Below are 72089 nucleotides of genomic sequence, written 5' to 3' on the forward strand. Positions count from 1 at the left end.
CGTATCACTCTCTTTATTTACACACACATGCAGTACACACATCTGGACTCTACAATCCCTTTCAGAAACACACAAACCCAAACACACACATATACACCCACACTCCCAAGCGCGTATATATCTTGCAAAGTCTGTGGCTCCTGCATAAGTTGACGCCTTTGATGCGGGTGTACACATAGAGACAGATGCTTGCGTACCAGTGTTTTACAATGGGAACTGGCTGCCAGCTGTTGGAACTTGGGACCGGTCTGCAAACATTGTGCTTCTTGGAAAGCTTTTTAGAGTACCCGTCTATTTTTCAGTTCCTCCAGAATACAGCTCAGACTTTGAGAAGATGGGATGTTGGTCAGGAGGAAAACCTCAAGAAGGTGTGATGGTGAGTGTGCCCAGTGGCAGATAGACAGACGTCCTCCTGTATAGCCGTCATTATAATTGTTTCCTTATCCCTTGTCTTAGGGTTCTCCAGAGAAACAGCACCAGTAGGATATGAGTATATCTCTCTCTAGAAAGAGATTATAAGGTATGGGCTCACTTGATTATGGAGCTGAGAAGTCCTATCATCTGCCATCTGCAAGCTGGAGACCCAGGAAGGACAGTGGTGTCATTTGAAAGCCTGCGAGCCAGGAGCACCAAGGACGGGAGATCCATGTTCCAGCTTAATGTTCAGGCAGAGAGCGAATTTGACCTTCCTCCTCCTTTTTGTTCTGTGCAGCCCACAGTGGATCGGATGGTGCCCACCCACCTCGGGGAGGGCCCTCTGCTTTACTCAGGTCACCAATTCAAATGCTCATCTCTTGAGAAACACCTCACAGAAACACCCAGAAATAATGTTTGACCAGCTATCTGGGCACCCTGTGGCCCGGTCAAGTTGACACACAAAATTAACCCTCAAACCCATGAAACCACATTACCAACTCGTCGTTGTTGACCATGTACCACACACCAAGCACTGGGCTTGGCCCTGTATATGCATCTTCTGGAACCCTCACAGTGACTCCATGAAGTAAGCGTTGTCCCGTTTTGTAGGTGGGAAACTGAGGCTCAGAAAGGCGGCTCTGATTTGGCCAAGCTCACAGAGGGAGAAAGCAGCAGTGCTGGGCCCCAACCCCAGCCGCTTCCACCCTAAAATCTATCTATAGTGCCTTTTTATTTCTGTGTACAACTCCTTTAGCTTTGTTAAGCACTTCTACTTCTATCACTGCATTTCATCCTCACACGAGTGATGGGGAGGTGGGTCTTATTAATTCTCTCATTCCAGTATTTACTGAGCCAGGCGCTGTGCTAAGTTTTGGGGAAACAGCAATGAACAGAGTAGACTAAATATTGGGCTCATTGAAACAGGAGAGGGCAGAGCGTAAACAGGTTAATAAGGAGTACCGCAGGGAACAAAACGTGGAATGAAGAATAAAGACCAGTAAGGGGAAGAAAGTGTCCGGGGGTGGGGGTTCTTCTAGATGGGGTGGGCAGAGAAAGCCTCGCTGATGAAATGATAGTAAAAGCAGAAACCCAGAAGAAGGGAAGAGCAAATTAGAAAAGGAATGTTAGGGGAGGTGGAGTGACCCAGCTCTGGTCCCATGGCCTCTTAGCGGTGGGGTTGGGCTCAGACCGAAGCCCTGACTCTCCCCGCAGCCGCCTCCTCCGAGCATTGATGGAACTCTGTTTGCTCTGTGCTTCTGGGGCAGATGGAAGGGCAGCTGTCTTCCCTGAGCTCCACCATGTGCCCTCTGTTCCTGAGGACGAGCCCAGAGTTTTTCCTGGGGTGTGACACATCCTCATTTTTTCTTCCCAACTGATCTTGATCAGCCATCAGTCACCTCTGGCTGCAAAAATTAGGGACGTGAAGGCTGCCCGATAGTCCTTCCACTGTCGCTTCCCGTCCCGGAGCGTAGCTTCTGCTCCACTCTTTAAAACGTGTCTTCTGCCAGTAGCTGCGTAGGTTGAAGTCTTTGAAACCCTGAGTGTTCTATAAAATCCAGATAATTCCCTGTAAATCAAAGTACTTGGCATGCTGGCTGCAAAGCCTGAAGCTTTTTTTTTTTCCTAAGGTAATCTCTAGAAAGTAGTTTGTACTCATGTTTCTACAGTGATTAAATATGCAAAGTAATTTCCATGATTTCTCTGCGTTCTGAACCAAATCAGATTCCGTTCTGCTCCTCTTTGTACAAAGCCACTTATTGGATCAGATTCCAAAACAAATCCCCCGAATTTGGCGGATCATCATTTTAAAAGGGGGCTTGTTAAGGTAATCATTAAATTAAACCACCCCTTTAAGAATATTTAGATCTGGTCCGCCAAGCGGAACGGTCTAATGGTTTTTAAATGAGAAGCTGCTCGAATGCTGGTGAATTTTCTTTTGTGGGTCAAGTGGGTATTAACAAATGCTAAGACCGTTCTTTCTTTTGTCATCACCTTGAAATCTGCAAAGAAAAACGAAGAGTGGGAAGGACCCAATGAGAGAGGCAGGTGGGGACCGAACATCTGCTCGGCGCCCACTATGGATGGGTCCAGAAGGAGGCAGGGCCGGAGCAAGCATCCATGCTGCTACTGGCCATCTCTTTACATGTGTTCTTGAGAGAGACCAGAGTCTGAATCTGTTGGGTAGATTGAAAGCCCAGGGAGTGAACTGACTCCTGCAGGCTTAAGCTGCTGGTGGGGTCAGGTCTTCCAACCACAGCGTCCGGGCTGATACCTGGGGCCAGGGTAATTTATTTTGAAACTTCTTCACTGTCTGTCCTTCCAGGGAGGTTAGTAGCAAGTCTTGAAAAAGACCAGAAGCAGGAGCACTTTGTCAGCACATCTGTGGAATACTTGGGAACCAGCAACTGTCATACAATGCATTTTACCTCCTCCCAGATCTTTTAGCTTCTCGGCAGCCGCTCGGATCCCGAGTGAAGGTGGCCCAGGCGGCGGCCAGCAGAACTGAGCTGCGTTTGTCTGCGACTAACTGAAGTGCACTTTGAGCTGAGCTTTGGGGTCACCTGGAGAGATTTTCACGCGCCACGCCTGTGCACACCTCCAAGAGCACCTGACTGAATTCATCTGGGGTGGGGCCCAGCTCTAGCTTTTAAATCTTTTTTTTTTAACTTTCCAGTTAACTATAATGTGCAACCAGGGTTAAAAACTATTAGATTTAGACAAAAGCCTCTCTCGCAGAGAAGTTTAAAAGGATAAAGGTCCTATATAGATGGGACCTTCAGTTAAACCGGAGGGTTGGCAAACCAAGACCCGTGGGACAAATATGCCCTGTGCTCGCCACCTGTTTTGTATGACCACGAGCCAAGTATAGTTCCTACAATTTTCAATGGTTGTAAGGAAACTCAAAAGAAGAATAACATTTCAGGATATGTGAAAGTTACATGAAATCCAAATTTCCGTGTCCATAAATAAAGTTTTATTGGGGCACTGTCGTGCTCACTCATCTCCACACTGTGTACGCTGTTTTGCACTACGACAGGGTCGAGTAGCTGCAACAGAGGTCGTATTGTATGGTCTACAGAGCCTAAAATATTTACCGTCTGGTCCTTGTAGAAAAAATTCATTGACCCTTGAGTTAAATCTCTTCTCCTAGGAGAAGAGAGCCACTGCAAAGAAGCTTCTATTCAATCGATAAAATGTGAAATGGCACCCACTTACAACCAATAAGCCCAAAGAAGAAAAGATTAAGGAAAAAGACGAAATTCGCCATAACCATGAGTGTAGGGGAAAGAACACTTCATTCACAGCCCAGGGGAGGGCTGGCACTTTCTTTCTGGAAGGACCTTTGCTAGTATCAAGGACCTTAACAAGGCTCATATGCTTTTCCAGTCTATTCTATTTCTAGAAATGAATCCTGTGGACACTCTCAACTATGTGGGCAATTTTCTCTACCAGGATTTTATCGCAAAGTTACAATATGGAAAAACAACACCCCCCCGCCCCCAAATCTAATCGTCCAACAATAGGAGGTGTTTTAATAAATTGTGTTACATCCATATACAGCTATAAAAAGGGTGTGTTTGAAAAACAGATAATGACAGAGGAAAATGTCTGTGGTCTACAAGGTGAAAAATAAGCCATAAAAGCAAACTTATTATGAGCAGAAAAATTTCAATTTTTCAATAAGCAGTGTGTTTATATAAAGAATATTGGAAAGATATACCTAAAATGACAGTAATGTCTAATTTTGAGTGATTGCATTATGGATAATTTAAATTTTTTTCTTTCTGCTTTTTTGTGTTTTTCAAATTTTCCCCACCGAACATGAGTTAGTATGGTGGCGTTATTTAAAAGTGGCCCCCTAGGGACAGGGCAATATAGGACATCCTCAGCTTGGGAGGCGAGAAATCCGAGTGTATATTCCAGAACCCCCTCCTCACTCCCACCTGCGGAATGAGCTTGAAGATGCCCGATCAGACTCCGACCTTCTCTCACCTGGGCAATGAAGCCTGTTTGAAAAGCGAACACTTCCAAATCATAGGACCTGGATTTGATTCCAGTTCCGGCCACTTACGTTCTTGGTAATTATAACCATTTCGGGGGTCATTTTGATCCTCTGAAAGGCAGGAATGATAAAGCTTCCTAACAAGGGTTCTTTGATGGTGATGAGAGAGCTTATGCAAAGCGGTGCCTGGGGCAAGTGAGCAGCCCAGAACCTTCTCTTTGCCTTCCCTCCCGGGATCTTTAAAGTTCTGTCTGCTTGAAATCTCACCAACAGCTTGGATTTTTCTGATCACGCCTGTTTGTATGAGGGTCAGAGGTCGCGACTGCAGTGCCCCGTGCTCAGAGAACCTGCACAGGTGTTGCTGGGCCGGGCTCCCAGACACCGTATGATCAGTGGCTGTCAATGCCCGATGATGCTCTCCAGGCTGTGGGTCTGCTCCGTCCTCCCACGGGTCTCGTATGGAGATCCTAGAGTGACAAGAGCTAAATATGCCTCAGCTCCATCTTAGACAAGGTAAATGCCCTAGGAATGACAGATAGAGCTGGGCCCACTGTTATTGCATGCCCCACCCTGGGCTCACGAGGTGGAGGGGACTTGGCCGCTACTCAAGACCCAGAGGCCTGTTTGGTTTACAAGCTATGAATCACACAACACAAGCTCCTTGTCTGGAGAGATGCTGTGGGAGGCAGAATAATGACCTCCACAGTGTCCATGGCCCAATCCCAGAACCTGGGAATATGTTACCTGACGTGGCAGAGGGGTAATTACGGTACAAATGGAATTAAGGTTGCTAGTCGTGACTGTAAAATAGGGAGATAATCCTGGATTATCTGGCGGGTTCGATGTAATCACAAAGGTCCTTAAATGTGGAAGAGGAAGGCCGAAGAAGAGAGTCAGAGGGAGTCATGACGATGAAATAATGGATAGATGCCCATGACACTGCTGACTTTGGAGTTGGAGGAAGGGGCCAGGAGTGGAGGAGCGTGGACACCTTCTAGAAGCTGGAAGAAGCGAGGAAAGAGATTCTTCCCGAGAACCTCCAGGAGGAACGCAGCTCTGGCAACACCTTGGTAAGTCCAGCAACATCCAGGTGAGAACTTCTAACCTACAGCACATTTAATAACCTCAAGATGAGGAATTTGTGTTGTTTCAAGCCACTAAGTTTGTGGCAATTTGTTACAGCAGCAACAAGAAACTGATATACTTTCTGTGCAACTATCTGACACAAATAATCTCCCTGGATGCTCACAAGTCTGTCAAGTAGGTGGTATTATCCCCATCTTACAAATACAGAAACAGGTTCAGAGAGGGTAAGTATCATGCCCAAAGGCACACAGCTAATAAATGGTAGAGCTAGGATCCATACCTATAGCTCTCTTCTTCTAAAACCCATGCTCTGTCCTCTACACAAGAACTAGACAAGTATAAAAATTCATGGATCAGCACCTGTGAGGTGTGCAATCCAGAATTTCAGGGCTGGACGGGGACTCAGATGGCTCCTCAAGCTCCGCCTGGTGCTTGGATTCTTGAATGATGTCTCATGGCAGGTGGATATCCAGCCTCTGCTTGAATGCCTCCTATGATGGAGAACTCACTACCACTCATGGAACTCATCTAGATTTGGGGCAACTCTGCCTATTGAAGAGATTTTTCTGATTCAGCATATTGAGCATAATCTACTGACTCATAACATCTACTTTTTTGTCCTACTTTCCTTTTGGAGACCCTCAGAATGTTTGCCCCTTGTTCAGTGGGTGAATCTAACCTAAAGACCCAGAGTCTCTCAAGACGGTGGCGAGCCCGCTGATGGCTGATCTGAGCTGGAAGTGGGCCCCTCCCAGAGGTTGCCCTTTTGCAGCATTGGCTTGACTTGCTGGCCAGCCTCATCTAGTGCCCTTGTCTTAAACTGGGGAGCTGTTCCTGGAGAAGTGGCCCATCCAGGGCCCTCTGTGGGAAGTTGGGGCCCTCCCATCTCTGATGCTGTATGTTGCTACTGATTGCCCAAAAAAATGTGGACCTGAGTCTTCATTAATTAAAAATTCAGTCATTCTGAATCTGGGACCACTCAGAAAGGGATTGGGGTGGGTTTCATCTCTCTTTTTTTCTGAGTATAAATGAGATTGCAGGGGGCATGAGTAGCTCCCTTGAGACAGTGGTTGAGGTCGGCACATTGCACTCAGTGGGGTTTGTCACTGGTACATGGAGCAGTTATTCTGGGCTGCAGAATCTTCCTGGGCATCTACGCGTCAACACTTTAGTAGTCATATAGAAGTTACTGTGATGACAACTATAGTTGTTACTATTTCTGGGTGTTTCCTAAGTGACAGGAACTGTGCTAAGTAAGAGTTTTACATGCATTTCTCTCTTTCTTCTTAAAAATAGAGCAAATGAAGAATCAGGGAGGTTAGGAAACTTGCTCAAGGTCACACAGCCACTTAGCGGCAGTACCTGCAACTCCTGCTTCCCATCAGGGTGTGAAAAGACGTTGAGCTTTGGAGTCAGATGGATCTGGGCTTATGATAGATCTGGGCTTATATCCTCCATCACCACACTGTCAGTGTCCTTTTGGACAACTTACCTCACCTCTCTGAGCCTCAGTTTTGTCATCTATAAAACAGGAATAATAATTTGTATTATCTCACAGGATTATAGTGGTCGGTAAATTCTTGTTCCTTCATAACATTGATTATAATTTGTATTTCTTGTCTTTTGCTTGGTTTTGTCTGTTTTCCCCACTAGAATGTGAAGTCCATAACACAAAGTCTATGTCATTCTGTCAAGTGCTGAAGCCTCAGAATCCAGCACAATTCCCAGCATATAGTTGACACGCCATAAATATCTGCTAAGTGACTGACTGAATGATGCCACAATGGAAGACAGAGCCTGGCATGCACTGAGCACGCACTTCCCTTCTCCTTCCGGACCTGGGTCCCGGTGGCTGGACGAGACTACAGGAGTTTTGCAAAATGGGGTGAGGGGAAGACATGGGCAGCAACGCATTATGCGCCCTGTTTCCACAGGGGTCATTAGTTTCCCAAATCAATACCTAGGAAGAAGAAGAGAGACTTAGATCATGCTCGCCAGGTGCTGGGTTTACATTCCTTGAAGTTCTCATCAGATCCCCAAATGAATGGCCTGGTTTCTCCACGTGACACTTCCAAAGTAACTTTTGTAGCTCATCTGCTGAGCGCCGTTTACTAGTGGGGCTGGAAGATTCACAAAGCACCGGTACAATAATAACACTAACAGCTTCCGTTTGTGAGTGCTTGCTGTGTACCAGGGGTTATCATAAACACTTTGTAGGGTTTATTTAATCATTAGAAACGCTAAGAGGAAGGTACGATTGTTCCTATTTTATATAAGGAATCTGAGGCTGAATTTGCCCCAGATCATTCAATCCATAAGTGGAGAAGCTCCAGTTGCCTCCAGGTTTCCCTTCTTTCCCTCTGCAGCAAAGCTACACGCTTCCCATCTGCAGGACAGACCTCCGACAATCTCAGTTCTCCACATCACTCTCGTGACCCCAAGCACAGGCAAAGGCTTTTTCTGACACAGACGTGGGGAAGATGGCCATGTGACGATGGAGGCAGAGATTGGAGTGGTGCAGCTACAAGCCAAAGGATGCCCAGGATTGCCCGGAGCCACCAGAAGCTAGGAAGGGGCAAAGAAGGTTTACTCCCCAGACTCTTCAGAGGGAGTGTGGTCTTGCTGGCACCTGGTTTCCAGAACAGTGAGAATAAATTTCTATTGTTTGAAGCCACCAAGTTTGTGTTTATTGTTATGGTAGCCCTGGAAAAAGAGTACACGCTGATCGAGAAATCTTGGGCTTCTGGTTTCTGAGCCCAGATTAGTAAAAGCAGCCACATGCATAGGGGCTTAAATGCTGCCGGTGGCAGGCACCCCGGCCCCGAGGAGGAGTGCGAGCAAGTTTAACTGCAAGGCTGGTTCAAAACACCCCCATAAAACACAGGCGTGGGAGCCAGAAGCAGAGCTATCTGGAGACGTCCTGCAAACTAGAGTGTTCCTGGAGGACTCGTGACGCAGGATAACGACAATCAGTCACCGTAGTGTGCTTTCAAGTGTACCCACAGCTCTTCAGACCATAAGTCTCGTCTAATCCCATGGATATTAGTATTATTTTTATTCCCCAAGAAACTGAGGATTAAAAAGCTTAAGAGATTTACCCAAGGCAGGTAAATTACAGAAGCGAGCACATCAACCCAGAACGATGATGCCACAACACATAGGTCATGAGGAGCCGTCTGCGTAGCAGGCACCAAGACAAGGAAGACACAGCCGGGCCCTTCCCTCCAGGATGCCACGAGTGAGTGGTCCAGCAGATAGAAAAGCAGCCCAGCCCCGGCACGGGGAGAAACCCGAGGTGGAGAGAAGGGACGTGTTGTGCGTTAGTGGGGGCCTGTCCCAGCCTGGGGTTCAGCCGGGACGAGGTGGTGCTTGACCTGGCTTTGAAAGAGGATTAAGCTTTAGGCAAGAGGAGAAGGAGGCAGGGGTGGTTTAGGCCAGTGGTTCTCAAACTTTTTGGTGCTAGGACCCCTTTACATAATTACAAATTATTATAGACCCCAAAGAGCTTTCGTTATGTGGGTTATATCCAGCAATTTTCGCTGTATCAGAAACCAAAACTGAGAAATTGTAAAAATATTTACCAATTCACTGAAAGCAAAAATAATAAACCCTTTACATATGAACATAAATAATATATATATATTAATAAAAAATAAGTTATTCTGAAACAAAAAAACACAGGCCATAGAAGAGTGGCCTTGTTTTACATTTCTGCAAATCTCTTTAATGCCTGGTTCACTCAAAGACAGCTGGATCTTCCTGTCTGGCTCTATGTTCAATCTGTTGTGATATGTTGCTTTGGCTGATGTATATGGAGAAAACCTGGCCTTATACACATAGGGAGTAGGAAGAGGGGGGAGCTTGGGGACCCTCTGAGAGGCTCTCGTGGTTGCCCAGGGTCTTCAGCCCGCACTGTGAGAACTGAGCTCCTAGGCAGAGGGAACGGCATGAGCTAAGGCCAGGAGGCAGGCCACAGTGCAGAATTTTTGGGGAATTAACTACACACAGGATGATGAGAGCAGGGAAAGACCTTGAATGGCTGGAAGGGCCCCTGAAGTGGTGGGTGGAAGGGTCTAGAAGCCTGGCAGTCTGTGCTTCAGCCGTGGACCCGCTAGAAGGAAGGCCACGAAGGGTTTGAGGAGGGGGGCCCCTGGGCAGCTGGTATCTACACGGAGCACTGGGCTTAGGGAGGAGGGACAGGCTGGAGAGAGCAACGCCAGAAGCTGCTGCAATGGTCCAGATAATGGGTGAGCAGCTTCTGGAAGATTCTGGGACGATTTATCACTCGATTACGTCACAGTACAAAGCCACAGTTCGTACTGATGGCCCTGAGCCAAGGAGACAGGGTTAATCATACTCAAGAGGCTGTTTTAAGAACCGAGGAAATGTTTCCATTAAAATAATTAAAATCTTAAAACGTTTTGGGGCTCAAAGGTATATGTTTCAGTTACCTGGAAAATCTACTTGGTGAAACAGTTCATTTTCTCATGATCCCAGAGAAAGAAGACGTTACCGTATTTTCTCTACATGGTGGGACTTAGGGAAAAAGGATCGTGTAGACAAAGAGACGGGGTCCCAGTCCTCCGGAGCGTCCCACACTCAGTAGCTCTGTGACCTTGGGTGCAGGACTTGGGTTCTCTGTGCCTCAGTTTCTCCATTTCTAATAAGGGAACAATAATTCCTACTGCAGAGATTAAATGAGATCCTGGTCTATTGGGTTCTGTCAACATCATCGCCTGCACTTTGGCTGGCTGTGTCGTTTTCCCATACAGCGCCCCAGAAGGTGCTCATTCTATCAGGAGTCTGACTGACAGCATTCAGAGCTAAGTTCCCAACCCAGCTGCAAAATGTCTTGCTCCGTATGGCTGGTCTTTTGACTCAGAACATCGTTTTCTACGATTGCCTGTAAATCTCACATGGTGTACAACTGGGGATTTCGAGTTTTGAAAACATTTGTACCAAAAAGTAGTGAACATCAACTGGGCTTATCTAGATTTGGGAACTCCTCCATCCACTACCCACGGATGGCTTTGTGTTCAAGGGCAAAGACCGCCAGTGGTGAGCCAGCGTGGGCCGCTTGCCTGCCAGCCCCAGTTGGTGGTTTCCAGCTGTGGCTGCCAGCGCTCCTAGACCAGGATTTCATGCAAGTGTCTCAGGGGCCACCAGTGGCACAGAGGCGGGTGGAGGGCTCTGTGGATTGCTGGTGGGCAGAGACCCAGGCCCCCCACTTCAGCCATGGGCCGTGCTTGATGTGCTTCTCATGGGAATTCCACATACGATTGATTGACAGATGGATCCTGCAAAACACATACACACACGTTTGCAAAGCTCAGTTTCCGACTAGCTGGATTAGCAGGAGGAAACTGATGAATCCACTGGGGTCTCTCTCGAGGCCACCTGCCGTGAGAGGAGTGGGGTGGTTTCTTGCCTTGGGGCTCAAAATCCTCTGGCCCCCTCTTTGTCAAGCGTTCTGCTCCCAGATCTCCTTTGGCTCGGGAGACACTCGCGGCTCCAAGGTCTCCTCTTAACCAGTGGTCCCGGAGTCCCTCCTGGCCCACCCTCAGTCTTCGTGGGAGGAGCAGCTGTAGGGGAGAGAACGGTACCCAGGCTCAAATTCCAGCTCTGCCACTATAGGTTGTAAGACTTGAGGCAGACCCTTCAGTTCTCCAAGCTTCCATTTCCTCATCAGCGAACAGCACTAAGACTGTTGGGAGGGGAAGACTGTAAATGAGGTCAGGTAAGCAGGACCATCCAGCATATACTAGATGCTGAATAAAAGTCAGTGGTCTGCTTTTGTGATACCTAAGAGACATAGAGTGAAATGAAGTGTGTGCGCATGTGTGTCTGTTGGAGTGGGTGCAAAGTGAGGGGTCTGGGGGTGCAGAATACATACCTTTCTTTCCCTTCAGGGGAGCGGATTCTACCCAGGGACCGGTTCAGGGCATCAAAAAATTGCAGGCACACAGTCCTGCTCAGCCCTGCCATCCTTCCATTTTTGCCTTCTGCGCTGAGGTATGACTGGTTATTAAGATGAAAAATCCTCTCCTCCTCACTCACAGCAGCCTTTTCATTATGTTTTGCATTTCTCTCAGTCTAAATGTTAGCTCTTGTCCCGGGCAGTAACTTTCATAATTTCTTTAATGTCTATATCTCTATTGACATGATGATGGATGATAACAGACTTCCGCGGAGGAATGGAGCCGTCTTACGGGGCCACAGCGACCTATCGGGAAAAGAGCAAGGATTAAATAACCAATTATAAATGGATATTTACCTGATAGATTAGGATGGCGACTTTAGAGCAGCCTTGCTCTATTAGGTAAATGATCTATGCTCCACAAAGGTTTATAAATATGTATTTCACTGGAAGACTCAAGTCCTGGCAATAATTAATATGCATTTCATCGCATTCCATTAAAAACGGAGCCCTCCTCTCGATTTTTCAGAAGAAAATGAGCTTAAAATAATGCTGCAGCAAATCAGTAGCCCGTCTTCTGAGCGATGTGGAGCAGAGCCACTGTCAGATGAGCTTGTCCAAAACTGCTCTGTCTTGCCTGCTATCTCCTGGGTCCCTTCTTATCACAGTTTACCATCTTCCCAGTGACAAAGTTAGGACCGCGCACCATCCTTGGATCCTCATTTCTTGTGTGAAATTGGTCACAAAGTCTTACCCTTTCCCCACCTCCATTTCAATACTTTCTTGCTGCCAGTGTGAGGCTTCCATCCTAAAAATCTGCATATGTTATGGCTCTACTCAAAATCACTCCACAGTTCTGTGCTGACTTAGTGACATTTCCCAATGTATGGTCTTTGGAATATCAATCCTATGAGATATATCTTTTAAAATCAAAAAGAGATGTTATGATTAAAACATTTGGGAAATAGTGTATCTTTCATATTCCCCCTTGGAAGTTCCAATGTGTATCAAAGAATTAAAGGCTCTGGGAAGTCCTGCATTGTTTTACCGCAGTGTTTTCCAAGCTTAGTTTTGTAATGCCTATTAACGTCTTATGAAACTGTTGTCTTATGAAGCTTACCCTGGGAAATCCTGATTCACAAGATAAAGTCCCAGTCCCTCAGCATGGCCAATGGGGCCCTTACCCTCCTAACTCCAGGCTGCCTTTCCAAATCCAATTCTAGCTACACCCTCTTTGTCATATTCCCGTTACAGACCATTCCTCATTCTCACAATGTGCAATGTCCACTCTTTTCTTTCCATGGAAAGTTCTCCTTCCTTCCCCTCTTTCCTTGTCTTGCAAACTCTTATTTAAGCTTCAAAGCCCAGCTCAAGTAACACTATCTCCCCATCACCAAGTCTACATACGCTCCCTCATCTTCATCACATTTTTATGCACCTCTGTCATCCTACTATTTTTATTTTAGCTGTACTAGAGTTGCTTGTTCATTTCTCCATCCTACCGGAAAGACGGTGGGAGAGAAGATTTATCTTGATTCCTCCTCTGCCTCTGCAGCCTGGACAGTTCCCGGCACATAGTTCTGATGCAATGAGTATTTGCTGAAGGGATCTAGAGATCAAATTACCAAAATTAAGTTCTTACTGTTCTTTTTTTGTGTTTTGAGCTTTCTTTGCATGACCATATGAATTATTTAAGCAACAGAACCTGGGGGGAAACTGGATGCTTGGTTTTGTCCAGCCTCATCACGGCAAAGAGCCCTTGGAAGAAAGGCAGGACACAGCTTCCTCCTGCTGCCTGCCCCGCCCTGACCACGGATGGACGAGGCCTGTTGACTCACGGCTGGAGAAGCACCAATTTGATATACTTGTTTGAAAGAGCCGTTGGATATTATTTTAACAGCGATATTAACATGACGCTCCCATTGTAGATTTTCTGATTCCTTCTGTCTGAGAAAGTGCTTTCAGCCTTGGCTCAATGGCAGTGATGTTGGACGAAGGCATTTCCAGCCGTACCTGGACCCCCATGAATATAAGACGCCTTATCTCTCGAGACCGTCCGGGCAAGCCATGCTTTAAAGGTATAAAATGAATGCTCTCGTCATACAGGATGCCTATGAGCCAAGGCTTTTCAGTGTTATAATGTGGATGCGAAGCATGATTATGGATAGAGGCGACGGAGAGGGTAATAGAATAGAGACGGGAGGCCACAGCTCTGCATCAGAGTAACAGAGCTTCTTAATGGCAGGCTGGACAGGGTGATGACTTGAGTCTGTAATCTCATCAGTTTATCGTCCAAATGCCATTTGTACATTTACGAGGAAGATTCTTTAACTGGAGGCAAATACTAATTGCAACATTTTAAATATCCACTAGACAGGCATCATCTCCAATTCTCCGTCTTTCTTTCGTGTGAGTGAGTGTGTGTGTGGATGTGTGTGAATGTGTGTGTGGGTGATGAACTGGAGTCGGGGCATGTTCAGTCTCTCCTCTTTAGTTAAAATACTTCCATTTTCATCAGCTGTTTCTATTGCCTGGAAGTTCCAAGAGGGTTCAACAGGACCCCGAACACAGATCGGCTGGCAATGGGGCGAATTTCCACCGAGAGGTGACCACGGCGTTTGCCCTGGGCCTTTTAGAACTCCCTCTTACTTTAGTTTCGTCTCCGTTTCACTTCAGATCAGGGGTGAGCAAACTAGGGCCTGTGGGCTGCCCACCTTCTTTTGTAATTGCCATTTTACTGGAACAAAGCCACCCCCTATCAGTTACATCTTGTCACGGCTGCTTTCACACCCCGATGGCAGAGTTGAGGAGTTGCGACAACGACGGTGTAACCTGCAGCCCTAAGGTATTTACTCCCAGGCCCAGAACAGAGAAAGTTTGCAGCATGCACCTGAGCTGGGGAGGACCTAAGAGGACCTCGCTGGCTCTCTGGGCTCATGCCAGAGACCCCGCCTGGGGCTTCTTCTGCAGCTGCTTGAGCAGCTCCTGTGATGGATGCCCAGACCTGCTGGGAACGCCCATCCATGGCGGAATAATTTTCAGTGTTTTCTTTCAGAGCTCTGTCCTGTCACCTCTCAAGCGTCGTGGAGTCTCAGATTTCTTACCATTGACCTTCACAGCTTCTTTGCCTTTTATTTTCCCCATACCTAACTCAACACCAAGTAAGGCAACCTGCCCCTCGAGGGAGGTCTGCTGTTCAATGAACCTGAATGCCTCCACCCAGCACCCATGAGAGACAGTGAGTCGGCTGGCGTGGCTCTGGCTTCTCTTCTACATGAGACGCCTGCTGGTGAGGTGGAAAGGGCGTAGCAGTAGTGGCAGAGGACCTAAGCTTAAGAGGTCAGTTGGCCGCTTGACAATTATTTACCCCACACCTACTAGATTCCAATGACCATTAGCTGCTGAGGACACAAAGTTTTCAAAACTGTTGTCTCCCCTCTGTTCCCAACCCTGTGGAGGAGACAGATAAGCAGGGGCGACTTTAGCATAGTAGGGTGGAAGGCACATGGGGATGAGGACCCTGACCCAATCACGTGGGGTTCAGGAAGGCTTCCTGGAGGAGGAAAGAATCATTAATTTTTGGGGCAAAGAATCGTTAATGGACTGAGGTCCATTCCAAGTCTGACCTTCCCACCGCTTCCTTTCACCTCCTGCCTGAGTTTAAGATGGAGCTTTGTGCCTCAGGGCAGTGCTTCTCAAATTGCAATGGGCGTGGCTCGCCTGGGAGCTTGTTAAGATCCAAATTCGGGTCTGGGTGGGACCTGAGATGCTGCATTGCTCCCACCTCGAGGTGATGTCAGTGCGGCTGGTCAGGTGACCTCATTTTGAGTAGAAAGACCTTTGAGGATTTATTAATTCAACAAGTATCTATTAAGCACATACTCCCTGCCAGGACCCGTGCCGGGCTCTGATGGAACAGAGAGGGGGGAGTCAGAAACATCCGAGCCCTGCAGTGGTCTCAGTGGGCCTGGGAGGACAGACATAGAGTGATGGCCACCACAGATGACCAATTGCGTTTGTCACGAGCAACACGAGGAGAATGTCATCTGATCAGTTGGGGGTGGAGCTGGAGTTAAGAAGGCTTCCCTGTAAGAAGAGCTATTTAAGGTCAACACTTGGTTATCAAAATCCTCCTCTCCCATCCTGACACTCACAGAGAATTTGCTTTTTCTATGCACGTGACCTCTATTCCATAAATCCTTGGACGGATCAAGGTGAGTTCAGTCCTCAAGCCAAGAGTGAACTCTCAGGCCGTGAGACTTACCCCAGGCACCTCCTCCAGGAAGCCTGAGGTGATCGACTGTCTGACCCCGTTCAAACTAATCCTTTCATGAGATCGTTCTTAAAGACCCACGTTTCTCTAAGTCTTTTTCAACTATATCAGCTTTTAGATTGTAAGTGTCCCTGAGGGCAGGGACCTGGCGTCCATCATCTCTCTGCAAAGGCCCTATTTCCAGTAAAGTCACATTCATAGGTACCAGGGGTTAGGACTTCAACTCATCTTTACGGGCAACACAATCCAACCCATAACACCACATGTTACAATTTTCTTTTCTTTTCTTTTCTTTTTTCTGCTTTATCTCCCCAAACCCCACCGTACACAGTTGTATATCTTAGTTGCAGGTCCTTCTAGTTGTGGGATGTGGGACGCCGTCTCAGCACGGCCTGAGGAGCAGTGCCATGTCCGCGTCCAGGATCCGAACCCTGGACCGCCGCAGCGGAGCGCACAAACTTAACCACTCGGCCACGGAGCCGGCCCCACAATTTTCGATTTATTTTCTTTAGGTGAAATTTTATACTACTATCTACATGCTGTATTTAAGATAGCTGAAGAACTTCCTGTATACCTTAAAATTTTTTTTGTATACTTTTAAAATATAAATATTTTCCTAGGTAGGCTATTTTGAAAAGCTTTTGGGGAAATACTGTGTTTTTCTGACACCAAAAGCATAGGTCATATGAAACTCCCTGAATGATAAGGGCAAAAATCCTTCTTGTATTGCAACATAGATTCATTGATGAGAATATCTCATTTTATTAACAATCAGTAGTGCTGTGTCTAATAATATTACATATGAATTTAATAATACATTTGTATTATTATATATAAGAATATATTTCTTATGTACTTACTTTGGAGAAAATATAGGAAAATGCTCTTTCAAGTAAAGCTTGCATTTTTGTAAGTCACCAGCTTTCTTCTTCCATTATAATTCCAAAATTCTGCAATTATTTTCATCTTATAATTTTCCATTATAATCCTAAAATTCTGTAATTATGTTCTTCTTGCAAGCACAGAAGTAACATGTATGCCTATAATTAAACTATTACAAATAATTCAACTAGGTTCTCATCGTGGGGAAAATTATAGTAAGTTTAAGAAACAAAAATACAAGCCGAGACAAGAAAATAGATTTTTCTACAAACGATCCATTTGTAGAAATATTGCTCTTCACTCTGATTTTACATCATGTCGCTAAAATAGAAATTAGCCATAATCAAAGTGTGAAATGCCAGATTAATGAATGATATGATCTTCGGAGAAAATGCTTTTAATATTGTATTTTAAAAATAATACCTTTCTCCGACTGTGTTTGGGGAAAGCCTAAGACCCAGGTCAGTGTTTTCAGAGCAGCTACCTGTGTCTGGAACAACTGGTGTGTGTGCTTATTAAAAATGCAGATTACTGGTGCGCTGGACACTATTGAATCAACAATTTTGCGGGCTGGAGTCCAGGTCTGGGTTATTAGCAACTCTCCTTGGTGATGTTCATGCACATCTAAGTTTGGAAATCTCTCGCCTGGACCCTTTGCAAACAGTGTTATTCACCTGGTGGCAGGTGCCTAAGGAGAGAGGAGGACAAAGGCTCAGTCTCTCCAAGGCTGCCTTGAAACCCAGAACCTAGAATACAGCACCTGTCTTGTGACTCCAAACAGGGGACCCCAAGGACCCTCTGCTCCTCTTCTGCATCAAGACATTGTGGGGCTCTCTGGATGGTCTGCCGTAGGACTGCAGACCGTGCTCTTGGAAATAAGTCCTGTCCTCACCCCTCCTGCTCATATTAACAGGCCCATCCTGCCTCAGACATGGGTCAGCCTGAGTCTTCTGTGGGTCATCTGGGGCCCAGCTAGGGGGAACCCAGGAGCAAATGCAGGGAAGACAAGGTGAGGGCTGGCACACAGCTTGCCTCTGGCCTAGGGCTGCCAGATAAATACAGGACACCCAGTAAAGTTTGAATTTCAGATAACAACGAATAGTGTTTTAGTATAAGTATGTCCCAAATGTTGCATGCAACATACTTATACTAAAAGAAACTCAAATTTCACTGGGCATCTTGTGTTTTTACTTGTGGAATCTGGCAAGCCTACATCCTGACACTTTTCCTGGTGAAGTGGACCTTGCAAAGCCCCCTATTTGAGTGCCCACTGTCACAATCCTGGGGAGAAACAAAGTCATTCCAAACTTTTGCTGCAGAATAATTAGCCAAGGCCAAGTACATGGATGCTTGGAGGCTGCATCCAGCTTTCAGGTTTCCTAAACATCTGGTTTCTAATTTGGATAGTAACGTACAAGATGACGGTTGCCACCGGGTTTCTATGACGGTTGCCACCGGGTTTCTATGACCTGTGGGTCTTTGAATGATTTTGAGAGAAGCCGTTTTTATAGCTTTGTCTCCCTTCCTTTCATGACAGCCTCGACCTTCACTAATGTAAGGCTAATTTGTGATTGATCATTTTTCCCTCTGGTGGGGATGTGGCATCCTGAGGGCTGACGCGGGTCAGCACCACATTTTGAGTCCCGGCCAACTCTTCAATTAGAAGGTGGAGATAAGTGAGCTCTTACTCAGGCGCGCGCTCGTCTCTCCCTCTCTCTCTTTTTTTACTTTTTGGTCATTTATCTCATCTCTCAAGAACACGACATTGGGCATTGTTGAAATGAGCCTCCTTGTGCTTCACCGTGGTCTCCCTTTGTCCAGATCCATTTTGATCTCATAATGTCCCAGCCGTGCTGAAAAGTTCCTTGAAATTCCCCATCATTCGCGAAGCTTGGAGGGGAAGGGGTGCAACACAGAAAATGATCAGAACCGTGATAATAACCCTTGTCTGAGGAAAAAGATAGATCGGGGTAGCAGCTAGGATATTATAATCCAAACAAAGTTATGGGTAATTTTCCCCTTGTAACCCGAAGACAAAAAACTTTATTACGTTTTAAACTTCAATGTTGCACCAATTAAGTTTCAGCTTAGGAATCAGAGCTTCTGCTCTATGTTCCATTAAAAAATGTAGCCTTTTTTAAGTTCCCTAAAGAATAATAGGAATAACTTTTTATTCTTCCTAATCATTCTTATTTTTAGCAATTAAGGAGGGAGAGGAGAATATTAACAGCAGATGCTAACTCATGTGTTCTTGATGTGGTGACGAACGCATCTTAAACAAGGCTATTTTCTTGCAAAAAGTAGGAATGACAGCAAACTCGAAGGCGTTTTTTTTTTCTCTCTTGTCGCATTTAACTTTTCTACCTCATAGCCCAGATAGCTTTTTTTAATCAAAGCAGGTAATGGAAGAGCAGTCTGTACCCGCAACTGAAATCATATTTAATCATATTTAATATCCTTATTTCTCAGCTGATCAAACTTTAAAATTTTGAATGCTTTGGTGTGATTTAGAACTCTGCAGAAGTCTAACCAATAAAGAAGTGCATCCCTTTGTTGTTACTTGGAGAGAGGAGAACCCTGGGAAGATGCCTGGGCTGTGGGTCTGGATTCCAGGTCCTGGACAGGACTCTGCTCGTGTCTGGCCTCTGTGCTTTTGTTTTCTCATCTGTCAAAGGGGTGGGTTTGCGTATGCTCCCACTTACATTTCATGACCCTCTGCATCTCTGAGTGCGGGTGTGTTGCTCTCCCTGCCGGAGGGCAGGATGCAAAGCGTAGGTTCCTTTGGATTCCCCGTGCTTTGCAGGGTGACTGCATGCAGGAGGTGCTCCATAAATGTGTGTGGAGTGGGAAATGGACTGAATATTATACAGCCATTAAAAATGTTAACTATGATTTACGTTGTTGAAAAATGGACAAAGATTGATAGACTATTGAGTGAAAAATTGACCCCAAAACTACGTTTTGTGCCACGATTCCAGTGAGTTTAAGTGCTTCCCATCTCGACAAGAGAGCGTGCCTGGAACTGTGCTTAGCAGAGGAGGTGGTCCACGGATGCACACGGCCCCTGCATTCCAGCAGCCCACAGAAAGGCGAGGAAGGCAGGAAGGTGTAACAGTAGTGAATGCAAGAAACTGGGGGAGCTCAGGAGGACCCCAAAACCGACGATGAGGGCCAGTAAGGCTGCTGCTGGGGAAGACCCTCCCCGTGCAGGCTGAAGAAAGACCTGAGTGTCCTCAAGTGAAAAGGGAAGAAACTGTCTCCTCATTCGGAGGGACAGAAATGGGGAAAAGATGAAAATGGCTCTTGTGGTGGGGGAGAACTTAGGGGTGAAATTTGAATTCGTAATTTTTTAATATAGTTTTGAGATACATTTGCAGTTAGAAATGTCATTAAAAAAAGAAGTTTCCTAGGAAAAGATAGCGGGCTGGGGAGGGCCAGGAAAGCTCTGTCCTGGTAGTCTGGGAGCAGGGGTCTTGCCGGCAGGTTTCCGTGGGAAATTGACCATGTTGGTGCTTTTCGCTTCCCTTCCCTGGGGGCGCCAGCCGAGGATGCCCGTCTGTCCATCTCTTGCCCCTTTCAGCTCTGAGATTCTCCAAGCTGGTTTCTCATCCTTCTCCCACATGCCCGCCACCCTTGGGGGGGGGTCCCTTCACCTCAGCAGCTCAGCTCCAGAAAGGGCCATAAGAGAGGTTTTCTCCTGGCTGCCTTTGTCGACTTTAAAGCCTATTCTCATCCACGCACCATCCTCACTTGTTAATGTGCAAAGTGCCCAGGAGCTCTGTTGTGTTGTCACAGGGTGGAGTGCATATTAAATGTGTCATGGGGACATTTGATGTGTGGTAGGGGTGCCTTTCTCCCAAAGCTGATTACAGACGTCACATCAGAGCAGGAGATGTTCAGGGCGCTGCGAGCTCCTAGGACTCACTGCCACCTGGGAGGAGCGTGCCATGAGCCTTCAGCCTGGACAAAAGATTGGTTTCCAGGGCCCTGGGTTCTGGGCTTGGTCCACGATGGGGCTGCCAGAACCCCAACAGCAGGTCAGAAACCAGGACCCCATGCTGTCTGGGCTCTGAAACAGAGTCCCAGATCTTTTGAAAAATATAAAATTATTTGATTTCAAAATTAAAAAAACTTTAAATTTGATTTCCTTTAATTATAGCAATGATATATATACATTATAGAAAACTTTGAAATTACGTATTTATATATGTGTATATGTATCATACATACACACAGACACACACACAAATATGAGAAAGTGCATAAGGAGGTTTCACATCTTGCTTTTTCCCTATTTTTCTTTTTAAAGACTGACACTTGAGCTAACATCTGTTGTCAATCTTTGTTTTTTTTTTTTCCTTCTTCTTCTCCCCAAAGCCCCCCAGTACGTAGTTGTATATTCTAGTTGTGGGTCCTTCTAGTTGTGTTATTTGGGGTGCCACCTCAGCATGGCTTGATGAGCGGTGCCATGTCCGCGCCCAGGATCCGAACTGGTGAAACCCCTGGCTGCCGAAGCAGAATGCGCGAACTTAATCACTCGGCCATAGGGCTGGCCCTGCATCTTGATTCTTTCGCTCTTTTTTTGTGGCATGACCATTTTCGAAAGCTATTAAGATGTCTCTGACAATGTGATTTTTGTATAATGGCTGTAGTAGATTCCATTTGGAGGGCGACTGGTAATTCACTGAGCCACTTCCCCACAGCTGGAGAGTTGGGTGGGTATCTGGTCTCATTGACGTGGATAACAGTGAATAGCGGGTGCTCCTGCTTGGGTAACTGGGCTCCCACCACATACCGGCTCCAGTCTGTCTTGAACCCTAGAACTGAGCTTCCCTCTTGGCTTCTCTGGTAGAACCGGCCATGCTCTGACTCACCATCATCCTGGGATGGAAACCTGAGTTGGGGCCAGGGCTGCCTCCAGCCCAGTCAGCACCATCGTATGAGTTAGGAAAAGATGCCCCTTCCCACAAAACACTTGACATCCCTCTGTCCGAAGATTGTTGTAGTGGACATTGTCATTGTCTGGAATGGGAAGAGCACCCCTCAGCCACGGTCCCCTTGTGCAGTGCACACCCTGAAGAATCCTAAGTGATGGCCAGGGAGGGCTGGTCCCCACCGTCCAGGAGCTGGCTGTGTTTCTGCATTCCCTGTCACTGTGCCTCTCCCTCTTGTTGGTCTTCTATTTCCTGACCCAGCCAGTGGCAACCTGTCCCTTTCCTGATCAATTGCAACAACTTGTTTTCCTGTCTTGTAGCTTCATACGCATCTACTTTGTATTATTTCTTTTTACAATTGTTTTAACTCTTCCTCTCGTAAGGAAGCCCAGTGAAAGGGGCTTTGGAGTCAGACAGTCCTTGATGCAAACAGAAGCCCCATCACTTATTAGTTTTGTGACCTTGGACAACTGACTTTTCCTGGCTAATCCTTTTTTCTCATTGGCGAAACAGAATGAGATTACCCAACATATGGAGTGCTTGTGTGGATTAAATGAAAAAACCTAGGATCACTATCCATTAGTTTCTTTCCTCCCCCTACCTCCTCCTTGAGGGCAGAGACTGCATAACCGCCTTTATCTTTGGGGCTGGTACGGTGCTGGGGTCTGCTATAGAACCATAAGCTTTGGTTGAATAAGCAAACGGGGACTGAGGAGGAGAAAGAGAAGACTCTGGCCTTCATTAGGTCATTCTATAATCAAGTATTCACTGAACGTCTACTATGTGCTAGGGAACAGAGATGTCAGGGAGAGACACAGCCCCTCTCTGCAAAGGACTTGCTACCCCGTGTCCAGCACACACTTGAGAGGAGGGAGAAAGTCAACGGCTTGAGAATGAGGGCCAGGCAGATTCCACACCACAGTCTACTCCATGCTGAAAGCTGGGAACCCAGAAATTAGTCTGTTCTGGTCCTTCCTTTCAAGGTTTCCTGGAGTATGTGGTTCCTAAGTGTTGAGGGATGCATAGGAGTTCACCACTCAATTAATCTGCAAGTACCTTCAGGTGCACCTGCTGTTTGCCAAGCCCTATTTGCTGGGTGGTGACATCCAAAGGCATAAGATCTGGCTCCTGTCCTCAGGGGTCTTCCTGGGGAGACAACGTAAGTACCAAGGGGTGTCAGTAAGAGGCCCTAAGGGAAGGCACAGGCTGTAGGAAGGATCATGCTGGGTTGGAATAGACAGGGAGGGCTTCCCAGTGGAGGTGACGTATGAGGGAGATGGCGGAGAAGGGGCCCAGAACTGGAATGTGGTCTGGCTCGTTTGACAAGAGTAGGGACCACAGGGGATCCGAAGTGTGTCATCATCCACACTTCCCTGATTTTTCTCGTCTTAGTCAATGCAGGGTGTGAATGCACAGTCATGCTGTTCTATCCTCTCTGGAGCCAGCTCGTTTCCTTGTGGCTTGGTGGGCATCCGCATTAACCTCCATCTTTGATAAATATGTGCAGGTGGAGGATTTGCCTCTGAAACTCCAGGACTGCACGGGAGAGGGAGGCACTGAGCTCATTGGAACCATATTAAGGCTTTGCCAGCTAATCAATCATTTACATAGAGCCAAGGAAACACGCAGGCTTGGGTGACAAATGGTTGTGTATCCGGAGCTGAGGCAGGTGGTGACCTGGCCCTCATTTCTCTCTCCTGTCTCCCTAAGAAGCCCACTCTCATGAGTTCAGCCGTGAGCCCACTGTGAGGGAAGCCTTGAGAGATGCAGAAAAGCGGAGGCTGGCTTGCAGACGCTATCCTAGGTCATGTTCTAGGAGTTTGTCAGTGGTGTTAGGAGTGAGGAAGGAGTAAATGGTAGCCTAGGAGTTGGCATTCAAAGCCCAACAGCGCAGCAGTGTGACCTCAGGAAAGTTATCGATCTCTCTGGGCCTCAGTTTCCCCATCCATAAAGTGGGAATGGTATAACAGCCTTGTAGGTTTGTTGTGATATGTCATAGTTGCATAGATGTATGAATGAATGAATATGTAGGTAATAATGATGAAAGCTGAAATTAATTGGCTGCTTATTCTAAGCCAGGCTCCTATGGCAGTGCCCATTTTCTTACTTAATTCTCAAAACCTCCCTCGCAGGTGTGGACTATTGTTCCCTTTGTCCTGCTCATATCGGGCGCCCCAGGAAAGACGGTTGTGGCTATTATCTTACCTGCTTCCTTGTGTGTTCCCCCTCCCCAGGGTGGGAGCACCTCTAGGCCCAGAGGTCCTCCTCCTGCTTGCTAGCCCCTGGGGCTGGTGCATAGCGGGTGCTCTGGGCGGGTGTCCAGTGACCAAATTAAGTGCCTGATGCAGGGTAGGTGCTGGTTCTCAGGGGACAGAGAGAGGAATCTACTTGGCCAGGTGGAATAGAAGTGTGTTGTTTTTCCGCCGTGGAGAGGAAATCTCCAGAAGGTGCTGGTCCGGGGATCTCCCCAGCTGCTAGCACTGGTTTGTCCAAGGCGATTACTTGTGAATGTGTCCATGGAACTTTTCGTGCTGAGTTCTGACCAGGCCGTGTACCAGCCCTGTCCCTTTGGTAAATCACGCATCTTAGCTTGGGTTTCCCTAGAGACAGATCCTAGCCAAGCACTTGGGGGTTCAGGAACACGAGCAGGGCAGTGAGGAAGTGACACAAGGAAGGGAAGGTGTGTGGCATCAATCAGACGCGCCCATGTGCTGGAGCACAAGATGCACATCTTAGAGTGATCCACCTATAGGAGAGGGAGCTGGTGAGGGGGGCTGTTGGTCATTGGTCGAGGTAGCTTGCAGAGGAGGGTTAATTCTGGCCCATGCATCCTGGACAGTCAGCCGTCTGGGCTGTGGAGGCTGCCCCCAAGCAGAGGTCCACTGACTCTGGCTGTTGCAAGTCTGCCCAGAATACCATCCCGAAGTAGAAGGGCCGAGGCGTGTGCAGCTGCTGAGGGACTGCGTCTGCTGGTCATGTAACCTGTCAAGCCTCAGTTTCCTCTTCTCCCAAATGGGCTGGTGATCCTTGTCCAGCCATCTTTTCAGCGTGAGTTTGTTCTGCAGACTTCCTCTGCGCACCCGCTGTGGGGCGGACAGAAACGGTGCTGCAGAATCACAGCTGGTCTCAAGGAGAGTTGGAAGAAGTTGCACCCACCGAACAGGTGGAGATCCTCTGAGCAGAAGGCAGAGAGAGGGACACAGGAGAATTAGATGTTAGGGCATCTTTGAGAAGGGGCCCACACCCGCTCTTTTCCTCAGGCCACAGCAGGGGTGGGTGGGGACTGATGGACCCTTGATCAACGTGGGGGTCTAAGACAAGAGGGTGCCAGTGCCCCACTTTCCAGCTGGCATCCTGGGAGGCAGCATCTGGCAGGTTTTCTGCTCACAGCCTTGTGGTGAGAAACCACAGAGGGGGTTTCACGCTGCATCTCTTGGGCTGGGCAGACTTCTTTCCTGGAGAGAGGTTTGTTTGTGTCTATGGACTTGGTGGCTACAGAAGGGGCCTGAGCCCGTTCTCTGAGTTTCCTGTGACCCCAGAGAGGCATAGGAGGGAGACTCTCATATTCAAAGGAGGGACATGGCCACCAAGCCCTAGACTGCATTTTACAGCTTCCCTTGCAGCTAAGTCGGGTCCTGCAACTGGGTGTATTACCTTCTGTAGCTGCTGTAACAAATTACTATAGACTCAGGGGCTTAGAACAACATGGTTTTATTCTCTTATGGTTCTGGAGGTCAGACTTCTGGTGTGGGTTTCAGTGGGCTGACATCAAGGTCTCAGCAGGGTAATGCTCCCTCCAGAGGCTCCAGGGAAGAACCCATTTTCTTGCCCCTTCCAGCATCCAGAGGCACCTCCCAGTGCCTGGCTTGTGGCCACCTTCTTCCATCCTCAAAGCCAGCATCTGTCTGATCCTTTCTCTGTTGTGACATTTCTCTGACTGACTATAGCCGGGAAAGCTTCCCCACTTTTAAAGATTCACACGATTACTTTGAGCCCTCCTGGACAATCCGGGATACTTGCCCCATCTCAATGTCCTTCACCTCAATCGCACTGCAGAGTCCCTTTTGCTATGTGAGTCGCATATTCACAGGATTCGGGGATGAAGCCATGGACGTCTATGGGTGTCATTATTCTGCCCTGTGCCCACAAACAGTGGGATACAAGATCAAGTGCTGAGCAGCTTCTCTTTCTTAGACTTAAAAACGAAGCCTCAAGCCCTCAAGCTTCTCCCACCCTCCACAGTCTGTAGTTGCAGCCCTAAGGCTGAGAACTGTTGGGGTACCCAACCTAGACCCAGAGATGGAAGCCGCATGTTGAGGTTGGCGGGGACACCCCACCAGCTGGGGCCCCAGGTGGAGACCCAGAGCCGCCCTCGCTGCTCTGAACTGTCATGTGAAAGAGAAATAAACTCCTCTTTTATTTCAGGCAATATTTTGGGGACTCTACGTCATAGCTCTGAGTCTATACTTCCTTTAAAGAGTATAGACCCAAACTAGAGATTCAGTTGAGTTATGGAAATACACAGAAATACCCTTGAATACGTGCTGGCTTTGGGGAAGGATGGCTGCTCTGCAGACAGTGGCAGCTCTGAGGCACGAGTCCTCCAGGAGAGATCGGCTGACAGGGAGACCCAGCCCGGCTTGGCTGTGACAGCAGAGGAGAAGGGCTTCCCAGGGGAGGATATTCTTGAAAGAGTTAGCCAGCTCCATGGGGACGGAAGAGGAGTGAGCGCGAGTCCTTCCTGCAGAGGCTGTGGCTCTCTCCATCTCCTGGGTGCCTCTTCCTCTGCCTTCAGGCCTGTTTTCCTCACGCCCACAGGCAGCTCTGACTTGGCGCTGAAGTTGGCCTCGCCTTGGGCTGGCAGGCGCAGGTTAATTTCCAAGGCTGGAGTAAGATGTGCATCCAGGGGAGGAAGCCGGAAGGGGTCCCAAGCTGGGCTGTGAACCTCTTCAGGTGCTTGGGCTTCTGGCTCCAGTCTCCACATGGGGCAGACTCTCTAACTCATGGACCTGCAGGGCCGCCTTCCTGGGGGTCCCCTGCATCAAATATTTGGTTAGTGACCCTCTGGCATTTGTTTGCACACCATTAGTGATGGGGAACTCTCTTCCTCCCACAAGTTTATTTTATGCAGCTCTAATGTTTTAACAAGGGGAAGCAGGTAGATGCTGAGCGGACACAGAGGCCAAGGCCCGAGATCAAGATCAGCTCAAGCTGGGACCAGAGAGAATTACTGACGTCCTATATCCGTGAGGCTTGGATCAGACAAACTAAAGTGACCCTCACTATCTCAAGCAGGAAGGGACTTGTCACAGGGCATCAGAGCCTTTGGAAGGATTGGAAGAGCTGGCGTTGCAAAGATCAGGGAAGCCGCTGCTGGAGCCTAGGAGCTCGGGAGCTGCAGAAATCGCAGGCGCTGTTGCCAATAACCTCCACTGAAATCGGTGGTTCACCGGGGGCTGCCCAGGGGCTGGTCAGTGGTAAGACCTCATGCCAGCTGCCTGCGGAAGCCTGGCCACCGGATGCTCCTGCAGAGGCAATGGTGGCTCCTGCTTCTCCCCCGCCTTCCAGGCCTCACAAGCCCTCTCATTGCAAGCGCCTCCTGTGGACCCGGGCTGCTGAGAAAGCCAGCCTCCAGCCTCTGCAGTGGAGCAAGACGCATAGAAAAGAGCAGAGGGGGGAGATGGGAGGGTGGGAGGGAGGTAAGGCGTGGCGGGGGAGGTGGCTGGAGACTGTCTAGCTCACACTGTCTGCTCCAGACACCGTGCCTGCATCTTTCCTAACATTTTCACACAAGGAGTTGCTGGCTTAGAACTGACCACATCGGTGAGTTTTTGTGTACATGCTGTACACGCCTAAAAAGGAGATGACCCCAAATAGAGGGTCATCCCTTGTTTTCTCAATGAAAAGATTCCCCTAAAAGTGCTTTGAGTACTTGGAAAATAAACTCGGAATAATTGATTTATTAATCTACTTACTAACGTACACTTCAGATCACACACAATATAAAACAGTAGTTAAAAAAATTTCTTTCTGTTGTCCCATTTCATGGAAGTTCGCGTATTGACATATGCTGATTATTGGTCACTCGAAGCTTCCATAGGCTACTTTGACACCAGTAGGCGTGATCAGCTCAATTGTTAGACATACGGCACCCTTTGGATCTGTGTTTCTCTGGAAGTTATAATCTGAGCCACAGGTGTGCATTCACACAACATCACAACCATTTACACAAAGGATCCCGTAAGTGTGCGTTGGGATCTGTGCTGCTCTTTCGACAGGGTCTTTAAAGGGCTTCTTTTCAGTGATGCTCAGCACTTATTGCTGTGGGCTCATGCCCCTGGAAGGACGACTAAACTGCTGTGCCATTTCTTTGCCTCCTTCGCTGGTCACCTCTCTAAGTCTCCGAAGCTGGCCTTGACTGAGGTCATTCCAGTCTGCTGGAACTGCCCAGACAGGCTCCCCTGGTGTTTGGGCTTGCACAGAATAAGAGGGCGGTAATCACACGGCTCCTTTGTGTGTGTGAGAGTGTGTGTTTATATTTGCACAATGCTTTTAGAAAAGTTCTTTCATGGGCTTCATTCACTCATTCCTTTATTCATTCATATGTATTTATTCATTAACTCATTCATATCATTTCCGTCCTGAAACCACTGAGTGGACTCCCACTGCCTGTGGAATGGAGCCCCAGCCCCTCTCCAAGGCCCTCTGCCCTCTGCATCGCCTGAACCCTGTCTCCGCTCTTCCTCCCCCTTCCCACTCCGTCCCAGGGCCCCACCGGCACTAGCGCTCTCTCCTCGCTCAGCCTGTTCAGCCTGCCTGGAGCCCTGGCCCCTGCTCTTCCCTTCACCGGGAGAGCTGCTCCCAGCTCTGGGCCTGGCTCTTTTCCTTCAGGTCTGTGCTCAGCAAGGCTGACTCTGCTCACCCTCTCGGAAGAAGCAACTCCCCATTGCCATTCCTTACCTGGGTCTCCCAATTTGGTCTTCTTCATGGTATTTCACACTCTGACAGCGTCTGGTTCAGTTGTCTGCTTGCTGCCTGTGGTCTGAGTCCTCCCAGTAACAGGAGCTCTGAGGGGGCGGGACCTCAGGAGGAAAGGGAAATGCACTCCCTGGGGCTCCTCGAGGACCTGAGCTGGCTGTCTTTGTGACACCAGCCCTAGCCCAGGCTAGCGATCATCATCTGGTGTGTGCTGTCACCGTGCAAGGCTCTAGTATTATTGGCCTAAGTTTATACCAGAGGAAAGGGAAGCACAGAGAGGTCAAGCAACATCTCCAAGACCACACAGGGGATAAGTGGTGGAACAATAGTGAGCTGCAATGTATTCACAGCTTATACCTGAGTAGGTGTGATGCTGTCATCTCCCCTTCCCATTGACCCTGCATGCACTGATATCTGAAAAAAATCACTTGCATTTGGAAACTGGAAGTTTTAAGAGTTTAATCTTTTCCAATCTGCTCGAAGACATTAGCCTGGAAAAATCTCTCCGGGGCCTTGTGTAACTTGATGGAAATAGGTAATGTGACAGCACCGCTTCCCCTGTCAAGAGAAGAGGCAAAGAGACTTCATTTGCCTTGAGCCATGGGCGTGATGGTTGGGCTGGAGGCTCCATGTCAGCCGGGAAGGGTGGGCGCTGAGGAAGGGACCAGCCTGCTGCTCCTTTTAAAATGGAGTACATAAGCAAGCGCAGCCTCCTGCAGGTGAGGTGTTAAGCTCTCCCGAGATGTAAATCACACAATTCCTAAGCGCCCTTTAACAAAGTCAATTACGTTACATAAGCTTCACAGAGACGAGGGTCCCTTATTCTCGGAATTGCTCATTTCTCCCCAGTCATTTTACCAAGCTAACGACCTCTCGATAGGAGCAGAATATCGTTTAAAACCCCTCAACATTGTTCCATCAATTGGATGAAATAAAGAAAAAATGGGAACAGAAACGCATGCCTTATTGATGTTATTGGCGAGGAGTGGCGTTTTGGCAAGTACATCCCAGGAAACATGTCCCGTATCGCTGAAATGGCCTCTATTAGATTATGTAGATATGATCTATGAAAATACTTCCAAACTTAATCTGTCGAGGCTTCAGAGAGTGTATAAGCAAATGCTTAGATTTGCATTAGATTCTTGACTTTGAAATCCATTACTGTAAGTTACTTGCTGACTTTGAGGGGCAACCTTTACCACGGGAGGGAGGCAGGGGGGGCCACGTTTGTGTTCAGAGGCGCACGGCCCACTGGATGTTTTTTTAAGGCCATTTAAATATCTCCTGAAGGTTAATGCCACCTTTTTCATTAGAGAGTTCGTACCAGACACACAAGGGAGGTGAGCCTGTGTTATAACCAACTTCAGCCCCATGGATCTCCGGGGTCATTTTGGCAATTTTTAGAATGTTTGTTTTGTGATGTTTTTGCTTTGTTTTGCTTGTTAAAAAATTTGAAATTTTTTGCATTGGCTTTTTTTTTTCTACCATTCCCTTTTTATGAACCACTCTACTTGCAATCTCTGGCAAACATATATTCTTAAAAAGTCAAGTGCAGAGTAAAAATCAAGAAAAAAGAAGTCTGCTAGCTTCTTAATAACACAGGTTATTTATTTCTTCGTTTATTTATTTATTTATTTATTCATTGGGGGGTGGTACACAGACTATTCCTGTTTGTTTTGCTGTGTTTATTCAATTAGATACTTTAAATAAGACAAATTCTCCAAACCAGGGGTCAGCGAGCTCTTTCTGTAAAAGACAAGATAGTAAATATTTCAGGCTTTGAGGGCGTTTGGTCTTTAACATCTCAGCTCTGTCATCGTGGCATGAAAGCCACCGTAGACAAGATAGAAATGAATGGTTGTGCCTGGGTTCCAATGAGTTTTTATTTATGGACACTGAAATTTGAATTTCATATAATTTTCAGGTGTCCTGAAATATTCTTATTCTTTTGATTTTTTTTTCAAGCATTTAAAAATGTAAAGGTCATTCTTAGCTCTCACCCCACACAGAAACTACGGATTTGTGGGCTGGATTTGACCCTTTGACCTTTGGGTCAACCCAAGTTGACCGTAGTGTGCCAATCCCTGCTCTATAGCGTAGCTGGAGACATTGCCCTCCTTTAAACATTTGAGGTTAATATGGAGCTCTCCAGTAATTCCGTTTCGAGATAAAAATAGAGGAGAACTTTTGCAGGAGAAAGCTAGACATTAGGAAGCTGTTCTGACTCAGGCAGGAACGGACTCACCCGCCGCCTGTGTCCCGAGCGCCGGCTCCGTGTCCCACGCTGCCCTCGGCTGGACTGTGGTGCCGCAGGGTTACCTGGGCTGGGAATAGCAGGGAGGGGCTTGAAGAATAATTTTCGTCATTCTGAAGACATTTTGTAACCCACGTCAAAGGGAAGGAAGAGTGTTTATTTTTTCGTTAATTTAACCGTCTGTCGCTTTTCCACATCCCGGGCACTAGGAGAGGAAGGAGAAGCTTAAGCCTCTGTAAGTTTTGGACCGAGGCATGGGTCTGGCCATTCCCAATTCACCCCTGCTGAAGGGTCACCTCGAAGACCCGTGAACTCGCTCCTGACAAATTGCTCGGTTGCCCCGGCAATGTCAATTCATTTAGGTGGCCACGTGTCGGTGACCCTTTAAAAAAGAAAGTGCTGGTCATTATACCAATAATTATCGTCACTCACACGAGGCTATGCTTAGAACTAAACCCCAGAATAAAACCCCAAGAAGGTCTCTTTACATCAAATTCTGAAGACCTTAAGTCATGATAACACTCCATGGGGACTTATGTAAGCTGAAATGGGCATGCTCATCTGCGACTCTGTGACAACAATTCAGCATGCAAATCTTTAAGACCCCTTGAGATGTTCCTATTCATTGACTGCAAGTAAATTTCTATGTATCCTCCCTACCTAGAGTACTTAGTCAAAAGTCATACATAAATATATTTAACACAATCGTATTTATACTATCAAATTTGTGAAAGCCACATACATTTCCAGTAATAGTCGAATATGGCAAATTATAATATACAGTAGTCCCACCTTATCTGTGATTTTGCTTTCTGTGGTTTCAATTCCCCATAGTCAACCAAGGTCTGAAAATGTTAAATGGAAAATTCCAGAAATAAACAATTCATAAGTTTTAAATTGGGTGCCATTCTGAGCAGCGTGATGAAATCTCGTGCCGCCCCATTCTGTCCTACTCAAATGCTAGGTCACAATCTCGACATCATTCACCCCATTTCATGCCACCATGCGGGCATTGTATCATCTCCCGTCACCCCAAGAAGGTGAAGGGCGGGTACAGTACAGTAAGATATTTTGAGAAAGGAAAAGAGATCACATTGACATGACTTTTATTACAGTATATTGTTATAATTTTTCTATTATTATTAGTTGTTAATCTCTTACTGTGCTTAATTTGTAAATTAAACTTGATCGTGGGTATGTGAGTATAGGAAAAAACATAGTATATATAAGGTTCGGTACTATCCGTGGTTTCAGGCATCCTCTAAGGGTCTTAGAATGCATCCCCCATGGATAAGAGGGACTACTGTACCAATATTTTAGGGCTTACTAACATTTTTTTTGGTAATACGGAGATTATTTTCAGAAAAATATTTGTTGAAAAAATCAGGACCCCAACAACCTTTTCGAATTGTTCCAACTACAGAGACATCAAACTCAGAAGGAAATCCTGAATGACATTGGCAGTGTCTTCCTCTCACAGCTGAGATTGGGGACTACATAGAGAATTGCCAGGCCTTTGGGAAAATGAAATGTCAGAACAAAGCCTTCCTCAGTGCCTCTCCTTTCCCCTAGGGAAGTGCTTCCTCCACACATGGCCTGGCTGGAGCAGAGAAGGCACTCAATGAGTTTAAGTCAGGGAATAAATGAGTGAATCAACTCTAGTCAAATGGACTTTGGAGGGTTCTGTCATGGCGGCATGGTGGTTAGGCCATATGAGCCCGGATTTGACATCTTTTTACCTGGATGTCTCAGGAAATTTAAGGAGCTTCCTTAAGACTCCATTTTTAAGCGCATTCATTAACGAGGATGGTTTTTAATTCATAAATGGAGATAGCACCCTCTTCCAAGGTATGTGAGGATTAAATGAAATGGTGCAGGTGAGGTACCTGGCCCAAGTCTGCCCTTAATGAGCTCCCAATAAATGTTGCCTTTAGTCAATATATTACTATGAGGGGCTGGCCCAGTGGTGTAGTGGTTAAGTTCGTGCACTCTGCTTTTGTGGCCTGGGGTTCCCTGGTTCGGATACTGGGCGCAAACCTATACACCGCTCATCAAGCCATGCTGTGGCAGCATCCCACGTAGAAGAACTAGAAGGACTTACAACTAGGATTTACAACTGTGTACTGGGGCTGTGGGGAGGAAACGAAAAAAAAAAGGAAGCTTGGCAACAGATGTTAGCTCAGGGCCAATCTTCTTCACCAAAAGAAAAAAAATTACATACCTTTAAAAAATGTGTGTATATGTATATTACTATGAATATATATATATATGTATATATATAGTATGTATGTGTATATGGATATACTATGTATGTATATGTAAATATATATATACTATGAATATATATATTACTATGAAAGCCATCTGCCCACTTAAAAATTAGTTAGAAAATTCAACTGAGCAAAATAATTTCTTCAAAATCATGTTTTTTAATTGTTTATGTTTCACACTTTAGTATTTCAACAGTTACAGGTTCTTTGATGTCACCATTCAGTATTTCTTTTTAAAATATTAAATTAAATGCGATTTTTAAAAGTAATAATGCCTCCATGGTTTCTGTTTACGCTGAAAACTTCCATAACACTTACTCTATTTCTGAGCTTTAAATGGAGTGTGTGTGTGTGTGTGTGTGTGTTTTCCCTAAGGTCCAGGACTTTCTTTTATGTCTAACCTGGGTTAGTCACTGAGGCAGGGAAACAGTATGTAAAATCCTATTGATGAAACAGTTGGCTGCTTTCAGATATTCCAGCAGCACACAGAGCGATTGCTGCGTATGTTACATGTTTTATCATTAATTTCTGGTGACTCATCGCAGCGAAGCCTTGGTGGACACCTTCCAGCTGAGGGCCTGAAGTGGACGCTGTGAGGGACGCCTCTGGATCCCGTCTACCCCAGCTGACTGGCCCCAGCCCGTCATGGAAAGCCCAGGTCCCTGGGGATGGTTCAGTAAGGGGCAGGCTTAAGATAATTGGGCCAATGAAAGCAGAGGGACGTGTCTGGGTTCTTAGGAGAGAGCTGTGGAAAGCTAGATTCTCTTTTTTTCCCCTAAATATGAAGGAGAAAGCAGGCTGCCCCTGTGGCTGCTGGCAGCATCCTTACCTTGATGGATATTGAAACACGTGGAAGAAGACAGAGCTGCAGGAATGTAGGAGGAAAGGCACTGGAGGCCAGTGATCAAGAAGGTTCCTTCTTGGCTAAGCCAAGTATGGGTCCATTTCTGTTCTTGCAGTCCAAAGCACCCCCCTCACGGATTCACTCAGCCTTGGCAAATTACCTCGAGAAATGGGCTCCTTGGACCTGTGTCACAGGTGAGGGGTGAGCACTAACTGCTGGGACAGTGCAGGGTCCAGTGTGGGCCTGAGAGCTGGGGGCTGCCTCCTCCCACTCAACCTTCTCCTCGGCCCCTTGAAACTTGAGGGAACCACCACAATTGGTTTTCATTTTGTAAGGAGCGATTCCTTATAAAATGGTCCACAAAAGGGTGTCTGGGCTCCTTGTCACATTAAACCATAAATACTTCCTGGGTCCTGGGTAACCTATTCTGTCTTTTTTGTGAAGATTAAGCTGATTCACTGTCTCATTATGCAATTATGGTTATAGTTTTATTCTGATTTCTTTGATTGCCACTGACCTAAACTTGAATTTAGTGGAGACGAAAATCATACAAAGTTTCCTAATCCTATTTAGTTGTTTTAAAATACGAAGCCACTGGCATTTATTGACCCCAGTCTTGAGTGTGTGTATATTTGAAAAATAGCTTTTGCATGGAGAGAGAGAGAGAAAGAGAGAGAGAGACAGAGAGGACTAGGGAAGGACGGGAGAGAGAGGACCAGCATCCATGGATATTCCAGAAAAGCAAGTCTCCCTTCAGACTCCAGCTACAAGTCTTTCTGATTCAGCCATTTTAACATTTCAGTGTCTGTTCCACTTAATGAATTAGGAAGTTCTTTATAGGGAGGAGCTCTTTCTGAAAGCATCAGAAGGTCACCATCATACGAAGTTCTCAAGTCTGACTTTTAGAGATTTCTGATGTTGTGTGGGTCCTAAGCAGACCTTTATCAGACGGCTTCTGCTTTGAGAGAGTCAGGATAAGCAACAGGACCGCAGCGAACTGGGGCCTGGCAGACATTCTCCTCTGAATTTTGCCTGAAGTATGAGGAATGAAGCGTTTCCTTCCCAGCTGGAGCCCTCATGGAAATTTGCCTCTCAAAGCCCTTATCTTGGCATTCAAGGCCCTACCAACCCGAACCTGATCCCTCTTCCCAATTTTATCGCCCACCTCTACTCTCCATGAACTCTGCATCCTGTCCCCTGCATCAGGATGGTCCTGCCCTGTCCCCATCCTGTCTACCCAGCCCGGGTCCAGCTCGCTTCTCCCGATTGCCCAGACCGTTGAAAAGGTGCCACTGAGACACGCAGCCTTCCCTTTTAAGGTGTCTCTCGTGAGTCTATCTTTAGTCCCCGGGGCTGTTGCCTTTTTATTCCCTTTGGTGTCTGTACAAGGAGTGGTGGTCAGACAGGGCAGGCAGCTTGGCCAAGGCAAAGAGTGGCGGTCTTAGACGGGGCAGAACGGCCACATCTGCCTGGTGTGACCCTGGGCGCATCACTGTCATAGACATCTGCTGGTACCTCCTTGGGGAAACCATCCCCCTTTTTCTGGGGCACAGTCCCCTACCCTGCTGACCATGTGGCTGCCCATCTCTGTCCTGAGGACTGTGCTCGATCCAAGGCCCCAACCAGAAGATTCCCCCCAGACAGGACTGTTCGACTTCTGAATCCACATGAAAAGATTCACCGTCACAGACGTTAGCAATCTAAACAACCAAAGCAAGAAAATGACTCTCATCCTGAGCTTGTCTCTCTTGAAAAACATTGAAAATAACCTAATTCGTGTCCTCCCCAACTCCTCCGGCCCGGTAGCTTTCATGGTCCATTTTTTCTTCTCCCTAATTCCATCTTACCTACACTTCTTCAGAACCTCTTTGCCAAACCAACTCTGCAGAGCAGGACACAGACTTCTCTCCCAGCCCACAGGCTTGCTCTTGCCTCCCACTGTCTCTCTCCGCCTCCCCCTCTCAGCTCATCCTTTTCTCTCAGAGTTCTTCATTACAAAGCGCTCTCCTGTGTCATCTCGTCTGTTCTTTAGCATCTCTGGGCCTTTCCCAGTCCACTACTTGATTCTTTATCACTGGGGTCCGCAATCAATCTTCCAGAAACAGACACTGTAGAGAGTGGAAAGGAGGGTCAAGCGACTGGGAAGAGCCGTCGCCTCCTTAGGCAGCGGGGGGAGCACGGGAGCACCCACACACGAGTCACCTCTCCTTGGCACAGCCATGTGTAGTAAGCACTACTACCTATTAAACAGTAGACACCCACCAACTGTTAGCATCTCTCCCACAATTCCTTCCTAAATTTGGATGGTGTCCAAAATGGGAAGAGCAGCGCTCTTCAAGAGATGGCAAGGGAGGAGCCAGTTTATAAGAAAACGCTGATTTTCTAAACTGGGAACTGAGTGCAGCTGCCAATCCACATACTGGCCCAGAAAGATCATGTGAGATTGCAGGTCAGACTTCCGGAAGGAGAGTGTTTTTATTTGCTTCAAGAGTATTGCACTTCATTTTCATTGGTTCATGCGAATTACTCTTCTGCCATAAGTCTCCTACTCATTCTACGTGACAAACGTCTCAGAGAGAAGTCCCAAGTTACTGTGGAGTGTGAATACTGCTAGATTCAGGAGCTGCTCGTGTCTGTACCGTGAAAAGGCCTCATCAGGTGTGAGGCTCAGAGCCGGTTGAGCTGGCTTCCATACCTGGGGCATGGTGAAGTCGAGAAGACTGCAGGCTTAGCAGGAACAGCCCCGAGTCCAAGAGCAGCCTCCTTTCCTGGTGTGAAATCCCACGCCTTCGTAAGCCTTATTTTTCTCATGCATTACAAGTGGCAAGGGAGAAAGATCAATGGTCTCTGGGACATCACTCACCTGAACAACAGCCTCACAATTGTTCTCCCTTAGCTCAGCGCCTGGCTCAGAGGAGGCACTTCCCAAACGCCCCTGGAACGCCTGGATGGATGCGGAATTCCTTTCCTGAAAAATACACTGTGGCTTACTAGGAATTTTAAAAGCAGCCCCTCCATGCCAAAATCATAAGACATAATTTCCACATCCATTAAACTGGAGCAGAAAGCCAGGTGATCTGCAGCCTTCCCCTCCATCCGGTGGGCACGGAGGGGGTCCACTTTCCCCTCCTCCGGATATGACAGCAGTAATCCATTCCCTGTCGGACCAGATCACTGGGAAACGCCATTCATAATCGTCCACCTCTATTGATTCCGGTCAGTGGGTATTGGCAGCTTAAAAAGATTATGTTTTAATTGGGGACCAGATAGATGGCGTTTTAAGGTTTTGAGTTTCACTTCGTGCCGTGCGATGGATTATTCGAGAGGTCGCTCAACATGAGGAGGACAAAGATTAATGTGTTGTCCTTTTCTTTGGGTGACCCTGGGTGCAGATGTAGCTTGGGCTAAAGTGACTGAAAATCTTTTGCTATCACAGGGCTGAAAAGGTTGACTGCGAATTCATTAGTGTTCTCTTTGTTTAGGGTATGAAATCTACACATTAAACGGTTTAAGTGGAACACACGTTTTCTCCGGGCTATGCAAGCCTCAAGGGCTAGAGAAAAAGTGGGGGTCTGCAGGCTGGGTTGGAGTGCAACAGTTTATGAGGCATCAACCCAGGCCTCTCAGAAGCTGCTGTTTCCCTGTTTGCGATAGGGAGGATAATAATAATAGCAGTTAGCTGGAGACAAGATGGTGGGGAGCATTAAGCAGTGTCTCCGCAAAGGGTTTCGTCAGCTGGGAACTCTAGAATAAAACATAACAGCTATGAGTTGTGGAGTGTTTACGAGAGGCCTGGCCCTGGCCTGGGCACTCACGTCCATTATCTCACATAATTGTAGTGGCAAGTGGCAACCCTCTGAGTAGCTATGTCATCCCAGTTCCAGAGATCAGCAAACAGAAGCCCAGAGAGGCCAAGTTACTTGTTCAAAGTGACATGGATAGTGGTGGCAGAGTTCATCACCAAGATGGTCTCTCCCAGAAGCCTTGGGTCCTGTCCTCACCTGCTTTGATGCTCTAAAAGTGCAACCATCATGGTCCACGTTGGTATTGGCATGGCGCAGCCATCCTCATCATCACTGTTGAATCAGTTTCCAGTGCTGCCCGACAAAGCACCACAAACTGAGTGACTTAAACAACAGACACTTGTCTCATCGTTCCGGAGACTAGAAGTCCGCGATCACTGTGTCAGCAGGGCTTCTTCCTTCTAGGGTTCCTCCTTTGAGTTGTGGAATCTTTTCCATGACTCTCTCCTAACTTCTGGTGGTTTGCTGGCTATCTTGGGTGTTCCTTGGCTTGTAGATGCACCATCCTGGTCTCTCCTTCTCCCCCAGACCTGATGTTCTCCCTATGTCCCCGTGTCCCAATTTCCTCCTTTTAGAGGACACCAGTCCTACCGGATTGGTTGCTACCTTAATGAGCTCATCTTAACTCGATAATCTGTAAAGACCCTATCTCCAAATAAGGTTGCATTCTGAGGTACTGGGGGTTAGGACTCCAATATATCTTTTTTTGGGGGGGAAGCAATTCAACTCATAACAATCGTCACTATTTAGTTGATAAGAAGTCAGTCCGGAAGTCATTGCATCTGTCATAGTCCGATCGGGCTGCTGTAACAGAATCGCACAGACTGGGTGGCTTAAATGACAGACGTTTCTTTCTTGCTGTCCTGGAGGCTGGAAGTCCGAGATCATGGTGCTGGCAGGTCCTGTTCCCTGTGAGGGCCCTCCTCCTGGCTCGCCGGTGTCTGCCTTCTCCCTGTGTCCTTCCGTGGTGGAGCTCTCTCTTCCTCTACTTATAAGGACACTAATCCTGTCCTGGGGTCTCGCCCTCGTGACCTCATCTAAACCTGAGGCCTCACTTCACAGGGGGGGGAATACAAACATTCAGTCCATAAGATCTCCTCCGAGGAGAACTTCATTTTACCTTCCTAGAGAACCAGTTATACCGGTGTGGCGAGATCAGTTATTTGGCATGGAGTGGCCAGAATACCCTCAGTTGATCAGTTTTCAACCAATAAACCCGACGCAGAGCCACAGTCAGGGACTGCCCCGCCTCAGAGGGCGTTTGGCCTTTCCCAATTCTTGTGGGCTTCTCTAAAGAAGGAAACATTACTTTCTCACAAGATCCTTTCAAGATGCTGAATAAACAGTAAATGTTCTATGACCCTATGACCGTCAATGTCAAATGTGCAGACTCTGAGAATCTGTGGGTGACTTCAGCTGCAAAGCCATTCCGTTGACTCGCAACCGTTGCCATTCTATTTCTTTCCCCGAAGAGTCTAGCAAGACCTAGAGATGCACCTGCGGGGCTCAGCTTCCCTGGCTCCCCAAGTTTTCCCACCATCCATTGACTCTTCCCAGAGCCGAGATAATTCTTTCTGAATTCTCTTCTCATTGGCACCGGCCCCCACGTCCTCACACAGCCTCTGATGGTGCCAACTTCCTACTTCTCAGGGGACCTCACTGAGCTCAAGGCTGTCCTTGAGGCACAAAGCTCTCCTCTCCAGTGGCACCTCTCCAATGGCAGCAGAGGCACCCATCCTCAATCGTCTGTTGTGAATGGTCACCATCTTGTTTCACTCTCCCACCTCTCTCCGCTGTGCCCTCAGGGTCCTCCAGGGTCCCTCTGCCCTCGCCATTCATCCCTCGGTACAATCCAGTTACAACTGCATGCGACTTGGACACATTCGTGTGAATTCAAAAGACCTGGCGCTTTTGCATCTTCTGAAATAGCCGATGGCAATGACTGCTACTCTGCCACTGTTAGGTTTCTTAGGTGGATGAGACCTCCGTAAAAACCAACAAAGGAGAAGGAGGCGATAGAAGTCATTTTCCATAATGCAAACCTTGTGCTTTAAGAAATAGCTAAGCATAACAAGTTATTTACTCATGATTATCTGTAGTCATGGTTTGTTTCTACCCTCTCAGAGTTTATATGACATTTATATAATGTGCATAATATAATTATATATTTACATGAATTTCTCTTGTTTGTATTCATATATTTATTGTGAGCACTGCAATATGCATCCGATCAATTTAAAAATAACATTCATGGAAATCCTTTTGCAACAGGAGGCTCTGTTAGACAGTCCGCGCTGGATTATTCCTACCCTTTTTCATAACTTCTAAGGGACTGATAAGCTCCGTCCATTTGGAAACTGTCTGTTAGAGCTGAAAGGTTGCTTAGAGATTCTTCAGTGCAGACTTTTCATTTCACAGACAGGGAAAATGAGGCCTCAGGAAGAGAGGCGATTTGCTCTTGGTGTTTTGGGCGTCAGGTTTCGTGGCCTCCAGCTCCGCCTAGATACACGTGTGCACCGCCACCCCCGACACTCATGGCCGAGTGCTTGTGGCAACAGCAATTTCAGTCTTTGAGTCGCTGTTTAGACTTTCCATCCTCCTTCATATGTCAACCTCAACTTTGTGTTATAGAATTCCTTTCAATCTAGTTAATCCATTGATGCACAGTCCAACTATATCATCATCACCATCATCATCATCATCACCATCATCACCATCATCATCAAAAGAAATTTATTAAGGGACTATTGGCGCTGGATGAGCTCTGCATCCTTCTCCATCAGAAACCTTGGGAACTCCTGACTACAGCTGTTTTGTCAATCTCCTTCAGATCGATTTGTATTTTATTCCTTTCCCCTGCTAGATATTTCTTTGGCATCTTTATTATTTGGTTAAGAATTTTTAAGAGCAAATGTAAAATACTAAATAAATTATTTATTTATTTATTTATTATTTATTTATTTTTTTTTGAGGAAGATTAGCCCTGAGCTAACTACTGCCAGTCCTCCTCTTTTTGCTGAGGAAGCCTGGCCCTGAGCTAACATCGTGCCCATCTTCCTCTACTTTATACGTGGGACGCCTGCCACAGCATGGCGTGCCAAGCGGTGCCATGTCCACACCCGGAATCTGAACCGGCGAACCCCGGGCCGCCGAGAAGCGGAACGTGCGAACTTAACTGCTGCGCCACTGGGCCGGCCCCTAAATAAATTTAAAGATAATAGAATGGTTATAATTCCACTGCCCACCTTGCAATGGCTTTCATTCTTTCTTATTCCTTTCCATGTGCATATGTGTACTTTTTGTCTATGCCATTTTGCATTCTGTATTTACTCTTAATTTTGCATTTAACTCTTAATATTGCATTTTCCCATTTCTACAAAATTTCCAATGCTTGTTTCTAATTATGGTAAAATACACATAAAATTTACCATCTTAACTATTTTTAAATGTACAGCTCAGTGGCATTAAGTACATTCACATTGTTGTGCAACCATCACCACTATCCACCCACAGAGCTCTTTTCACCTTGTGAAACTGAAACTCTGTATCCATTAAACACCATCTCCCATTGCCCTCTCCTCCCACTTTCTGTCTCTAAAAATTTGACTTCTCTAGATTCTGCACATAAGTGGGATCATACAATATTTGTCTTTTTGTGTCTGGCTGATTTCACTTAGCGTAATGTCCTCAAGGCTCATCCACATTGTACCATGTGTCAGACTTTCCTTCCTTTCTAAGGCTGAACAATATTCCATTGTATGGATAGACCACATTTTATTTATCCATTCATTTGTGGATGGATCCACCATTATTTTTAATGACTACGTGATATTGCATTGTGCTGTTGTATTTATTATAATATACTAAGGCTGTTTTGTTTATTTTTTTCCTACTTAAAACTACATATCTCCCAGTTTTTTTCCCTCTAAAATTGGAATCAAGCAAAGTTGGCCATTCATTCACTCCTTCAACCTCTGAGTATCTACTATGTGCCAGGTGCTGTACTAAGACTGGGAAAATTGAGTTGAAAAATATGCGGTTCTTACTCTTCAAAAGGCCACAGCCTAGAGAGAAACAGATCAAGCAGCTGACCAGCATAACTCAGTGCCTGGAATGCAACGGGGAGTGTCCTGCGTCCTCCCTCAGTGTTATTTTCTTACTTTCTTTTAGAATTACAGGGGTGTTTGTATCTCCATCAAGGGCATAAACATAAGCTTGCATTCAGCCAAGTGCATTAGCCCAATCTACATTGCAACTCCAGAGCTGGCAGTCTGTCAGGAAACTGGTGTGGACCATGCAAAGCTATGACCCCGACACACCTTTGCAAAACAGCGCTATCAAATGTAGACAAGAATTGAATTCATCATTTGCAAAAGATCATTTCCTGCTGTTGTTACTGTCTGTGGCACTCCAGTGACATGCGCTAGCATGAAGAGCCCCATTTAATCGCACTAATGCATCCTTTTCACGGGCAAACCAAACCCATCCCATTGCATATGGGTTGAACTCAGCCATCACTTACCATAAGGAATAGCGCGAAATGCTAATGGAGACCCGCAGACCCTTGGAGTGGCTTGCTGAGTGATGGGCCTTCCTCTGAGGGAGTCGAGGACGGGATTCTGCTCAGATTCAGAAATGATGCTCTTGAACTCTTGATTTGAAGTTCAGAGGTTTCAGAGGATGCTAGGTGGGTTCCAAATACGAAGACTATCTACTCTGATGTCAAGAGCAAAACAGAGACCTTGAGAACAGCCCACAAGGCCGCTGGAGCAAGGAAAGAACTTTGGATGAAAAGAGAGGAAGGAACAGAGGGCACTTTCCTCCTCTGGGTCAACGTTCACTCCTCTGTCATGGTCTCTCCTTCCAGGTGGCGGCAGAATGACAGTCCTATTGGGAGAGGCATTCTTCCTCACAATGTCAGACAGGTCAAGGCTGCGGGGAAGGGGTAGGCAGCTGGCTTTGGAGGAGAAGGGTTCTTGCTCTTTCTTCTCTCCCAGTGGAGCCTGCAGGGTCCAGAAGGCCCGCCAGGGAATTCTGACACAGGAGGTCTCTGTCTCTTTCTAGCCTTATCCCCAGTGGCCTGGAAGGGTGCTTTTGGTCTGTGTGTGGTCCAGGGCAGTGCTCTGGGTAAGAGGCCAGCTGAGCATTTGCAGCCTGAAGCCCTCGCTAGCAACAGAGCGTCCTCTCTTTGGTGCATCTCTGTAAAAGGGATTCAGACGACCAGTGTGTAGTGGGGACGCACCTGGTTAAGACAGGAGTGTCTGCAGCCTTCCACCTGCCGGCCTCAGTCTCCCTGCTCGGTCCTAGGCCTTCTAGAGGTCGGGCCATGAAACGAGTGGAAAGAACTGCAGAACTGGGTGGCCCCCTAACAGACTGGGAAAGACGCTTGATTCGGGAATGGGAGTGGGTTACCAGAAGGAGGAAACGTAGAGCCGGGAAGTCAGGGGAAAAGCAGAGAACAGATCATATGCTGTGTGGAGCCGTAAGTGGAAGTGAGAGAGGAGAGAATCTTGGGGAGCAGCTGTGGGAGAGGTTGAAGGGCGAGAGCGGAGTGGAGAGGGAACAAGGCTTTTAAGATGTTTTGCTCTAGAGTGTGAACTGGATTTCCCTCAAAGTTCTTTAGGACACTTTGCAAAAGACTTAAGTTTGTTTTTGTTTATTTTTGGCTGTCAATCTGTTGTTTATTGAAAAGCCACACTAGGGGCTGGCCCTGTGGCTGAGTGGTTAACGTTCTGCCTGCTCTGCTTCAGCGGGCCTAGTTGAGTGGGTTCAGATTCTAGGCACAGACCTACACCACTCATTAGCCATGCTGTGGAGGTGTCCCACATACAAAGTAGAGGGAGATTGTCACAGATGTTAGCTTAGGGACAATCTTCCTTAAACAAAAAAAGAGGAAGATTGGCAACAGATGTTAGCTCAGGGCAAATCTCCCTCACCAAAAAAAAGAGAAAAGAAAAAGAAGAAAAAGCCACTCTGCAGAGACTGGACCTCTGGCCCACTTATATCTGGGTTACAGGTTCTTTAAGAACCAGCGTAGGCATAAGCACAAAGACATCAATATCTTTCCTTTTCTAGTAACTATGTGCCAGGAGCTCTTTTCTACTTTAATTCTCACAACAGCCCCTTTGAGGTAGGTAATATTATCTCCATCTTATAAATGAAAAAACTGAGCCTCAGAGAGGTAAAGTGACTAACCCAAGGTCACACAGCTTGGAAGTGCCCATATGTTCCTTAGTGTGGGAGTCATACTCTTACTGAGGATAACTATGTTTGACAGTTGGGTGGGGTCTGGTAGGAAGCCATTGGGGTCCTTCTCTAGGAAGAAGATCTTGAAAGAATGCAGATGAGAATCAAGGATTAAGGATCTCTGTTTCTCTTGGTTGGATTAATCAGGACATATGGTTTAGTTGTCCCCTTGGTGGCCTAACTAGTTCACTGCTTTCTTTTCAACCTGATGCTCTGTCATTCCAAGCTGGAAGCCTTGGAGGCTGCGGGAGTATGGGGGAGGCGTGGGAGAGACGGAGTCAGAGAGCCTCTCTGAAGATAATCGATTTCAATTTATGAATTAACTTCTTTAGCACTGCGAAATCTTTGAAACAAAGACGTCCCTGTGAAACATTTACACAGTCATACTCACAACCATCAGCACCACCAGCACTTATCAGGTGCCTTCCATCAGAATTCTGAGAATCTTCAGCCTTATTCATGAAAAACAGCAACCACAGCAACAACTAAACGCCTTCCACATGATGAGCTCCGTGCTGCTTTAACCCTCTCAAGTGACAAGCTGGGGACATCTTGAGGGCAGGAACCTAGTCGACCTGGTCCTCCATGTTGTTGGGCCTCCATTTGTGTCCTCAAATAGTACACCCTTGATGAAAGCTAATAGATTGAATTCCAGCTAAGAAACCTGAGGCTGAGGGAGGCAATGGGGCTTGACCAATGCCACGCTGCATGTTACTGCAGAGGTGGTAACAGAGCTCTGACTGCTAGGTGCCAACGTAGAAATGGTCAAGGCAGCATCATGTCCAGAGCAGATAAAGAAACCACACCTCCTACATTTTCTTTTTTCCTTCTTCTTCTTCTTTTTTTTTTTTGGTGAGGAAGATTTGCCCTGAGCTAACATCTGTGCCAATCATCCTCTATTTTGTATGTGGGTCACCACCACAGCATGGCCACTGATGAGTGGTGTAGGTCTGCTCCCAGGAACCAGACTAGGGCTGTGGAAGTAGAGTGTGCTGAACTTAACTACTAGGCCACAGGGCCGGCCCTTTTTTCTGCACTTCAAACTTAATTCTTATTTGGCTACTGACAAATTGAATGCGTGTTTTCTGATGTCAGAACCAGGTTATAAGCTCTCAGGATGCATCGTCAGGGCTCTCCACTTCCTGCAGACGGGTTAGCACGTAGCAGGAACCCCACACCCACCTACAGAATTATCTCAGTTCAGGCCTGGATGCAGACCGTCTTGGCTCAGGATCCTGGCTTTACCGCTCATGGGTCCTGTGGACAAGCCACTTAGACTGTCTAAACCTCAACTTGATCATCTGCAAAGTGGGGGGAATACCTCCTTTGTAGGGATTTAATGAAGCACCCAACACATTGTCATGTTGCAAACATTCAATAAAAGTTGGCTACTATTACTTGTATTGGTGTCATTCTTTTCTTTTGTAAAGATTGGCACTTGAGCTAACATCTGTTGCCAATCTCCTCCCTCTTTTCTCCCCCTTCTTCTACCTAAAGCCCCCCAGCACATGGTTGCATATTTTACTTGTGGGTCCTTCTAGTTGTGGCATGTGGGATGCCACCTCAACATGGCCTGATGAGGGGTGCCATGTCTGCGCCCGGGATCTGAACCAGCAAAACCCTGGGCCACCAAAGCAGAGCATGTGAACCTAACCACTCAGCCACGGGGCCAGCCCCGGGTGTCATTGATATTATGATTTTCTATTTTAAAATGGGAAAATGTCTGAAAATTTCATTCTATATGCCTTTTCTTTCCTATTTAAAGATGACTCAAGGTCCATATCTTTTCACCTAACTAAATTCTTTTTTTTTTGCTGAGGACAATTCACCCTGATCTAACATATGTTGCTTGTCTTCCTCTTTTTGCTGAGGAAGATTTGCCCTGAGCTAACATCTGTACCAATCTCCCCTTATTTTGTGTGTGGGGTGCCACCACAGCATGACTGCCAATAAGAGGTGTAGGTCCAAGCCCGGGAACTGAACCTGGGCTGCCAAAGCAGAACTTAGCCACTGGGCCACAGGGCCAGCCCCACGTCTAACTAAATTTTAAATTCGAGTGCAGTCAAAGGTCACAGATCTCTTATCAATCTATTCTTAGTCTTGCCTTTAGGTTCAGTGCATCCCAAGATGAGCTTGTTGAAGTGCACCCTTTGGTTCCTTTAATTCATTCAACAACTCACTTCCCACTGTGTGCTGGGTGCTGGGCTGGGGCTGTGCATTCAGAGACAGAGGAGACCCGCCTGCAGCCAGCCGAGGGCTGCAGCCACGGAGGGTCACGGCCACCTGCTGGGCGCCCCAAGCTTAGCTCTCGGGGTGGGGCCTGCTTTCTCTTAGTACAAAGTTCTTTTATTTATGGTTATACAATCACTTTTTATTCACACCTCAGACAACAGGTCTAATGCTATGCATGCTGTTTCAGAACACAGAAAAAGGTGAAGAAGTTGCCGAACTTTTTTCCAGTTCTATTTAGAAATATTGTCATACATCACTGTGTAAGTTTAAGGAGCAGAGCGTGATGGTTTAACTTACGTATATTGTGAAATGGTTGCACAGTATTCTTTTTTATTGGACCGAGGACCTGTGTGTTTAGAAACACACGACTCGCCCGTTCCAAAGTGCCAGAGGGAAGGGGGAGAGGAAAGAGACGTGAGCAGCAGCGGTGAGGCGGTGGCCGTGGTGTGTGGGGTTCGTTCTCCTTCTCTAACCACGGCCGATTGCTGACTGTCTTCTCCTGCAGGACCCTGTGACACAAAGGGAACAGCCGAGAGCCTGGGGGACACACGGAAAAGCCGGCTTTCTCGGGGTCCTGCAAGACCTTCTCACTTTAAGAGCTGGAGGAAGAGAGGCGCTGTGATCTATACTGACACTTTTCATAATATGTAGAAGAAAAATGAAAATAACCAGCATTATTACGTTCCCACCATGACTGTGCTCTAATCACTTTATGCTTCACCCTGTTGTTTCCGACATTAACCCTCTAAATCTGGTGCTGTTGTGCCCATTTCTCAGATGAAGAAGCTGAGGCTTCGAGAGCTTACGTGGTTTAAGCTTGGAAGTGGTGGAGCCAGGATGTGAACCCCGGCCTTCTGGCCCTGCAGCCTGTGGCCCCCACTTCTCCCAGGACCCTGAGTCAGTTTTCCCCAGTGGGGTCAGGGCTCAGCTGACTGGGTGACAGCTGGGTTATATGCCACAAAGGGTCCGCAGAAGGCCCAAGTGGCTCGTAACCCCATTTGCTAAGAGGGAAGGACACAGTGTGGCTCTTCGCTCATCTTTGAGTGGACCACAGAGAAGACTTTGTTTTCATTCCCTTTGATCTCTGCACAGGCTAAGGGAAGGCGTGAGAGCCGCTGCACACTCTTTATGGTGGGAGAAGGGGTGGGAGGGCGAGAGTCCAAATCACAGGGCTGGACAATTCCCTGCTGCCCAGGGAGTCTGGGAAGGCCTCCCAGGGGAGGCGTTTGAATTCCCAACCCTTTTTCACAACCCCAGTGAACTGCATAAGGCTCGGTCCCGGCCTTTGCGACTGTGGAAGACAGATATTTTTAGATGTGAAGTTTCATACATAGCAGATTAAAATACAGAGTAAGACGATAAACATAGGTTATAGGACAGAGGTTACAGAGGAAGAGCTATGTGGCTGTAACAGATAGAAAGCACTGAATCGTTTCTAGTGTTGAAAAGAGGTAGTGTGATCAGGAAATATTCCACAAACGTCAGGGCATTTGAGTTAGGATTTGAAGGGATGAATAAGAGTTTGCCAAGCAAAGGATGGTACCGGAGGGATACCCTCCAAGCTGGCAGTGGCCTGAGCTGATGCTGCAGTGTGCTCTCTAATGCACTAAGATCCTACATTGCTTCATTCTCCTTTCCTTTCTTTTTAATCAGATACTTCTTTAAAACAGCCTGTGGAAGTTAAGACAACTACATTGAAAATCCAAAATATCTCTTTCCTTAAGATCCCTACTTGGTCCTTGAAACAGAATCTCTTTTTAGGAACACAAAGAAGCCAATTCTAATCGGTTTAGAATTTTCAACGGCAGATGGGGAATGGAGATTAAAAAGTGGAAATTGAAATTTAAACAAGTCGGGCGTCTTCGGCACCGTCTTTCCCCTAAAGGCTTTGTTTCCTCAGATCGAGGCCACATCCTGTGCAAGTCTTCAAAGCTCCATATTAAGCATGGCGGGTGCAAAAGGCCGACGTGCATGGCTGCTGGCGGCTCCGCTGTCTGAAAACACTGCAGCTTGAGAGAGAGTTTCTGGGGATTAAGACCCTTGGTCCTGCTCATTGGAGTCCCCAGGACGTACTGGGAAGAGACGGCTGTGAAGGAGAATGACCTTCAGCCTTAGTAACACTGGAGAAGATGCTTGCTTTTAGGTCTGCCCACAGCACTATCTAGAACATTCCTTAGGCCTGGGTGGGAAGAAACGTCCTTTTGCTATTGGCATTTTGAGAGGCATTTCCTGTTGCTACTACTTAGTGTAAGGAACTCTCTGAGTTGAGCTACTGGGCCTGCCCCCAATTACCTCTGTGTCTCTCCTTCTGACCCAGCACTGAGTGGAAGGCGCTAGAAGCCCTGCGGAAAGAGGTTTATAGACCCCTGCCCAGGTGACGAGGGAAGGGGCTACGGACGAGAGGGAGGACCAGCCTGAGCTCCCCCAGGGATTTCCACTTCTGGCTGGAGAACTGCACCTTCTGGAGATGTTCAGAACCTGAGGTCGAGGCTCGGGTTGCCCCTGGTTACTTGGCCGGGCTCCAGGCGGGCCGGAAGGGTAGTTCCGCCAAATGATCTTGGCATCGCTCAGTGTTTGCATAAAGACTGCCAGATCCCTTCGGTGCTTGATTATCACGTCAGCCCCTGGGCATCAGATGGCCTTGGCTCCTCTGGGAGACGGATGATGAGCACAAGAGGCCCATCTCAGCGGGGCGTGCTCTCTGGACCTGCCGCCGCGCTGCATCCTCAGGGACTAACAAAGGGCCCTTTATCCGACCTCCCCAACTCAAGGCCACTGAGCGTGGGTCCAAGCCAGCGTGGGGTTTCTGGCTGATTGTCCAGAAGACGGGGCTGCAGAAATCTCATTACTGCGGTTGTGTCCCTCCTGCGTGACCTTCCACCAGCGCAGCCACAGGTTGGCTCCCCATCTGTCTTCTCAGCTGAGAGAGGCCTCCTGGAGCCCTGCCTGCACTGGGGCTGCTCCTGGAGAGTTACAGCCCATTCACGAAAAATAACTCTCCGAGCTCCAACCCCTGATACCAGAAGGGTTGCTGCTGGTGGCTTTGGTACAGAAGGGGATGCTGAAAACATCTGATGTGTCTTTTAAGCCAAATTCCCCCTGGTGCGTGGAAATAGGTGAGGTTAGTCTTTCTGTAGAATGGCTCGCTTTCCCAGCACAGCCAGGTTGCTCACACACCTTTCCTGGGCTCGTCCCTAGTCTGGAATCTTTTCTCCACCTCCATTCTCCTCTCCCCACATTTCCAATCTCTGCCCAAGGCCTTTCTTGTCAAACCCTGTGCGACTTCAGGCAAGGATCCACCCCCGGAGGGTCAGTGAGGTTCATAACTCTTCTGTGATTCATTTTTCCTTGTCGGTAAATGGGTGTAATAACACACATACACTCCATGCCATTATTTCAAGTTTAATCGAGTTAATATACACAAGAACCTGGAACGTGGCATTCTGGATTGAGCACACATATTAGCTTCTCTCCCTTCTCACACCCACCCAGAGAGCAGTACATGGATGCACAGAGAGACATAAACCCACAGGATCCACGAGACGGTGGGGAGAAACCAGCAGCACGTGTGTGGGGGCCAGAGAGCGGACGGGGGGCGGGTGACCCTTTTTGCACACCCGAGGGAGTGCAATGCTCAGTCGCCAGTGGGGAGAGCCATGAACAGTGAGACCTGTGTGTCTGCTGCAGAGCCCAGAGACCTCAGGAATCAGGGATGCCCCTCTGGAAGGGGCCGGCGACAAGAGTCGGGGAACTGAAAGTCTGTTTGAGGATGAAAGAACCATTTCTGAGACGGGGAGAGGGACTTCATGCAGTTTCTGAGAAAGACTGCAGTAGAGCCTCCACAGATCGGGGGACCATGGGGACCTCGTATGTAAAAGAGGAAGAAAGTGAGATGTTAGACGTGGAACTGGAGAGCCCCAGCCTTCTCCTCCCCAGGGCCCCGGGACTCGGACCTACCCTCCGGGTGGGAGTTTGAGAGACTATGTTCTGGGGAATCTGACCAGCTCTACAGAGACTTGAAGATACTGCCGTAGGGGATTCTGGGAGGACATTTTCTGGCCAGCTGGCCCTGGAACGGAGCTTCCGGCAGCTTTCTAGGGCAAGGCCCTTCAGCGTGAGCACACAGCAGACCTTTGAGGAAGGAGTACTCAAGGAAAAGTGGCAGCTGAGGAAGAGCCTGGTGTGAAAGGCTGACGCCGTCACCGTTGGAATTTGTGTCCCCTGTTCCTGTCACCTTGGCTTCTGCTGGGCAAGTGCACCTGGATCCCAAGGATGGAACGTTTCCAGCAGGGGTGCAGTGAGGGCTGCCCTGAGCGTGCAGCTGTGGCACCCAGCTGGCACCGCAGACCTTCATCCAGGAGACCAGCGCTGGGTGCTTCTCCAAACATCGTCCACACAGAAGTTCTCGTTTCCTTCTAATCACAGAAGATGTATACAGACGATAAAAATCTCTCACAAACTCACCACTGTTGACATTGGAGTGTGTGTCCTGTCAATCTTTTTCTTTGCATGTGTTTATTTTCCTTTTAACTCATGTATGAATCACAATGTACTTACTATCCTAGAAACACTCTCAATTAGCAATATATCATTAATATTTTCCAGTGCCATTAAATAAATTAAATTCTCCTACAATTTGATTTCCTTTAATGGCAGCATGTTATTTCATGGTGGGAATGTCCTCTAATACACTTTTATAGCACTTTTTCAAAATTGCATTAGGTGATACAGGCTTAATGCCGGGCACTTGGAAAATAAAGACAATCACAAAGAGAAAAATAAAATTATTTGTAGGTCTACCAGTTAGTGATCCTGGCTAATACTTTAGTAGAAATAGATAGGTTAAAGACACAGGTAGTTTTTTAAAGATTGTATGCTATCGTATATACTGTTTTATGGCTCTTAAACCAACACATCACATTTTCTATAAAAATAATCTTTCACAGAATGATTTTAATGGTTGCATAGTATTCCACGTTACAGATGTACATAATTTGTCAGCCATTGCATGTCACATGCGATGAAATTGATTCCAAAATTTTACTATTATAAATTATGCCATTATAAACATCACTGAATATATATCTTTGGTTACGTTTCTGAATATTTCAAAAAGGAAAAGTTATTAGAAGATAAATTATTAGAAGATACATTTTCTGTCACTGCTGTAGCAAATTCCCACAAATTTAGCACCTTTAAACAACACAGATGGGGCCAGCCCAGTGGTGCAGCGGTTAATTTCACACACTCCACTTTGGCGGCCCCGGGTTCGCCGGTTCAGATCCCTGGTGCGGACATGGCACCTCCTGTCAAGCCATGCTGTGGTAGGCATCCCACATATAAAGTAGAGGAAGATGGGCACGGATGTTAGCTCAGGGCCAGTCTTCCTCAGCTGAAAGAGGAGGATTGGCAGCAGATGTTAGCTCAGGGCTAATATTCCTCAAAAAAAAATTTAAAAAAAAATTAAGGTTTTGGTAAAAATTGGCCTCCAAAACTGATATGACAATTTACAGTCTCCCCAACATCACATGGAATGGTACATTCTCCCCCATATGCACCGATATTGAATGTCATCTTAAAAAAAATCCCCGCCAGTTGGAATAGCTGAAACACGGTATCTCACTGTTTGTCTATTTTTATTTCTTTGGTTACGTATGCAGACTTTTTTTCCCGAAAGATGATTGGTCATTTAGATTTCTCCTTTTGTAAACTGCCTGTTCATTTTCCTACGGGGGAGGGCATCACCTCTTAGAAAAGCTCTTTTTCTCTTGAAGCTATTAGCTCTTTATTTATATCTATGATCGAGTGCATTTTATCGTGGTTAGAGGTTTGCTCTCTAACCTTATTCTGCTATCGGATATCCAGAATCTTAAAAACGTTCTGTGTAGATTCTATCAGTATTTTCTCTTATGGCTTCTTCCTTGGTTTTATGGATAATAACGGTTAACTAGATTTTCCTCACCCCTGGTTGCATAAATATTTACAGTGTTTTTCTAGTTTCCATTTATGCATTTAACTCTTTAGCCCATTCTAGAATTTATTTTAGTTACAGTGGGAAGTTGAGCATCATCCCACCTGCCATTTTTCCAGTCACTCTGGCCGTGGGCACGGAGCCTTCCAGTGTCATACCCTCTGCAGCACATGACTGGTCTATAGCCTTGTAATTTTTTTTTAATCACAAAGGTGAGGCTTCTGCTGCCAAGATCTCGATGGCATTCTAACACAGGTGCTGCTGTCCTCCCGGCTTCTGGGGCCAAGAAGTGCAATCCACACAATAGAAACCAGGTGAAGCCTTCCAGACACACCGCCCGTAAGAGGAGAATGAACGCTCTGTGCCAGCGCTGTGGAGCGCAGGCTGCTGTGGGACCATTAAGCTCTTTTTGGAAGCTTCCGGCTGTTTGTTTCCAGTCTCCATCCTTGTTGGGACAGCCGGGGGAGCGAGGCTGCTTTCTGTGAACGTGTGCGGGTGTGATTGTGGAGGAGCATACTACCTGGCGCACACAATACAGGCACAATAGCGAGATGCTGTTTCCCACGGTCATTGCCGTTGGTATTCACCGCGTCCACGCTACTTTGGTTCTGGGTATGACAGAGCAAAGGGAGGAAGGAGAGAGACCATCATGGGCCTAGATGTTGCCTATCACCCCTGCTCCCGCCCTGAGAGGTCCCTGCTCCCTCTGGGCCACCACCTCTGGTGCTGCAGCACACCCCTGGAGAAGATGCTTTTCCAGAAGCTCAGGCTTCTGTGCCTCCTTCCTTCAATTATCCATTCTGTGCATTTTTTTCAGAGAGATCTAATGGGGAGTAAGATGGAGAAGGTCCCTGGCTTCATGGAACTTAGAAGAATTCAGAGGGGGAATTAGACACTAAAAAAAGCAACACCTGGAAAACAAAGCCCTTTGTGATAAATGCAGTGGGGAATTCAAGTGGGATGCTGAGATGAACAAGCTGGGCTTCTGCAGGTGGCAGGTCCAGGAGGGCCTCGTTCCCTCATTTATCTGATCCTGCCTGGCTGGTATCCGATGGCGAGTGCGTGGAGTCCTTGGAGTTCCTCAGACACAGCCAGGCCTTTCCTTTCTGGCCTCTGCCTGGAACTTTCCTCCCAGGCTCTAGACCTGGCTGCCTTGGGCTGAGTTGCAGTTCAGGCCTCAGCTTGGGTGTTCATTCCTGTAGGAAACCTCGCGGATAGCACGTTCTGCAGGAGGCTGCCCCTCTCTCTGGAGGGAGAGTTACCCTCCTTCCATCCTCAGTTTATTTCACTGGGGGAAGTTATCTCACTGAAGTTGTCTCTTGTGGTTATTTATTTACAGGGTAAGGTCTGTCCACCCACTGGGAACAGGAGGTCCATGTGGGCAAGGACTGTGTCTGTTTCGTTTACCACCATAACCTCGGCAACTAGCATAATGCCTGGTTCATAGGTGATGCGCAGTAAATATATGAGGAATGAATGAATGAATGAATGGGAGTGTGAAAGGACTCCAGTGAGTCAAAAGTGGCCTAGAGCTTTGGAGCCACCGGATGTAGGACTTGAATGTGTCTTAGGGCTGTGAGGAGTTGCCTCCCCATTCCCATCTTCTTCTGGAAGGGGCTTGCTACGGGACCGGGCCCAGGCTGCCGTCTTTGTGCCACATGAGATCACCCCCTTGTGGGAACTCCGTCCCATCTGTTGGGAGTTTGCAATCAGGAAGGGGAAATGCTGACTCCGTTAGCCATTGAAAGCCCCGCCATGAGGCCGTGTGGATGGGGCTGGCGGAGCACCCACGACATGCTAGTGGGGGGTGTCGGCTGAAGTCACAGGATCCAGAGGCTAGGAGAGGAAGGCCACCTGCAGAGAGAAGAAAGAAGCCACTGTCAGAGAGAAGCAGGGATGAGAAGCGGGTGGACGTGCAAGGTAAGAGGGCAGGCAGGCAAGTTCGAGGGAGAGAGGTAGAGGGGGAGAAAGGAGTGACTGCCTGGCCTCTCTCTTGCCTTCTTGGCCACGGGGACAGGATGCCCCGTGAAGAAGAACACGCTTGGTGTTGAATCTTGGCTCCACCCCTTACTGGCTGTATGACTTTGGGCAAATTCCTTAACCTCTCCAAGAGTCCGTTTCCCCCTCTGTGAAACGGGATGAGTGCTCCTCGCAGAGACTCAGGAGGGTGATGCCACACGGGGTGGTGAAACCAGTGTCAGCCCCCACCCTTAGTCCTGCCTCTGCCTTGTGGGGTGCGCTGGAGAATACGGGCCCAGGGGGTTTGCTGTGAGCGGAGGCTGGTCCTGAGAGCCAAGGTACCACCTGGAAAGTCCCAGGACTCTGCTCCGAGGTGGCTGCACACAGCCCTGAAGTGGAGGCCGTTTACAGTGCCTGAAGGATGAACTTCTGCCCACAGGCCTGCTGGGCCGTTGTCAGAGCCGCCCGCCAAGCCAGGAGCCTCGGCACCGGCGCTCTGCCCTGTCCACTCCCGGGATGGATCTCAGCCTCCGAACCACTCCCTGGGAACCCACTGATGCCCAGGCGCCCAGGCGCCCGTTGAACCAGGCCTTAATCCAGCCGCAGGGCCAGCCTGCTCCGTCTATCTGCCCCCTGGGGTCCACCTTCCTCTGGAAAATTCTGCATGACAGTTAAATGTCCCTCCACTGTCCAGTGAGGGTACAGCCTCACCCAGCTTCCTCACCATGGAGAGCACACTCTTATAAAAATTGAGAGAAGGGGGCAGGGAGGGGAAGAGAGGGAGAAGGAATAGAAGGTGGAAACGCTGGGGCTGCAGCAGCCAGCGTGCTGCATATTTTAAGGCATTTTAGGTCATTTTGCCTGGCTGGATGCAGAGTATGCATTGAGTCCTGTTGGCCCAGTCTGAGTCCAGCTGGATTGAACAGCCTGGTCTCTAGGGCCCTGTTCTTTATTCACTGGAGATCCTTGGGACAGGGGACACTTGGCTTCCTATATAGAATCAGACAGTTATGGAATCTAAGGGTTTCTTTTTTTAATTTTTATTTTTAAAGATTGGCACCTGAGCTAACAACTGTTACCAATCTTTTTTTCTTTTCTTTATTTTTTTATGCTTTATCTCTCCAAATGCCCCCAGTACATAGTTGTATATCTTAGTTGCAGGTTCTTCTAGTTGTGGAATGTGGGAGGGCGCCTCAGCGTGGCCTGACGAGCAGTGCCATGTCCTCGCCCAGGATCCGAACTGGCGAAACCCTGGGCCGCCACAGCGGAGCGCGTGAACTTAATCACTCAGCCACGGGGTCGGCCCTGAATCTCAGGGTTTCAAGAGAACTCACGAGCCTTCAAATGCAGGATCTTCCTCCAAGTCACATGATACTTAAAGGTGAGTCACAATCACTGCCCAATCTGCTTTTTGATCTCCTCTAGGGACGGGGCGCTCACCACCCCTTAAGACAGCTCATTTGACAAAGACTACCTGTCAAGCTCCTTGGAAGGTTCTTTACATGGAACCAGAATCTCTCTCTCCAAAGCACAACTGCTTGGGTCCTTTCTCCTCCAGGCCCCCAATTCCCTGCTCCTTTAGTTGCTGGGTTCTGACACGGCACCAGGAATCTCTACCTGGCTCCTTCTCAGGGACATGCCCAGGTGGCTACTGCATCGGTCAGGGTGGGCTCCGCCCGGCTGCACCAACTGCTAACCTGGAAGCCTCAGTGTTTTACAGAAACAAAGGCTGATTTCGCACGTGTGTGACACATCTGGGTGGGAGGTGGGTCGGCCACTCTTCTCTGTGTCATTTCACTGTGGGATTCAGGCTGACAGAGGGCCCTCGGCCTGGGACTTTGCCAGTCCTTGTGACAGAGGGAAAAGGGAATAGGGTGGGCCCGTGTGATGGCTCTTGAAACTTCAGGAGTGGCTGATGCCAATTCTGCTCACATTTTATTGATCAAAGCAGGTCACATGGCTACGCCTGAAATCAGCAGGATGAGGGAAGCATAACCCTCCCATCTCCCACGTCTCCAGTCCTCTAACAGGAAGAGAATCAGAGCTGAGGACCCCCCTCCAGTGAACGTTCTTACGGCATGGAGTTGAGTTGAACCAATTCTTTCTTCCTTCCAGTTCCGGTACCCTTGTGAATGCGGTCGAGGCGTGTGCTTCCATTTTGGGGAAGCCTCATCACTCTGTTGTACCCGTAGATGTAACTAAGCTCCCAATATGTCAGCTCCCATGCTGGAACTCTTCCCTCACTCTTACCCCCTATAGTCACCAATCTCCCACTTCGGTCTCCACCTCAAATGTTGCTTCCTCTGAGAAGCCCTGCTGGTCTCCTCGAAAGTTAGGTCCTCCCGTCATTTAGTGACATAACTCCCTGTAATTCTTCCCAGCACTCATCATCCATCTAATTCAGCCAGTGCCCAACAATTTTGGCTGGACCAAATATTCCTTAAGAACTGGCACAGTATCTGTCCTGTTCAGAGCTGTACCCTCAGTTCCTAGTATGAGGCCCAACGCATGAAGGCCCTCAATAAAATTTGGTGCAATGATCAGATGGCAAAAACATACTTTTTTTCACAAGATATAAAGTTTTCTGACTTCAAATTTCTGTCCCCAAACCCTGATATCCTCTCAGGTTTGGTTTTCCTTCTGTATATTTCAGTCCCTTAAACTAGAAATCACACAGGCTTTGCAAGATGGGAAACACGTCGCACGCACAAACACACACACACACACACACACACTACAAAGTCTCTTCCAGTTTTTTTCTTTTACCGTATGCGTAACTCCCCTGTGCATTTCTTTTATGAATTGGGCCCTTCCGTTTTATAGCCGGCACTATTTGCACTTACTGCAAAGCCATATTACGGCCACAGATTCTTTTTTTTTTATAGTCTTGGAACATGGGCCCCTGGAGAAAGTCGCTTCACAGAACAACGGCCAGTAAACTGGGCTCATGCCTCGGTGACACTCTTCTCACCAGAGTACAGCAACTTCTGCTCTTACACGTTGCCATCCTTCACCCTAACAAGCACAACCCAAAAAAAGTCCTCTGGTTTCTCGGCTTGTTAGGTCTATCATCTTTTTAATTAATAGTGTTTTTACGAAGCCGTCTGAACTGTGTCATTTCCATTATCAGAAACGCATTGCCATTAATGAATCATTTTCATTTCTGATCCCTGGTATCATGCTAGCTGATCTCCTGTTTCCATGCCTTCGAATGATAGCATCGTTTTCTGCCCACGATGAAATTTAATTTGGACTCTGATTATATTATGCTGTTGCGACTGAAGTGTCAATTTTTGTCAGGCAATTAGGAGCTATAACCTGTGAAGTTAAGTTTGATAGGCATTGTAATTGGATTGTTACAGTAATAGCCTGGAACGTTCCTTTTGCTCCTGCTTCTTTGATTCTTGACGCATGCTCCCATCGTGAGAACAAAGACATTGGGTTATTATACAACCTCAGGACGTTTGAGACAACAAGATTGCAAGTTGAAGTGTTTGCGGCAGAGTGTGCGTCCATCTGACTCAAAGTGTGGGACGCTGAAAGTTTGTGGGATTCAGAAAAATCAGAACAAAGGGAAACTATCGCGGAGAGCACCATGTAAGGAGAAGTTACAGGCCTCAGACGTGAGCTTAAGATTCCTGATTAAGTACAAGTAAAGAAGAACCCCAACTAGCTTAGCATCTCCTGTTCCTTCTTCCCTCCTCCCCTCCCTCCCTCCGTTCCTTCCTCTCGTCCTTCTCTCTCCCTCCCGCCTCCCTCTCTCTCTTCCTTTCTCTCTCCTCCCCTCCTTCTTGCCTCCCTCTCTCTTTCTTTCCTCTCCCTCATTTCTAGTTTTTCATCCAGGCGCTGGGCTAAATCCGTTGTATGTCGTCCTGAAAAAGAGAAGCCCTCCTTGCTCGTGTTGCTCACAGAGTAATAGTGGAGGAACGGAGACAGATAAGGACAGAAGGATGTGAGCAGGTCCTTACAGAGAACACCTGGGTGCATCACAAAAGCCTGGGCCTTGCTAAAAGGGTGGGATTTTGCCGCAAGGGAGGGCGGAGGGCAGTCCAGCCAGTGGGAAGAGCAAGTGGGTGGGCCAGATAACAAGGGAGAGGCGTCTGGATTTTATCCCGGGAGCCCATGCATGTTGAAGGTGGATGTGATGATTTTGGAGAGTGGCCTAGGTGACTTCAATAGCGTCTTTATCAGTCCTGTACCATGGCCCCCTAAAACTCTTTCCCTCACTGCAACCTGACTACTCTTTACAAATGCAAATCTGAGCTAGGAGTGGGCCCACTGCTTACAGCCCTTCGGGGGCCCCCACTGCTCTTGAGTGGAGACAGAACTCTTCAACAGCCCTGCAGAAGGCCGACTGGATCAGTTATCCTCCAGCCAGGGCCCTTTGGGAGAGTAAGGCAGGGGGAGGGGTGGCTTATTACTAATTCCACCTTTAGACGACAAACGTCGTTGAGGACTATCCTAGGCAAACCAGGAGGAAGGGGCGTGTACCTCTAAGGCCCGTGCTGCAAGGTCTGGCATCCTTCTCCAGTCTCTTCTCAGTTCTGCCCCTCCCTGGCTCTCTGCAGGCAATGCCGCTGGCCTTTCAGCTCCTCCTGCTCCTCCAGCTTGCTCTTGGTACAGAGCCTTTGCACATGCTGTTCCCACTGTCTGAATCTTGGCCCTGTTGCCTCCCACTTATGCCCAGGTTTTCTTGCCAGCTGGTCTCCAGTGAGGACAGTCAATGGAAGGCACCAAAAGAAGACGGATGGTTAAGAGGGGAGTTTAGATATCTCTTCCCCCTACTTCCATCTTGGCATGTCTGCAGAGCTCTCCTCTGCAACTTGCCTCTGAGTTGGTGTCCTCCTCCCCGAAAGGTTGCCTCCATTTTTCTGGCCTTGTCCCTTCCGTCCTGGGGCGCTAACAGTTCCCTGCTGCTCATCTCTGGGCGCTGTACCATCTCTCGTTTGTTCTCACCGCCCTCGACTCTGTTCATCAGGAGTTTCTTCGTTTGAATTATCAGTGGTGAATTCTGTTTCTTGCTGGGACCCTGATGGCTTCGGCACCTAAAACAAACCGTCCCAGGAAGAGAGAGGCTGGACCAGCTCCCCGCACCTGCAGGAGCTTGCAGAGGAGCAGATGTTGGCTCTGAATATAAGACAGATGTCGGCAGGTGGAGAAGCCAGTGAGAGGGGCTTCCAGGTGGAGAGAACGGCACATGCCTGTGGGCAGGGGCAAGAAGGAGCTTGCTTGTGGGCTGGTGAGCTGCCCAGGGCTTCCTTCTTTCCCTCCTCCCTTCCTTCCTTCCATCCTTCCTTCTTCTCTCTCTCCCTCCCTCCCTCCCCTTCATCTCTTTCTATTTTTTCTTCTCTTTCTTTTTCTTCTCCTTCCTCTCCCTCTCCTCCTCCTCCTCCTTCTTTTCCTTCCTTCCTTCTTTCAACAAATGTTCACAGAGCCTCCATCCTGCGTCAGGTGCTGTTCTAGTCACTGTATCAACAGCAGTGAACAAACAGCGGAATTCTCTGCCCTCATGGATGTTCCATTCCAGGGGGGAAGAGCGGTAACTAACGAATCCACCTATTTATAATATGGCAAGTGGTCATGAGAGCCGCAGAGAAAAATAGAGCAGGGCAAAGAGAAGCAAGAGCATGGAGTGTGTGTTTGGAGATGATATTTTGTTAGGGGCTTTATTAGGCAGATGCTTGCTTGGTGTGTTCAAGAACAGCAGAGAAGCCAGGGTGGCTGGAGCGGGGAGGGCAAAGGGCAGAGCGGAAGGGGATGGTGTCGCTGAGGTTGAAGGACCAGACCACTCCGGGCTTGGAGGCTGCTGTAATTATTTGGCATTTACTCTGGGAAGGCAGGCTGGCAGGAGAGGAATGACATCACCTGGCTGCTGAATGGAATTAGTCAGCCAGGCAAGGGTGGAGGAGGGCCACGAGATAGGGTGTGGTTGCAATGGTCCAGTGGACTGAGGTTGGTGACCAGGAAAAGGCAGCAGCAGAGGAGAGGCAAGAGGGGGTCGCGTTCAAGATACTTGTTGAAGATAGAGCCAAAGGCTTCACCAAGCGATCACGCGGGAACGTCGGGGGCAAAACGAGATACGTGGAAGATGACACCAAGGCTTCTGTCTTTAGAGCTGCCACCGACTGAGATGGAAAGACTGAACAAGGCTTTGTTTCATTTTATTTGTTGGGGGCTGTTGGGGATTGGGAGTTCTGTTTTTTTCATATTAAATTTGAGCTTCCTCTTGTGTATCCTAGTGATGATATTGACGAGGTAGCTGGATCTAAGATCTGGAGTAATGGGAGACAGGAATTTAGGAGTCAACCCTGTAGAGATAGTATCTAAGGTCATGAGACAGGAGGAGACCACCTCCAGAATCCAATCCAGTATCACAATCCAGTATCCAATCCAGTATCACAATCCAGTGTCCAATCCAGTATCATAATCCAGAATCCAATCCAGTATCACAATCCAATGTCCTCTCCAGTATACAATACAATACAGTGCACACTACAACACAATCTGGTGTACAATATGTATCCAGAAAGAGTATAAAATGGGGAAGAAGTAGGTCCTAAAATGGTTCAGTGTAGCTTGAGTGCAGTTTGCCTGGGGACAGCCCACAATGATGTGTCTCTCCTCTGGACCCTGATTTCTCCGATGTTCTGCACCATCGACTGTGGCCCTTGTTAAAAACTGTGTTGTTTGTTATCTATTTCCTGGTATCGTCCTGCATGCCCAGTGCCTAGCACAGAGCCCTGCATGCAGTAGATGCTCAATTATTGAATGAATCAACCACGAGTCGAATAAATGGATGAAGTACTTCTTGACTTCCCAATGTCATTGTAAGCAATTTAAGGGCCAGGGAAAAGTCATGTTCTGGGAGCTTGCGCCCCAGTTAGGGAGCATGATATAGTGGGAAGACAGATCTAGCGTCAATCCCATCGCTGCTAGTTTTGGGCTGTGTCACCTTGGGCAGGTCATGTCACCTCTCTGAGCTTCAGTTTCTCTGTTTGTAAAACAAGGACAGTTGTGAAGGCTCAAAGGAGGCAGCGGGCCACCTTGCTGAGCACACAGTGGGGGCTCCCCGTGTTCTCATTCTTTCTTCTGTCCCTGCCCCTGTCCTCCAGTGTCGGATGGGATTGGGCACAGAGTGAGCAGACAATTATAGGCATTCCTCAGAGATATTGTGGGTTTGGTTCCAGATCGCTGCAATAAAGCAAATATCACAGTAAAGAGAGTCACATGAATTTTTTGGTTTCCCAGTGCATATAAAAGTTATGTCTGGGCCTGCCTGGTGGCTCAGCGGTTAAGTTCACACGTTCTGCTTTGGTGGCCAGGGGTTCACCAGTTCGGATCCCTGGTGCAGACCTACGTTCCGTTTGTCAAGCCATGCTGTGGCAGGCGTCCCACATATAAAGTAGAGGAAGATGGGCATGGATGTTAGCTCAGGGCCGGTCTTCCTCAGCAAAAAGAGGAGGATTGGCGGCAGATGTTAGCTCAGGGCTAATCTTCCTCAAAAATAAAAGTTGTGTTTACCCTTTACTGCAGTCTATTCAGAGTGCAATAGTGTGATGTCTAAAAATACAATGTACATACCTAATTAAAAATACTTTGTTGCTAAAAAATGCTAACCATCATCTGAGACTTCGTAGAGTCATAATGTTTTCGCTGGTGGAGGGTTTTGTGAAAAACACAGTATCTTGGAAGGACAATAAAACAAGGTAAGCCTGTAACAATAGTTAACTATACATTATATGTTAATAATAATAAGGTCTCAAGTTTTATCCAATAATTTATATTCTCAAAAGCTCTTTCGTATCTGTTGATGGCCCTTGGTGACCCAGTGATGGGGTCACTCGGACAGGTGATAGCTACTGATTTTCCTCATGAGGAGAGGGGCTCAAATGGGGAGGTGACATTGACAATGGAGAGGTGACATCACCACAGCTGGTGCATGACGAAGGGGGTACCAAAATCTGTTCTGGTGCACAGATTCGCAAGCCGCTCCTCCCTCAGTGTCCTGACCCCGTCAGGTGGATCTTCAATAAAGCATAAAGATTATGGAGAGCAGAGCAAAGGCCTTGGCTGAGCTCTGGGGACCCAGGCGTGAAGCATGCCTGCCTCAGGGAGTTGAGATGATGAAGCCCCTCTGGGAGAGGTCAGCAAGAGGGATGGCAGGGGGAGAACCACTCGGTGGGGCCGGTTTGCAAATCTGTACAGTGGCTTCTTTCCAGCCTATTCTGCTTGTGATTATTTTCTGAGCCTACAATGCCCTCCCCCATCACCCAAATCTCGAAGGCAACTCTACTCAGCCTTTGAGGTCTAGTTTAGATGCCGTCCCCTCCAGGAAGCCTGCCTTCATGCCTCCGATCCTCCTCCAATTTAAAGAAACTTCGCCCTCTGAACCTCCAGGGCATCGTAGGCCTCCCTCTGTGTCGCTGGTCATTCTTTCCCCAAATTAGACATACATGAGGATGCACAGCATCACCTCTGCAGACGGCAAGCCCCTCAAGGGCAGAAACTGTGCCGGGTCCACCCCTGAATCCTGAGTCAGCCTGGCCTGTGAGGGAGCCCCCACATCCCACAGGGTCAATGAGTGATGCCCAGGAGGGGGTGGAGGAGGCACAGGGCTAAGCCAGGAGCTGCGTAGAGCAGGGGCTGACCGGCAATTCAGGAGAGGATGGCGGGAGACGAAGCAAGACCATCAAGGCAGCTGCTGGTCCACACGCCGACGCAGGGGGCACCGAGGCACCCACCATTAGCTCCATTTCACCCAGGAGGAAACTGAGTCTGCGAGAGATGAAGTAGCCTGCCCCAATCACGGGGCCAGGAAGGGGCAAAGCCAGGAGAGTTTATGTCTCCTGACGCTGCTTGTTCCGCTTGGTGGAAATTGCTTTGAAGCACATGGAGGGGGGACACAGCTCCTGATGCTGCGGCCCCAGCCCTGCAGCCTGAGGCGGCCCCGTAAACCCCACCTTCCCAGAGGAGCAGGTGGCTGGAGCCGGGCTGGGGGTCAGCTCGTTCAGCGTGTCCACTTACCAGCAGGTTAACCGGTGGGGCTTGACACAGTTAACGCAGGTTAACTCTCCTGCACACTGCCGGGCATGCGGTTGGTCCCCAGTCAGAGTGAGTCATCGTTGTGTCTGTAGCCAATGTGGTTCTTCCAGGCCTGTTTCTACTGTTGTAGAGCTCTGAGCAGGCCCTGTCTCTCTGGGCCTCAGTTTCCCCATCTGATCACTCAGGCCACCTCCAGAATTCCATTCAGTGCTTCCTCCACCCGGCTTTCCCTCTCCTGGCTGGGGCACAGGCAAGAGGCAACCAGCAGCGTCAAGACAGTCTGCAGTTCTTGACATGAGATTCTTGGGGTCGGGCCTCAAGCTCTCAACATTGGAGGATGCAAAAGAAGATGGGGGTGAAATGGCGGTAATCTCTGGGAAGCTGACCGGGCTGCAGAGACGGGACAGGATGCCGGGTGAGGAGCTGCCCCCGAACAAGGAGTGGCCGTGGCAATCGAATGCATGGGCTGGGGGTGAGACGGCCAGAGGGCTGAACCCTGGCCCGACCATACACTAACCGCTGGCCCTTGCACAAACAGTTTGACCTCGATTTTTCTCATCTGTACAATGGAGACATAGTAGCATCTACCTCATATTATGGGCGAGGATTAAATGAGATAATACGAAGTGCTTACTTAGCACTGAACACGGGCCATGCCAGCTCCTATTATTGTTACTGACCACCATAGCTGGGAGGAGGCAGGATTCTTGCCCCGGGCTTGGTCCATATTTAGTCCCTCGCTCCCTTCTTTCCCCAGTGACATGCACTTAGCCTTGCAGGTGCTGGGGATGCGCTCCTGAAGAAGCTGAATGAGAAAACCCAGGCGTGCGTTCAAGGGGCTCACTGTCTCCCTGCAGGTCCACCACAGCACGCTGTGTTGCAAGCAGGGGCAATATTCATTTTACCGCCTACCACTGGCAAGGTGGGATCAGGGAAGGCTTCCCAGAGGAGGTGACACAGGAGCCGGCTCTTGTGGGGAGAGAAGGGAAGGCAAACAGTTTCATGCAGGAACCTAAGGCGTCAGAGAACACGGGGAAGGATGAGCAGGAGAGAGGGATGGCTGGCTGGCTGAGTTTTCCTGCTAGGCTTAAACCCGGGCTTGGCAATCCACAGCCTGTCGTCAGATCCAGCCTGTGGCTAGCTTGTGAGCTAAGGATGAGTTTTACAAGGAACATTTGCAATTGATTTGAGGATGGAAAACACTAACTGTGCATGTCAGTTAAAGAAAATGTTATCTGTAGAGAAAAGAATTCCATTCTTATGTGTAGACTTGCACTACCAAAAATTATACTCAATTATTATATTTTTAATTTCATCCATAACATTTGGAGGAAAATATTTTTTCTCTCTTGTTATATAAATACTTACATGTTATCTTTGATTTTGCCTCCTGGTCTGCGAGACCTAACGTATTTACTACCCGGCTTTGTACAGAAAACGTTTAAACCCTGGGGAGAGAAAGACCATTTACGTTCACAGAGTGCCTACCGCGGGCTGAGGACGGTGCCAGCATTTCAGACCCACTGTTACCTTTTTAAACTTGACCTTGACTTTACAAATTTCACAAATGGTGAAAGAAGGCCCTGAGAACTCAAGTGGCCTCCAGAGGCGCCCCAGAGCCCACCCTTGACCTTTGCACCCTGTGAGGTCACCTCCCAGCCAGATGACACCCAGATGAGGAATGCCGCCATCCTTTTACGTATTCCGCTGATTCTGCTATTACAGTTCAAAGCAGCCACTCTGCCTAAAAATCCTCTGGGCGTTTCTCAGGTCTCCAGTCTCCCTGGAGAGACTGGCAAGACCCCAGGGAGGCTTCAGGTGCTTCCCAAATTCTTTCATGGACCTTGTCAGAACAGGCGTCGTGAAATTCCCTCCCTCCCTTCCTCTCTCCCTCCACCATGACCACAGCTGATGGTCCAGGCGGCTCACAGGTGCAGCCTTTAGAGACACAAGCACCATCCAGGGAGACTGTCCACGGTCTGGGCCACTGTTCAGCATCGTCCCGTCCCGGCTGCGCCCCTGGCCTGGGGGTGGAAGATGGCCCACCAGGCTGAGGGGGACAATGCCGTGCACCAGGAATGCCGGTCACGCAGCTTGCACAGCGACAGGACCAAGCCAGAATAAATTTTAGAAAACTTAATGGAAAAGGCGAAAACGCGCACATTAAGAAAACAAATCCGAGAGCCTCGGCGTGCCTTTGGACGCAGGCCGTGGTGTTGATAGTCATCTTTATTAACTTTCCGTCCTGCCTGATCTCTAGTGACAATTATCATAGCTGGGCAATCGATACCTCGTTACTGGTAAGCTCCTGAGCAGGTGTCACCAACCTGGCTCTTTCTGAAATGCATTCTCCTCTCTCCGGGCTCCTTTGCTGGTAGAGAGAGAAGGACCGTGTACCTGCCTGGAAGACAAGCCCTCCAGAGTTGGGATCTCATTCTGGAACGCAACTGTTAGCCTGTAAACCATATGCCTCGTCCTCCCCCATGCACGTCCCGATGAATGAGGATGTTTAGAAAGTTCCCATTTCTCTCTGATGTCAGAGATGTTTTAACCAGCTGGGGGCAGAATTACATTCTGGAAATTATAGGGATGAGGGAAGAGAAAAAAGTGAATATTACAAATACAGTAGTCTTTGGCAGTCTGATCTTCACTATTAATGCATTATAAAACAACTTAAAAAATCCTATCAGGAGAAGTGATGTTTGAAGCCCTGTTATATTTTAAAAGTGTCAGGACACGGGCGAGTTTACATTTGACAAGCAATTTAAATATTTCAATATATTTTATATCTTTAAAAAAAAAAAATTGCCGGGATCAAAAACCTAGATGAAACTCTTTCATTTGGCACCCGGGTAGGAAAACATTGAGTTACAAATCTTTTTGACAATGTGGATTCTGGGTGTTACATAACCATTTTTAATCTTCTGAAATATTTCGCTGCCTGGGAAAGCAAATCGGGCACGAGGCATTGTGTGCTTTTAAATTCATTTGTCTTAACACCCTTCCACTTTCCTGCTCTGCTTTGATGGTCTGATTACTTCTCTACATAAATATAAGCCGGAATTCATTCTGCGTGGGAGCCTTATCTCTTTCCTCGGTGGCGATATGGGATGCACAGAGCCTTTTTTTCCTGACTTTAAAGTGAATTTAGTAGTGAATGGTGTCTGCCACTGCAGAAAAGCCCATTTATTTATCCCTATCATCACAACAGCACGGACAACGCGGCTCAGCGTTTCCTCATTTCAGGTTCAGATGGAGCGAAAGATTTATTGAGCACCTCCTATGAGGCGGGCACCCTGCTGGGCGTGGCCTTGCGGGGAGGGAAAGGGTGCACATCGCTGTCCCTCACAGCTTCCTGCCTGGCTCATTTAATCCTGTTTGTCACCTGTGTTAAGAAAGACAATGAACTCGTCCGTCTGCACTCAGAGAGGGGGTGGGACTTGATTCCGAGTTGTCCGAAGTCACCCTCCCCTGCCTGGGACCTGGTCAGTGGCAGGGAGTGCGGGCGGCGGGGAGTGGAGTCAGGCCGTGGGAGGACAGGAACTGGAGTCCCCAGAGGTGGGGAGGAGGCTGAGCATCATGTCTTCTTGGCCTCATCTCCAGGTTGGTGGTGGGGCAGGGAGGCAGAAGGGGCTGCGTTGACTCTGGGTCATTCTCCGGTGCCATAGAAACCTTCTCCTTCTGATGTTATGTCTCTTCCAAAATTCCTTTTGCCTATTCTTTCCCTTTCTTTTTTCTTGGCACTGTCAACAAAGCAGTCCCCAAAGTTAGAGAGGACCCCTCGTCCTGCTCTCCAGTGCTGTGAAGGGACAGGAAGGCCCCCAGAAGGACCCACACTCCATGCAGCTGCCACCCTGTGAATGAGGCCCGTGGGGCACTGAGCCAGAAAATGTCCAGAGCTGGTTATTGGCGAGTTGGAGATGGGGAGACGCCCCGTGAACAGAAAGCTGTGCCTTCTAGTTGTGGGGTGGCATACTGGGAAGCAGAAATGTTCCATCTGGAGACAGCTCAGAAGGTAAGGTGGCCAGATTTAACAAATAAAGATATAGGACTCCAGTGAAATTTGAATTTCAGATACACAAAGAATAATGCGATGGTTGGGACATACTTACAATTAAAGAATTATTTGCTGTGCATCTGAAATTCAAATTTAACTGGGCTCCTTGAATTTTTCCTGGTCACCCTATCATGCGCTGCCTCCTGCTGTCTGTCCCAGCTTCTCTCTGTTCAGGTGCAAAGGAGCTGGGTCCCTATTGCATTAATTAGTTCTTTTGGGGGGGACGGCAGCATTTCTTTTAATTGGAATGCCTGTCTTGGGCTTTTACTCCCTTCCCTCCAAAGCTTGATCAGCGCTCCATCCCGAAGCCACGCCAGAACACAGAAAATAGCACATCGTGTGCTTATTATGGCTTCAGCTTTACAACCAGTTCTGGAGACCCCTCTTCCAGGCACATGACCACTCCCAGTCTCCCCACGAAGGAATTCTGGAGCCTCGCTGGCTTTCATCCGATAGACTTTCAGTGAGTCTCACTCAGAGCTCCCCAATTTGTGTACAACAGCTGGCAAGGTGAGCGGACTGACTCCCCACTTGTCTCGGACGGAATCATCTTTGTAAAAGGCCCCGGTGGTCACGTCATCCCTTGGCTTACAAACCCTCACCAGAAGGTTATGTTGCCGTCCTTAGAGATGGCTCGCCTGGCCAGCTCTTGCTTGTCCTTCAGGGCTCAGCTGAGATGCTCTGTCTTCTAGCAAGGCTTTCCTCCCTCTGACCATCCCCACTCCACCTCTCTCCAGCCAGCCCAGGGGTTGGATGCCCACTGTGTGCCTTTAGGGCTCCTTGGAAACTTCCCATCAGAGCTGTGGTCACCCTGTGTTCTAATTTCACAGTTGGTGCATCTGCATCTCTTGCTAGATGTTCAGCATCTGAGGGCAAGGTCCGCCGCTGTCCCGCTGCCCGGCAGAGGCTGGCCCAGAGCAGGTGTTCAGGACGAGTTTGCCAAATGGCTGACAACTGATCGAGTGAATGAACAGACCAAGGCATGCATCAGTGAATGAACGAGTTAAGGAGGGTTTTCCACGACTCATCATGACTTACATCAAAAACATTTATGATATGATACTATGTGAAAAATCCAGAGAATGGCTTATATGCCAAAAATATATACAAACTTTAAAAATTACTGTATAAAAGAAGAAATTCACAAGCAAAAGCAAGGACAAGGTGCACTGACCCCATACACGCGACGCCAAAGCCGTGAAGTTGAATGCACAAAGCAGCCGTGGCCTTTTCCAGGATGTCTGGGCAAGTCAGAGTCCACTGGTGACGGCTGCAGGGTTAACTCGTGGGTGGTGGTCCTGGATGTTCTCAATGGTGCCCATGATTCTTTCCCTGTGGGGGTTTCTTTGTTTGGGGTGGATGCCAAGTGCCCAAAGTCAGAACAGCCTTAGGAACGCTGGAGGGGTGGAGCGAAAGACGAGTTTTTGTTTTCTGGCTGCCCAGCATCACCCTGACCTTTGCATTGACATTTCTCTCCCTCTGGGGAAAATTCTGGATTCTGTGTTGACTCAGCAGGAGAACAGTTCTGGCTGCCCACCTCCCTCAGCTGCCAACCCTCCCAAGCTCAAACCAAGGGGTCCAGATCCTTCTCCTGCCAGGAGGGTGGCACAGCCTCGGGGCAGGCTCAGGACCTTGCCTCAGCCAGTCGGACACCAGCCGGCAGAGGCAGTTTTGTCCAGTGGTGGCCATAGGAGTGGGTCTTGCGTGGTTCCTGAGGCTGTGTTTCTGCTCCTGCAGTTCCGTCCCAGTCTGGTCCTCAGCCTCCCATCAAAACTGTCGGCCCCCAATGTTCTTCCAATCAGCTCTCTCTGCCTTGGTTGCAGAAAGTAGCCAGAGCAAGTCTCTACTGATTTAAACCAAGCACCCAGAGGAATCCGTGGGTTAACTGGTTAAGCAGCTAGTCATTGTTCAATCCATGAGTCCAGGCATGTGCTAGGAGGCCCTGCTGGTTCCTGGCAACCCCATCCTTCCTCTCGCAACAGCCCGAGGCACTGCCCCTCACCGCAGGGCAGGGCAGTTCTAAGGTGTCCCAGCCCAGATCCCACATCGTGGACTGAGTGTTTGTGTCCCTCCGAAACTCATACACTGAGGTCCTAATCCCCTGTGCGATGGCATTAGCAGGCAGGGTCTTTGGGAGGTAATCAGGTTTGGATGAGGCCATTAGGGTGGGGTCCTTGTGATGGGACTACTGCCCTTATAAGGAAAGGAGGGGACGCCAGAGCTGTCTCCCTCTGCCATGTGAGGACACAGCGAGAAGATGGCCATCTACATGCCAGACAGGGGTTCTCACCAGAATCTGGATCTGCTGACACCTTGAGCTTAGATGTCCCAATCTCCAGCACTGTGAGAAGTAAAGGTCTGCTGTTTAGGCCCCCGTTTATGGCATTTGGTTGTGGCAGCTGGAGCTAAGACTCCCCAATCCATTTGATGTGGATTCCCGTCTTGCCCTCAGTTCTGAGGACTATACACCTATGTTCATCATAAAATCCATTCCCACCAGACTGTCTCAGACTTTTCCTTGTGTCCTATACCCTGCCTGGCACGCAGTCCTTCAAGGACCAGCCTTGTGACAGGCTCCCAGTCAGACGCTGGGCATGCCCCTGCTCTTACACATCTCGGGTCCTGTTACCTGTGGGTTTCCCACCTTGTCACCCCTGGGATCCCTGCTCTTTTTATTGTCTAACTTGTGTATTTCATGGTGGGCTTATTCACTACCGGCCCATTTGCTAGCTGCTCGTGTGCCTGCCAGACCAGAGGTCCCCAGCATGAGCCGTGGGGTCTTCCCCAGTCCAACTCATCTAGTGCCCACTTCCCACAAATGACCTCTTCTAGGGGCCCCCCTACCCCCATCCTCAGTGCTCTGCTCCGCGAGGAACAGCAATTTCCTTGCCTTCTCTGCAGAGCCTGGTAAGGAAGACGCGACGAACACACGGGACACGCTGAGAACAACCACAGGCAAACTATGCACCTTTCCTGTGTAAGTGGCGCTGCAGCGCGGTGGGGGCTCGAGAAGGCCGAGATGGACGACTTTAACCTCTAGGACAGTTTCCACTCTTTATCTCTTCCAAGTGTCAAAAGCACTGGGGCCTCAGGACCAAGGCCTGGATGCCACCCAGAGCCCATTGCTGGCAGCAGGGACCAGGGATGCAGTAGGTCAGCACCCCTGCTGTCAGTCGCAAACGTGAGGCCACATCCCAAATGGGAGCTGCAGGACACATTGGGAAGACCCGGGTCAGTGGCATGAAGGATTTTTATTTTCAGGGCCTGGGTGACCTTGAACATCTCTCACCTTCATTTATTTTCTTTTAAATTAAAACATAAGGAGGTTGACCAGGGGACACACCCAAGACCTCAAATAAAATTTATAACAATGGTAAGAAAGGAGTATCATTTATAGGGTGCTTACTGCGTGGCAGGAGCTTCATACACATTACCCGCTTCAATCCCATCTATTCATTGTCCTGTCTAACCTAAGGACACGGCAAGTGTCTTTATCTCCGTTTCACCAAAACTCTCTGCCCAGAAAATGTGTTCACGCCTCCACAACCATAGGAAAGCAGAGTGGGATTCCAACGGGCTGGTGGAGCCCTGCTTCGGCGAGGGGCCGAGGAGCCTGGTTGTGTTCATCTGCTCACGCTTCAGGTCACTTAGTCCCTAAATGGACAGCCGAAAATCTGCTAATTGGTAACTGATCAAATGATCTTGTTAGGAAGATAGATGGCTACGAGAGCAGCGGGAACGATGTCAGCATGTGTGGGCCGGACTCAATATTGAGAGACCCTGTGAGCGGGGACAGTTTCTATTTTGGCTCCTGAACTATTTATCTCTAAGGATTTGGTGGCTGGGTATCAGTGTCTGATACGGGAAGGAAAGCGCCCCACCAAGGGGGTGACGAGTTTGAGGAGAAGGGCTGGCGGCTCGGTCCCCCAGGCCTCCAAGCTCAACATCTTTGAGCCTGTTAAACACTAAAGATTCGTTTATTTATCGCTGGCACAAAAAATCTTGCCCTTCGGCTTGAGGATACTGCATGGAGTCAGAATTTTCTTGCTGGGGAGACAGAGGTGGCTATTCTAGGGTTGGATCCTGTCTTTCTGTCAACGAGGAGAAGTTAGCACAGAGAGGTTAAGAGGGTGGTGCGAGATCCCACAGCGGGTTGGGGTCAGAGCAAGGATTTCAGTTAACTTCCAGACACGTCCTGCGGGCACTTTCATGGAAGAAACCCAAGTGCTGCCCGTGTCCACGGTCACGGCTGGGCATCGGAATGGGCCCACTTTGCCCCAGCCCTGTCCCTGAATGTGCGAAGCCCTCATGCACTTCAGTGCCTCAGTGCTCACTTCTGCCTGGGAACAGCTAGTCATTTCTCAAACGTCGGCTCACGTTATGTCTCTCTGGTTTCTTTTTTCTCCTATGGCCGGTTCCTCCACCTTCCCAGGGTCTAGAAGACAACTGGCATTTAACAGCCCTTAATAACTGTCGGTGAAGGGAGGAAGAAATGCAGCATGGAAATCGGGATCCCGGGAAGTTCCCATCTGTGGGCCACAGCCCCCTTCTCTTGCACATTCCCTTAAATGTCATGTCTCTAACTTTTAAGTAAGATTCCTATGAACCATATGATGCTATCTCTATGTTTCCTGTGAAACGTCTAACTTGAGATATTTCATTCAGAGTTTACAGCGAGGAAAAAGTCTGTCTTCCCTGGGGAGCTGGCATCATTCATTGCTTTTGGATAATCTAAGTTCTATCACACTGAGTTTCCCTCTTTGCTTTGGCCACTAGGAAACTCAGCCTGTTCTCAACTCAGTCGTGGCCACTGTGCCGATCCTTGTTTGTTGAAATCACATTTTCTTATTTCTATTCCTATTTTATTAATCTTATTTCATGTTGGCTGTTTAAGCTGCCTCAAATCTTTTTTTTTAATTGA

This window comes from Equus asinus, chromosome 7, assembly GCF_041296235.1.
Source record: "Equus asinus isolate D_3611 breed Donkey chromosome 7, EquAss-T2T_v2, whole genome shotgun sequence".
Taxonomy (NCBI): domain Eukaryota; kingdom Metazoa; phylum Chordata; class Mammalia; order Perissodactyla; family Equidae; genus Equus; species Equus asinus.